General features: G+C 34.2%; 3 protein-coding genes across 3 annotated transcripts; 1 reads left to right on the top strand and 2 right to left on the bottom strand.

Annotated features, from left to right (window-relative positions):
* Positions 1–6093: 6093 nt before the first annotated feature.
* Positions 6094–7117, bottom strand: LOC131034196 (ethylene-responsive transcription factor RAP2-9). The gene has a single exon (XM_057965590.2). The coding sequence runs from the start codon at positions 6817–6819 to the stop codon at positions 6208–6210; it is 612 nt and encodes a 203-aa protein (XP_057821573.2). The 5' UTR covers positions 6820–7117; the 3' UTR covers positions 6094–6207.
* A 16631-nt stretch (positions 7118–23748) lies between these two features.
* On the top strand, positions 23749–45485 carry LOC131874331 (pentatricopeptide repeat-containing protein At4g33170-like). Its single transcript, XM_059217655.1, has 7 exons — positions 23749–23985; positions 41013–41274; positions 41365–41453; positions 42667–43229; positions 44783–44890; positions 45047–45122; positions 45228–45485. The coding sequence occupies exons 1-7, from the start codon at positions 23749–23751 to the stop codon at positions 45483–45485; spliced, it is 1593 nt and encodes a 530-aa protein (XP_059073638.1).
* Positions 45486–52695: 7210 nt separating this feature from the next.
* LOC131034207 (ethylene-responsive transcription factor ERF008) lies at positions 52696–53480 on the bottom strand. Its single transcript, XM_057965598.1, has 2 exons — positions 53350–53480; positions 52696–53239 (listed from the first exon to the last, which is right to left on the bottom strand). Exons 1-2 carry the CDS (start codon positions 53478–53480, stop codon positions 52696–52698), a joined length of 675 nt encoding a protein of 224 aa, XP_057821581.1.
* Between the last annotated feature and the right edge of the window lie 18609 nt (positions 53481–72089).

The raw sequence follows: 72089 nt of genomic DNA, 5'->3' as shown, positions 1-72089 counted from the left end.
CTTCGTGACTTTATCCCGAGTACACGTGTCGTCGACATTTTGACCGACAATCCAATTATCAACATCGGACTATAAAGGAAAGGTCAGACGACGAGTCCCTCCACTGAAAAATAGAAATTAAAGCAGATACTCTAAGAATCACGCACAATATAGCCTTACTGCTGATATCAACTCTAATTTTTGGCGATATGCAGAATGATGGTGATGAAATCAGATAAGAGGAAATGGGGAAAATATGTGGCCGAAATTAGGTGAGGAAAGAGAACGCACATATCGCTGGGGTCATACTTCACTCCTGACGCTGCAGCTCGAGCTTATGACACTGCGCTCTTGTGCCTGCGAGGCCCCACAGCAACATCTTTCAATTTTCCAGACTCGCGCTTCAATTCAACTACATTGGAGGTGGCAAATGCAGAGAGTAATCCATGAGCTGTGGGTATTCGAGCAGCCGCCATTGCGGTTGGGACTTCCTTCGACAGCATTCGTGGAAGCGATGATTGGAAAGCGGGGTCTTCCATAGCGACGGGTGCGAGCGTGAGAGAAGCAGCAGCGGATGAAAGTTCAATTCAATTGAGAGATGATGTGCATCATGTGGCAGAGGAAGAGGAGAACGATGCAAAATATCTGTTACAATCTCCAGAACATATACCATTTGAGGAGTGCGTTCAGATGTGTCCGCTTCAGCCAGATTTGCACGTCCAGATGCAGCCCTACGACCAATCTGAACTTTTCTACCCTTTATATACTTGTGATGCCGCGCCAAAGCTGCAGCCAAGTTAGATTTAAGTTTTATGTAAACATGTAATAACAGTCAAAGCGACATTTCGATAAGTAATGAAAAGTTCTGTTGAATGTCCTTATGCACAAGACAATTAAGAGGGGGTGAATCAGTTATTCATACAACTTCAAAATCTTTTTCTTAAATGAGACCCACAGCAACTAAACTTTATCACTTAATTCACAAAAAGATATGAGTACGAAAGAACATGTCATACACAATGAAATATTAGATTTGACATGGAAAATTTTGTTGAGGGAAAAATCACGGAAAATATTATTTTCAATACATGAGCACCTGTTAGGGTGACACCGATTAAGGTAATTTTTACAAAGAAAGGCTCATTGCCTGAAGCTCATTGCCCAAAAGAAAGAAAGAAAGGCACACTGCCTAGATGAAGAAGAATAAAAGAGAAAGAATCCACCACTAATATACCTTTGCAACTGTAATATTTGTAGATACCTTCGACTCACTGCTTCCAATAGCTAACACATGAAAGTCCACACTGCTCAACACTTTTTACCAACTCAAACAACACTTTTTGCCAACTCAAACAATCAGGGAGATAGATCCTCTTTCAAACACTTTCATCACATATGACGATACACATATGCCATGACTCACGCTTCCTTACTTTTCATTATCAACAAATTATCCTTTATTTATAGATCATCCTTACATATGCAAAATCTCCCAAGGTCAGCTAAGCATTTTAATGTAACACAATTCAAATTAGGTTGGCACTAAACATTCCCGCAGTAGAAAATAATGTAAAGTGGACCGCAACACATCTTAATTGAGACCAAAATAAACATTATACACATTACACATCAATCCATAATCATCAAAGCAACAATGTGAAGTGTAAACACTCGAGGTTAGCCAAACCTGGAGTAAACACCATCAAACTTTGAAACAATGCCTCTGAAGCCTGAGAACTCATGTCAATTGAAGAGAATGAAGCTAAGGACATTACCAACTTATCTCCAAAACCGCAACACCGGAAACCATAAAGCAAAGAAACGTGGAGCATGCATTTCACACAAAAACACTGTCAAATACCATCATATACTAGTGAACAAAACATCCATTGCAATGCAATCCAGGCACTAAATCCTAAAACCAACATTTCTAAACACTTCTTAATAACATATCCAAACTGCATGAATAAATGTACAAAATGGAAGAAATGCAGAGCAAATCTCTCAGCATAATTGCATAGGAAACTCAACATCAACTATACCAAGACGTCACTAATGACAACCAAAGCATGTTAACATCAATGACAACACATCAACAACGTATTATGCCCAAACTTGCAACAAGTTCTACTATTTGTAAACTAATGTTGCATATACTCATTAAAATAAAAGTGTTACATTTTTAGAGTTTAGATGGGGCAATAGTCTTAGCATATAATCATAAAAGCATTTTACTAAGCAGCAAGAGAAAGAGCAATAGAAAAGGGAGGAGGAAGAGGATCTCAATCATCTAGTTTACTTCATACGTGAGTGATTTATGGATTGTCCATAGGAGGGTTTCATCTATCAATATAAATTTCCTTATTATTATCTTCTTCCTCATTTGCACCATTGAAAGTGAGAAAGAAAGAGCCAACTGAGGGTACTCCCTAGAATCAAACCAACTAGTAGAACCTTCTGTTGGCCACCTAAAAGCTCTTCTTGTAGTTGGTAAAGAGATGGAGTGCTAAAGAGTAGGATGTGACTAGCCGCACTAACCATGAACCCTTCACAAAAATAGGAGGAGAAGCTTGTCAGTGATTCTCTTAGTTGCCTCGAGAACAAGGGTTTTGCCAATAGTGGTGTCCATAAGGAGGGGAGTAGCCCTAGGAGGAAGAAGCTAATAGAGGAACTTTAACAACAACACAAGGGTCATTACCCTAATGATCAAGAAACACCTATAAGTGGGCAACCTCAAGTGTAAATTTATTGGCTTGCACTTGAATCTGTAGAAAAATGTTTAGAAAAGTCGTAGCTTTAACATAAAGTGAAACATGACCATCCACAAAATAATTAGAAAAAATGGTATATTTTTTAATCTTTCCATGTATATGCTAAATGTAATCTTCAATATAATTGTATTCCAAATTTGAGTAAATTTGTGAGGGATGTGAGGCCAAACCTCTATAAGAACCATATGCCATGAAAAATGTTCTAGTCCGAATAGATAAAAAAAACTCATGTATTGAGGTCCAAACATGTTGAACTCTAAGAAAAAACTTTAAAAAATGTGTTTGGGAGACTCTTATTGTTCTTACCCGAGAACATTGGACTAGGTCGAGTAGGACTATAATGATTGGGAGGGATACTTGGTCTAGGCATACTCCTCACAACAACCCTAGAGGCAGTATGGGTCGCAAAGCTCATGGAAAAGCTCCACAACACTTTGACCACTCCACAAGAGTGCAACTTAGATACTTGACATCGAATAACACACTTGTTTGATTAAGAAATTTTTTTACAAGTTTTTCTACTTTTAATTCAAACAAATTTAAAATGGAAGACACACACACACAAGATTAGTTCAAAACAGTTCATGTTCAGCTCACCAAAATGTAGAGTAGAAAATTCAACATCCTCAAGGTGATGGAACCTAGAGGAGCAATGACCAACTCTACCTCACTAAATTGGCAAGCAACAAGCTATCTAAACCTATAAGTGGAATTTACTAAATAGGTGAAGCACGAGAAATAATAAAAATATTTTGATTGTTTGAAAGTGCAAGCCAACAAGGTCTTCTAGTGAGCTCTATTAGCTTTATGTCCAAGATGCACACGGGTCATGGACGATAGCACAAGACACATACGTCTTGTACAAACAAAGTACAAAGATCGTACCAAAAAACACAAAATTGACTAGAACCTAGATTTTAATGTGATAATGAAAATAACAAGAAGATAACTAACTATAAAATAGGGAATAAGTGACAAAGGAAAGGAAGAGAAGAGAATTTACAAATGGTCCACAAATGAAGTCTCAAAAAAACATGAATAGGCTCCAATATCCTCCACACAAACCAAAAATATGATAATGTTGGGGTTGTGTTTAGAGGCTTACCAGAGTTAGACCCTGCTTTGGTGTTTCCACCTCCACGAATAGCCAAGATAGTAGATAAAAGCCAAAATGATAAGAGAGACGCAATGTAATAAATGATAAACTTGATATGATAATGGAGATAGGATGATAAAACTATGATAAATAAAAGAAAAGAAAGTCCCTTTTAGCACCAATGAAGAGGAAGCCTATTGGAATAAAGATGAGCACACAACCCTTGAAGACTCAGGACTATAATAATGGAGATGACGTGATGGTAGAGCAAAACTAAAGTGACCAAAAACCCCAAGGTGAAGAAGTAGAGAGTTGTAGCATATGAGAATGTGATCTAAGGATGTGTGAAGAAGCTAAGGATTGATAGAAAAACCCAAGAAGACACCCAATAAAGCAAAAACAAGAAAGATATAGGTCACAGGGAAGAATCTTGACATCAGTCCAGTCATAGAGGGAGGTGTTACACTACTAGAAATCATAAGTGTAATGCTCCAGCAACCACCTACAATTTGTAGTTTTGCGGGATGAAGGCGAGACATGCAAACATCTCCATGACATGCATTCGTCTATGAATCGTACAACCAGTAGGATTGCACCAAAGAACAAGCAAGATGGTGACAAGGCAAGACACATTAGTTGAGTGGGTAGAGGTCCAAACAAAGATCTCCAATAAATTTGAAGCAAAGGCTCTTATGTAACATGGAATTACATGGGGTGCAATTTATGACATTACAGAATTTAATAAAAAAAGATAAAGTAGAAAATAGAAATAAAGAGGAAAATAAAATGGAAGGATTTTTTCTCTCAATTCTCATATTTTTACAATTATTATCTCAAAATTCTCTTATATTTTAAAAATTTATGAAATTTACTAATTGAGTTGTTTAGATTTGGGTTGGATTCAAAATTGAAAGCATTGAAAATATGTTTGGATTTCATGTGGAATTTCTCTCAAAAATTGATTTATTCCATGAAAATTAATATTTTTTTGGGTCCAATGAAAAATATTTTTTAATATATTCTTACCTATTGGATTATTTCAATTCATGGATGCGATGACCACTTGATAGCAGCATATGACTTGTTTTCAATTATGAATTCATTGGACATTAATATGGAAATTAGAGTTTTGTTAAATTTTTATTACCTTTTTGTAAGTCATTATTGTTATATAGTTTCCAAGAAATTAGAAAAAGTGAATTTGAATGCAAAAAGAATGATGTTTTTTTAATGCATGAATCAAAAAGATAGTTTTAGTTTTAAGAATTTTGTATTTTTTTTAATTTTAGAAGAATTTCAAGCATTCGATAATAGAGGATTTTTAAATTTCTTAATTTTTATTGGGAAAATTGATTTTTAATTTTTTAATATATAATATTTTTGAATAAAATAAACAAAAAAGTTTTATCATTTTTTAGTGTAGAATCTTTTGGGATCATATTCAATTGTTATCTCACTTTTCATATCAAATCTAAATATCAATTTGGGATATGAGGAATCTAGAATTGAGACAAAAAAGATACAAAGGAAAAAAATAAGTCTCATTATTTTCTAGTATAGAATCTTTTGGAACCACATTCAATTTGCTATCTCACTTTTTGTACATCACTTTTTATACCAAATCTAGCTATCAATTTGAGATATGAGGAATCTAGAATTGAGATATAAAATAGACAAACGAATAATGTTTTGAGATCATATTTAATTTGTTATCTCACTTTTTGTATATTAATTTTCATACCAAATCTAAATAACAATGTGAGGTGTAAGAACTTAAGAAGGAAATATGAAAGACACAAAAAGATTGTTTTAAATATTGTTTTGAAATTTTGAAGTGATTTCATGGTTACAGTGGACAAGATCTATCTACTTAAATGATAATTAAAAAACTTATAATTTAAATAAAATAATAAAAAATGCAAGTCCATGATATGAGGAATCATCATTACATTAAGAACGGAAGATGATCCAATTTTGACCATTATAACACAATCTTGAATTTCAACTAATTAATAAACATGGTCAAATGGGCATCATGATCGTGGAGTGGGCACAGTGTAAACACGTAATCCCTGGCTAGTCAAAGGAGTCTAAAGAATGTCAAAAGTATGTAGCCATTCGGAATTTTCCAGAGTCTTCTCAAACTTTTTATAAATTAAAAAAAAATGAAAGCACATTTATACAAATACCTGAATAGTACGACGAATTCAGTGGAGAAGAATTTGGGAAAAAAAACTCGTAGTCAACTATAGATCAGAAACAACAGGAGAAATCTTTTTATTCAATCAGAAACAATGCCCAATATGAAAATATCAAAGGTAAAAACGTATCAGAGTAAATTAGCAGTGAACAGTAACAAATTTAGCTCCACAGATCGCCTCCAAGCAGACCAAAGACATGCTCCTCATCTTCATCATGCGCGCCATAATTTCCAGTTGATAAACCAACAGATTTCTGAAAAATATCACTCTGTATGTTGGTATCATGAGAAGAAAAACGCGCCCATTCGTTATGCACAAAATTGGCACTTTTAGACTCGGTTTCGGGCACCAATTCAGCAGCTTGAGCGCCTTCTGTTTTCACAACTGAATTCGAAGAACCAGAGGGTTGTAGGCCTGGCTGGGATTCGACCTCAGGACGTCGTGACGAGGAAGGATTTTTTTTGGCAGGGTCGACGTCGTGGGCAGAGCCTGCAGCGAGTGCGGCCTTTTGAACGGATTTGGGCGAGAGCGCGAGACCCACATTTGAAATATTATTAAGCGAGTCCGGAAAATTAAGGCGCGCAGTGGGACCACGCAAGCAAATGAGCGCTGTATCGTAGGCTCGAGCGGCTGCTTCTGGTGTGTAATATGAGCCCAGCCAAATCCTCGACCTCTTTTTGGGCTCCCGAATTTCCGACACCCATTTTCCCCAGCTCCTCTTTCGGATTCCTTTGTACGTCTTCTTTTTCTCCTCCTCTAGTTGTTTCTCCATGATGAAATACTCCAAGATATCACAATGGTGAATGAATAGCACACCCAGAGGCCTGAATAAGTAAAGTCCCGATTTACAGAGGTGAAGTGATTGATAAAAGGCCGGCAAGGGCGGTGAAGACGTGGCAAATGTGTCTACTGAGAAAGTCAGCTGGGAGACTGTTTTTAAATGGGCGTTTCACAGTTGAGTTCGATCCTGTGGATGCATTTTGTTTTCGAAGTCAATAACAAGCACATTACGCTGCTAAGTCTCCTGCGGGGCCGTACGAAGAGATTGTGAAGCTAATAGGCCATTATCTTCACGTTTGGATTAAGGTAGAATTTGGACGGTGGGCAAATGTAGGTGCCACTGTTTGAATATATGGTCGGCCGATGTTTCGCTTGAAATGCGGCGACATGTGGGCTCTCTCAAAGAATTTCAACTTTACAGACTTACCAGTTACCGTTAATGTCCATGTCAATTTTGTTGCACCACAAAAGTTCCTCTCATAGTGTAAATGCTTTCCAGGAAGCTGTTATGCTTCTAGAAGGCTTTGCTTATGTGAAGGGTCAGTCATTTCGTTGACGCATAAATCGCCATACAATTTTCTTATTTTTTTTTTCCCCTTTAATTTCAGCCCATCACCATGTCTGGGCCGGAGATATCAAGCTCATTGATATTTTTGAAATGTGAATGCTCTTTATTCTTCGGTAAACTAAGATAGTACATTCTAACTTTTGATTTGTTTGGAGGGTTTGTAATCACTTTTAATTGTTGGATCGTATTGGAGAAACTAGTGAAATTTGAGATGAGCCACTAGGCAAGTCAAAGCATATCATATTTTAAGTTTTGATTAGTTTGGGTGGCTCATCTGAAATCACATGAATATGTGGGTCATACTAGAGAATCTTGTGTAATTTGAAATGGGCCACCTACACAAGTCAAAGCTTAGAATATGTGGTTTGGTTTAAACATCATATTTTAAGCTTTGATTTGTTTGGGTGGCTCATTTGAAATCACATTAATAGGTGGGTCATATTGGAGAAGCTAGTCTAATTTGAAATGGGCCACTTAAACATGTCAAATCTTAGAATGTGTGGTTCGGTTTCAACATCATATTTTAAGTTTTGATTTGTTTGGGTTGCTCATCTGAAATCGCATTAATAGTGGGGTCATATTGGAGAATCTAACATAATTTGAAATGGGTCACCTAAACAAGTCAAAGCTTAGAGTGTGTTGTTTAAGCTTAACCATATTTTACAACTATTATTTGAAAAAGAACCATCTTACAAAAGTAAGAAAGTAAAGATGATAAACAATTTGTAATTAATATCAAACTCCAATTTAATTGAAAAAAAAAACACTTTCCTTATGGGTTAATTTAGACTAATTATATAAAATGTAATTATTTAAATGTAATTGGTTTAGATTAATCAAATATAATTAATTGAGTATATTAAGTTAGATCATTTTTTTTTAAAGTGAACAATACAACAAGTAATACTTAGTTTAGTAGTAGAATAATGATGTTAAATGAATAAGATTTTGGGTTTTATCTCTTCAAAAATTTGAAAAAAAAATTATTTTGTCTATAAAATTGCTTAGAATTATATTTTGGATCTCTTTCTTGTTAGAACACAAGTTTGCGGGTCTTGGATGAATTATTGGCCATGGATATATACCTATGCTCTAGATTTATTTTGGCAATTTACAAAGTATATTGTCTTGCAATGTTGCCTAATAAATAATCTTCTACTCCATCTTTTCCAAATGTTTTAGGTGTGACACTAATAATACCTTCTTTAAGTTGTCATTCGATCAATTTGTGAAGGCATCATGCCCTAATTAAACCCTTAAAATTCGAACAATATCAAGTATAATAGATGTGCATCTAATATGCAAATTCTTTACTCATTTTACTCCACCGAATTGAATTGTATATCTATAGATTACTATTCACAATTATTGAACACTCAATTTTACTTGATTAGTGTATTCCATTACAATGAATACAATTGAATCTTAGAACATAGCATTAAATCATGTCAAAAGTGTATTTAGCCAACTCAAGGTAGAAGGGTAAACACGTAAGTTGGAAAAATTTAATTCTCAATGTTAAATTAGTTACTAAGGGACAAGATCATGAGTATGAGGTTTTCCCATGTTTACAAACTTGTATAGGATGAAATAATAGTGAAATACAATACACAACTAAATGGAGGTAGGCGCTTTGATAGTGGTGGTAAATACATGGATAAATAGATTTATAAGTTTCTAAATTTGAATGTGGTAAGGATAAGTTTATACGGAAATGTGTTTGTATAAATGGATAAAGAGGCACAAAAAGAGCCCATATTGTGGCATTTGTAACATTGTCCATATTTAAAATTTTGATTTGTAATAACTTAAATGCTAAAAATTATAGTCAATGAAAATATATTTAAATTATTGTTCTCTAGTTTAAAAATATTTTAATCAAGATCGGATACTAAAATCTACGTTCAAATTTTTGGAGAGATTAGGAGCCCATCATGAAGCTGGAGACTTCATGGGATATAACCAAGAAACTATCCAATCACACACAAGAATGTTGCAACTTGAGCAATGATGAACAACGAGATCAAAAAAGCAAAGATTGAGATGACCTTGCTATGGATGAAAATGAATTTATGACAAATTGATATGATACAATGTGTACAAATGAGCTTGATTATATAGGCAAGTGAGGAAGGAGTACTTACAACTATCATTTGACAAAATTAAATGCAAGATGTTGAGTCATATCTATCTAGAATTATACCTAAGATAACTAACATGAACAATATTAAATGATTGTATCATGTAACAACCAAGCTATTCTAAGAAAACTTAACATGTGTGAATAGGTGAGCTAACCAATAAATAGTTAGGAAATGTCCTTATTCACACCAACATACCCCCCCCCCCCCCCCACAAACCCCTAAGTGCAACTTAGGGAGTGAAATTATTATGCAAAATGCAATATGATATGATGATACAATATATGGGTCTCAACAGCTAGGCCATGTTAGGTACCCATGCACAACTTATCATGCAAATGATCTTTGACAAACACAAAAAATAAGAAAACCTCATGGGACAAAAATCCTCTCCAAAAAAGAGATATGCAAGATATATACAAATGATAGATCATGTGATGTATGTAGGTCTCACATCAATACCCACCAAGAACTACATCCATCATGAGAATACAATTGATAGCTCCCCATAGGAAGGAAAGAGAGAGACTATGTACCACCCCTCCCCGATAATGAATTATCGTTTGCAAGAATGGTAAGTGACTGAAGGAAAAACTTGATCCAATGCTTGCAAACCACTTGTCTCCCCTTAGGAAAAAACAAAACCAAGTGTAGATGTAGTGATGCTTCCCATTCTAGACATGCAATGAAAGAAGGAAGCATGAAGAATGAAGATGATGTCTCTAAAAACTACTAATGTGCCTCCTTTTCCTTGAAGGATGATGATGCCACAATCCATTTAGGGACATACCCAAACAAACAAGAAAGTGACAAGTTGGAACTATGTGAAAACTGATATGGAGCAAGATCCAAATACAAATATACTAAAATTATTTCCCCCAACCAAATGTGAAAGACAATAATAGTTATGTTGGTCAAGAATGATGAAAGTCTCAATTAGTAACTTTAGAGAAGAAGTCAATGAAAGTGAAGGTAGATCAACTATCATTGAAGAAGAATCAGGAATCTGTGAAGCAACTTTGATTGAAATGTCAAAAACTTTCAAAGACTCACTGTCATGGTGTATCTCCTCTCAAGAATGAATAGACACAATAGGGTCATCTAGGAAGGGATGAGTATCAGGATGTTTGATAGAAGGTGAACTAGATGAAGAAAGAACAAAAATGTTATGCATCTTGAGTAATTGCCTCAACTCATAATTTTCTTTCTGGAGCAATTCAATCCTTGGGTTTGTCATGATATATAGGAGCACAAAAGGATGAATATGCAAGAGACACCCTCCTAGAATTTGACAATTCTCAAATGTCAAATTTTCTAAGTGAACAAATAATTACAACTATGACAAATTTTAAAAATAACTTATAAAGATGGAACAAAGCACCTAAATATACGAGTATGGCTAGTAGGGGGTAATTGCTGACGATTGATTAGTGTTGGAAGGTGCTAGTTTCAATAAATAGTCAGTCAACAAACAAACACTCCTCCAAATAATGTATACGTAGCCTGCAAAGATATATCTTGATTCAAAACAAAACACTATTGTTGTAGCCAAGAAGAATAGACTTAAAAAATATGCTCCAGCCACTGTAAGAAATTGATGTAGGACTCATATGATTGGTGCCAAGGGAATATTGCTCTTTAAATATATATGCCACATCCTTGGTCAAAGCAATGGCAATAATTACATATCGTTGCCTTAAGATGTTGTCTACCCTCAATAATAATTGTAACAAAATGACACTTTTTATAGAACTTTTTGCACCACCTTAAATGTGATCACACAAATATTAGATATTGACACTACTTAGGAATAATGTTGCACCATTATATCGACCTCCTTTATATTGATGACGATTTGAGTTCAACACCTTCTAAGTGCCTACAACATAAACTTTGTCATTAAACCAAATGTCTTTCGACTACAAAATATATCTCAACCTTACTATCATGATAATGTTGAAAGTCACCTTGGTCATAAAATTTCGATACTCTTAAAATTGATTTCTCTAAATAATATTGCTACTCCAAATATGTAGCACTGGAAAAAAGAAATGACATTTCTGCAACTTCTTACAAAGTCGATGTAGGAACTAACAAGAAATGGCACCTCTTCTTTGACAAACGTTTACCTCGGGGTTAATATTGTTAATGCCTCTTTATGATTGTGCTACTTCAACACACAAAAACACTGGATGTATATGATAGGACGCGTCTATTATGGCTCCAAAACGACAATACGGATTGACTAACACGTGTGTTAGTCGCACGTTTTACACCGTCGATTTTACAATTAACGGCTGTGATTGACTAACATGTCACTAACACGCTGTACGAAAGGTCTGTTTTGGAACCAAAATAGGCGCAGCCTATATAATGGCCCGGCTTAGCCAACACACTCTAAGCGCTGACCGCGCTTAGGTGGCTGGTGTGGGCCCCTTTACCCCTTTCAGCTTTCCGTTCAAGGTTCCCGCAACTTTCCATTCGCAGTTCCGTCAGCAGATGTTCGCCGTTTCTCTAAACAGTGACGTCGTCAATGTTTCATTCAAATTTTCTTCCCGCTTGAAACTCTTGCACTTGAAAGCATAATAAAGGAGCAACCCCATCAATTTCTCTGGCAGCGTACTCCCGACCTGTGCCAAAATGGTAGCTTTGGAACAGGGTATGGACATCGATCAAAGCATAATGGAAATGGAAAAGGGGAAAAATATGATCACGTATTACAGTTGGAAATGCTCTGGTAGACATGTATACATAATGCTGAAACAGAGAAATAGACATGTATGCATAATGCAGAAGCATAGAAAAGGCATGCGAACTGTTTGACTGGTTGTGTCAAGGAAATGTGATCTAATGGAATGCAGGATAAGCACAAAATACGCCTGTGGACAAGGATTTGAAAACTTTCAACCAAATGCGATTGGCAGAGACTCCAAAGCCTTTGCTAGTGTCTGCCAGAACAGGGTAGCTGCAACTTCCCTGGTCGACGTGTATGCAAAATGTGTAAGCATTGACAAGGCATGTGAAGTTTGAACTGCTTCAAAGAATGGCATGTTTACAGGATATGTAAAATAGACAAGGCACCTTAACTGTTTGACAAAATGCCTCAAAGAGTGTTCTTTTCTTGATTTTGGGACATTCACAAAATGGTTTTCTTGCAAACGTTTTTAGAAACTTCCTATCAAATGCAGTTGGCAGGTGTGAAGCCAAAGTCTGCAACTTTTGCTGGCATCCTCCCAGCCTGTGCCAAATGGGTGCTTTGGGACAGGGTATGGACATCCTTCAAAGCATAAAGGACAGAGAAGTTTAGTAGACATGTATGCAAAATGTAAAACTACATACTTAATTACTGCACTAATTTTCACACCACAGGTAAGTGTAGCTACAATTCACCATAAAAACTAGTGAAGATATATCTGAATTCATGAGTCTAATGGTCTCATGTCTAAGTTGGCATCCTCTTGCATGAGTTTGATCGAAGACTTTGTCCTTCAAGCCTCAATATGCGATGATATAGTTTCCATTTTATAGAGAGAATAGCTCCATGGTCAATCATGCATCAAGTAATGCAATGAATATTTTGATGGTTATTTGGGACCAATGCACTTGCAAGACCAACAAAATGGAAAGCCTTGTAGGTATATGATGTCCTTGCAATTCAATATTCAAGATTAGATATTGATGGAGATAGAACCATGTCGATAAAAGAAACATAACAAGAATGCTTTGAATAGTCATTATTACCACTATGGAGACTATGTATATTATATAAGACATGTTGCATGAGTAGATTGGGCCATAACAAAGGCATTAAGGTCACCACCACCACAAGTGATGTTTCGTTAGTGAAGACTTGCATCTGAATCCACATCAAATATCTATAAAGATCATGCACTTGCAAGATAGAATAATTTTAACCCACTAGGCTTATCTCAACACTAGGACATGAGACACTCGAGGATAAATCATGTACCTGAAGATATGAGGTGTAAAACATTTTGTATATGTGGCTAAATGGGATTGAGATATATCAATATAAAGAAAATTGCATGCATGAAGTGGAAGCCTACATAATAATCAAATAGGAGATGTGTACTATCAAATTATGTGTTGTGCACTACTTTAATCAAAGTGTGATATATAACAACAATGAATAGTGGTAGGGTAAGCACAACAACTTGAAGGGTTGGTGCAGGGGCACTGAGTCTTTTCATGCCTCATGAAGGCTTTATTGTAATGTGTCTTTTGTTCGTATCTTATGGAGGTCTAATAAGGTCCAAAGCACCAATTGTAATCAAAACAATTCCATTTGTAAGGCTATTAAGCCATTTGTCCTAGATAGACCAATATGGTTCTGATATGGTCAACCATGGTCAAGGTTACCAAATATGTCCAATATGGGTGAAATCCATGTAATAAGGCTTTTTAGCCCATTTTAGTATGTGTTAGGGTGATTTTGAGTCATTTTGAGGTGTTTTCACAAAGTTTGGCAACAATCTTCAAAACTTACAAAAGTTGTTAGCTTTGCAATTTTGCTAAGTTACAAAAAAACAAGTTGTCAATTATGCAAAATTGACAACTAATGGTCATTTAATTTGAAAATTGATTGGGAGCGGCTATAAAAGGTATGTTGCATGTCTATAGAGCCTCTTTTGGTCGAGGCAATGAAGGTTGATCTAAATTTTGGAGGAGATCTAATAAAAACAATTTTGATTTTTCTAAAAATTTACTATTTCAGCCATGTTGTAGCATTTTTTACTTGTTAATACGGTACTTTATGGGTTGAAGAATCACATGGTTGGAAAGTAGAGTGAGTCTACTTTCATTTGGTGGTTATTTGGTCCAATTTCATCCAGTATTTTGGAAGATGTAAGCGTTTTGGTGAAAAATGCATGTAAACCCTTGCCACCTAGGGTTTGATCTAAAAAATGTGAATTTCTTCACATTCCACTATGGTGAAAGGCTATAACTTGGTGGAATGGTGTATTTAGGAGTAATTTCAATGTTCCTTTTGGTTTCAATGTAGGGAAGCAAGTTTGGTGTGAATTTGAAGTGAATTTGGTTTGGCATCCCTATGTGACAGGCTTGTGAAGAGGGGTATGTTGAAGGTATGAATGAACCTATTGCAAACCTGAGAGTTTGGGAGCCCAAAACTAGTTGATTTGGTGATTTGGTGATTTGGTGATTCATGACACCTCTTGGATCCATTGATTGTGTATTGGTGTGTGTAATACCCTAAAAATGGTCATCTAAACCATGGGCCCCTAATCTTGACTACATCACCAAGGTCCTAACCAAAGGCAACTAAATCAATCTTGAGCACCTAATAAATTAATTCCTAAATCATCAATGTCACATGGAAAACAAATCATTTTAAATTATTTAAATGTTTATTTAATTAATTGATCATTCCAAGTAAATCATTTTAATCAATTGTCCTATTTATTTAATTAAATATCCTAGCATATTTAATTAATAAATTAATTTGCCATTAAATCATAAAAAGGAATTAATTTGCAAAAAGGAATTAAATTGAGGAAAGAAATCAACTTGAGATATTTTTTAATTTGAGAAATCTCAGAAAAGCAAGAAAAACAATTAAATTAAATAAATCAATTTCTCTAAATTTAAACTCAAAGCAATCTTGAGGAAAGAGATTCAATTGCATTAAAAGAGCTTTTTTCTGTTAAAACAAATATTGAGCAAATAAAAGAAATTAATTCTTTTTAATTGGTTTTTATCTCAAATGCATGAAATCAATTCTTTTTAATTGATTTTATCTCCAATGCAAACTCGAACTTATAATCCAAATGCATTAAATCAAGCTTTACTGAATTTATCTCAAAGTTCAACTCAATCTTATCTCCTCTGAAACTGAATCAAAGCATCCAATCATTTTAATTCACCTGGATTGTGCTTTTTCTTGAGAAATCTCAACCACTCATCATTAATCAATCTCGTATGTTGGTCTCTCTTTGGATTCTCTATAAATTTAGGCTTTCATCTCTCAATCAAGGTACCTTGGATATTTATTGTTATTATGTTATTTTTTCTCTAGAGTCATTGAGAATATTGTGTATTGAGATTATTGCATCTTAGCTTTTTGCATATTAGTTTAATCATGTTTAGCTTGATTAGATTCATATAGTTTGATAATCTTTGCTTGTATCCATTTAGCTTAATCTTGCATTCATCTAGCTTAGTCTTGCATCCATATAGCTTAATCTTGCATCCATATATATTAAATCCTTCATCTTGGTGTAGTCTAGTCACTGGTATTACTTAAATAAATCTGAGAGCAAGTCTATACTCGCATCTTTTAGGAGGCAATACGTTGATTTGTTATGCTTTTTACATTCATTGATTATATCTGTCTAACCATGCAAGCAATGATTTATTGAAGTGTTTGTGTCTTACAACTTACAAGTTATCACTTTTTCACACACACAGTGTGCATTTGTGAGGTACTTGCTTTGGAAAAGAGGGCTAATTGAGGCTCTAGTGCAATGGTAGAACTCCATTTTTTATTGTTTTGTTACAAAACAACCTATGCTAATTTTTTGATATGATTTACAAATCCAAAAATGGTTTCCAAAAATCATTTCACGGTCTTGATATCTGGTCTATATCAAAATATATTCATGACACTCCTAAAAGAGAGGGCTACTAGGAATTTGGGGTGGTTGTGAAGTGTCCTTTCATTCTACATGCTAGAAACCATAACCGATTCTTGGAACATGTTTGGTTGGGTTTCATAAGATTTTTTTGAAGTCTACCTTTGAATTCCTAAGCCATTTGATTGTCTCCACTATTTTGAGTCCTGTTTGCTTAGGTCTAGGAGGCTTGGTTTGGTAGGTGAATTGGGAGAAAGATCTCCCTAATTGTGCATCAACTTTTTTTTTTTTTAAACTCATTTGTAGGCCATCCTAAACATCTACCCACCTCTACATCAAGGGTGGACACAAGAAATAGGGGCTAAGCTATTAGCTAGTCAAAGTAGAAATAATAGTCGAGGACATGACCATGGGATATAGTGAAGACCAATAGGACATGAGTGGTAAAAGCTACTAATCAAGGAAATAGTGATAATATTTACACAGTTTATGTATGTACCTCAAGTTAATTGGTGACTAGCTAAAGGATAATGAACTAGAAAAAGTGCATAGGGGCTACCTTTTTGAGGATTGTAGCAATAAATGTTGACACATAAGTTTGATATGAATTGTGGTAGTGATGAATTTAAAGAACTAGGCCTAGGATAAAGACCACCATGTAGATTGTAGGACTTCAACTTGAAGGGGTAAATTATCAACTTTGGGCATAAGAAGACACATTAAACATCAAATAAGACCATGTAAAGCCCATGGATACCACAAAACCAAAGCCATGTATATGGGGATGCCTAATTCCACAAGATCACACCCATAACCCATAATATAAAATCCTAACCATAGACCACAACCAAATACATTTGACTTGAGAACAATAGTACACTAAGTTTAGACCAAACCATAGGAGCACATTAAAACACCAAAATGGTAAAATAAAAGATAGGCCATCATTGCATAAATTAAAATATTTATAGTTGCAAAATTATAGCATGCATCAATGAAACCTTAGAAAGAAGTTTCTAACAAGCTTTTCTTTTTTAGTATTCATGGAATAATATTTCATTTTTACTTTAAAAATAACCAATTTGCATGTAATTATCATTTGTGTGTAGATAAAATTATCCATGTAAATGCTCTTGACCAAAGTGACTCATTGTTGTAATAATGATGTAAACAAAAATTAAGTTGTCTCTAATCAATAGATATTATATTTTACAATTAGTAACGAAATCCATCCCTTTATCTCTTCGAGGGGGGGGGGACTAGTTTTAAAACATATCAAGATAGAATACTGATTGGCTTCATTTAGTAAAATTACCTTGCTTTGTATATTGGGATTGCTTTCTTTCATGAATATGTATTTACAATATACAAGATATGAAGCTTTTTGGTAGGGGTTGTGAAATGCAAATAATATCTTCCTTTTAAACATAAAAAAATTTCACAGACTAATAAACAAATCAAAGTTCTACAAAGTAATTATTCAGAGTTCTAGCACCATGCCAAATGTGTCCAATATTGTTTCAAAGAATAGGTAAAATTCTCAAAACTTGTTCTAGTGCAACCATGCAAACATTAGTAGATCTTAACTCAAACTTTACTTAGGTAAATTTGGACTCATACTAATTAAATTATTACCTAAGATTAACATTAAACATAAAACATTAATTTTTATTATAGATTTATTTATATCTATAAAGATTCAACATAATTTGTTATTTTTTATTATGTATGTGATAAATAAAGAATAAAAAATATCTAAGTATGTTAATGGATCCTCATAATAAATTTGAAATAAGAAAATTTATTAGATGGAATTAAAACGATAACAATGCTAGAAAACATTGTGTAGGAATGTATTTTAAAGGAAATTCGCTTGGCAAAAAGCTTGTGCCAATCTCAAATGCTTCAGAAAAGTGGTCAACACATGTGGATACATCATGCCTACGATGATTTAGAATTCAAGAATTTGTTGTTGCACACCTTTTAAAACAAGGAACTGCCTCCCCCTCATGCCCTCTAATGTTTTCTAGCTCTTGGAAAAGAAGAGAATGACTAATGACATGTGCATACCACTTACCAAACGAGATGATAAGAATTTCCCAAGAAGATGAATGATAATCTAGGAAACTTTTTAACCATCTCTTTTAAGCCCCTATTAAGAGACCTAGTAAATAAACTCACCTACATATCTTTATTTTGAAAATAATATTCATCTATAAAATTAGAAAAGACCAACACAAGTGCTTCCTTTTATGAATAATTTTGAACATCAAAAGTAGGAATTTCATTGTAGACTTCATTTTTTATAGGTTCAAAGTCATAAGGACCCATCATAAATCTAACTTCTCATATACATAAAAAATGGGAATATTGTCAAGTCTAATATTTTGGAACTTTGTACTTGCAAGATAGGCTTTGAATTGTAATCTAGACTTGAGCATTTTTATTTTACAATCATTTTTTTTTCTCTTATAAGACCATCTTGTTTCACTATGAGTTCATGGTATTCATTCTTGGATACGTGTAATCTTTAGGAAAGATCTATCTTAGATGCATGGATAGTAGGATATTAGGAAGAGGAATGACTATATTAAATAGGATCATACTTTTCACCATACTATCTAGCAGGTGAACCATAAAAGGGTTCATATGAGGGATAACCCTTAGAATGAGCGTTCTCATACCAAGACCCATCATAACTACAACATTCTATTGAATGTATGTTGAACTATGCCTCTTTTATAAATGTGTGTGTTTTTTTATGAAAGAAAATTCATGTCGCCAATAGAGAAGGGAGAACATATGTACCTTGTCCACCATTTAATTGCATCTTTGATTCACCTTGGTAAGCCTTGCAAAAACATCATAAACTTGGTTTGCAACATATATTCATAACCTATTTGAAAGATTAAATTATTGAAGCATATTGATCTCCAAGGTATTATATTGGACAATAAATATTTATTTTTTGTAGTATGAGGATTAAGACAAACTTTCAATATCCCCAATAATGGTGCTAATTATGTTATCTTTCAAACATGTAACTCCATAAACCCTAAAGGTAACACCAAAACCCAATATTGAGGATTATCATTAAAGACTAAAGTATTGGATTGGTGATCAACTAGTGGTATGACTAAACCAATTCTTGTGTATGGGTAAAATCAGCATAATCTTTAACATATGTTAAGCTAAGGTGATATTTCTTGACGTTTCTATACAAGATAATTAAAGATAAATAAATGATAAATATTAGATCCTAATAGCTATACCAACAATGTTATGCATTCCTAAGGTTGTCACTAAACTCATATTAGCATTGTTTGCAAACAAACCTATTATACTGAGCTAGTAAAAAGAGAAACATTGTAAATGCACTCTAAGATATCAATATTATTTCTTCCCAATAATTTAATACACTTGGTTTTACATACACATATTCAAGAAAGACAACATCTAAGACTAGAAACCATATCTTCATAAGAGAGAGAATATTTGACTAATAATTGTTTGATCTTCTCACCAATAAAACCAATGCCCATTCCTTTGGTTAATAGAGGAAAATCTCATGAAGGGAAATGAACCACACTGGTAATGCAACCAAGGATGTTGAGTTGTGCATGCATATGCAAATAGAAAGAATGTAGATGTCACACAACTAAATCTACTTTAAATATCCATTTCAAAATAATGGCATGCTACATACAAGGAAATATGACGAACAAAAAGCCTTTGTAATTAATTTAGATGTTATCATATTTACCTAATTAGAAATACACAATACCAAAAAATGTGCCAAGAAAAATCTAATAGCTAGGTTAAAAGGATCCCTTGAATTGTTACAACTTGCAATAGAGACATCTAATAATGGACAAAACCTACTTGACAACACCTTCCTATGGTTTATAACATGTGTTCATAATCCTCACAAGAAATAGGTTTATAATGTTTGATGTCTAAAAATATAATATCAAGTAACCTTGTTAAAATGGCTCAAAGACTAATCCTTTGAATGTGTGATCCCAAGCATATTTGACATACTTTAATTATTCTTATAGATTTGAAAGACTTTTATAACTTAGTTTAATTAGGTTTCTATTTCTAAAAATTTAATGGCCTTGGATTTTTGGGCTCAATGGATGTAAGAGTCTTAAAAAAAAATTACATAATTGTAAGCCAACTATATTATCCTAAAGCTATATTCTAAAGTGTTTGAAAAGGGACACTTATTTTCTTATAATTAAGTTTAATACAAACACATGACATGCACCCAATTTTCAGGTTTATAGACTCGAACCATCTCGACACAAACTTATTAATCAATCATTATTTATTTGGGAGTTTGGTTTTAGAACTTAAAGGATATATCTCCAGAGTTCCATAAACATAAGTTGCCTACTAACTTTGACTAGTTTTTCCATTCAAGTTTGAAGTTACTAACAATTAGCATCCAATTGTCATTTATCTATGATCAAGTGTATGTGACTCTAGTAAATTAGTGGATATAGATTCAACTAGGATCTCCTCAATCAATAAATTCTTTACATGGAAGTGATGGTTTAGGACATTAAGGTAATGCAATGAAGGATAAGATGGGTCATATAGGAAGATGAAACCTATATTTCTATGTTTTTCGGTTCTAACAATACATATGGAGGAATAAAATTATAATCTTTCGTTTGCTTCTTTGGTAGAGAACAAGAGTTATAAGTTGGTTTTTGTGCTTAGCAGCATTAGGAGGTAATGAAGAGGGCTTCATCTGCGCCTTATTTTGCATTTTTATTTAACTTTTTATTGGTTCTTTTTCATAGATTCATTTGTTATAATTAATAAATTCAATCTTTGTGTTCATAAGAAGCATTTTGTTAATGTTTGTTACTCTTGTGGTCATAAGAAATGTCCTTCATAGCGTTGAATATAATTTTTAAAGTTTCCAAAGGAAAGATGATACTCCTTAAAGTGTCCACAAGAATGCCATTGGTTATGTTTAGATCAACACATAATTTGTATAATTGTTTGATGCTATGTTTTCAAGTATATCAAAAAAAATTTGTGTATGTTATGTAATAATTTCCTAGATCAATGTGAATACCTCCACATTGTTGACCATAAACAAAACCATGAGCATAAGTGAACCATAATAATTGCGGTTTGGGATCTCCTCATAAAATAAAATAATCAAAGGTACATAATAAGGTGAAATTTTATGAGTAATATCCATATATGTATTTGTACAAGTGTGGGAAGAAGAACAAACATGCTTTGTATATAAATAAATGATTTTTATTTGTGTCTATATACAAATAGAATGAGTAGGATGCTTGAATGCATATTAGTGTTTAATATCATTAGATTGTGTATATGTAATAGAAAAGTTATTTGCATAAATTCTCCAATCTTGTTTTAGTGAACAACCAAAAAAATTCCCCCATAATTCACACCATCAACACGAATCACATTATCACAAATGAGATCTACGATTTTATGCTTGAATACCATATGTAAGTATATGTATGGTGTCCATTAACTCTATGTAAATTGTCGAAGGACTATTCATTATAACTCTTTGATAATTCTCTAGAGGAATCCAATAGATTATGGAATTAAGATTGACCAAATTATTATGAAAGTTTGAAGAATATTATCCAATGATTTGCTAAAATTTGTAAATTTCCTATGCCCTTATATTTGATTGATGCAAAATTAGATGTAGTAGACATTTGATTGGAACTAGATTTAGATTCTTTCTTATCATTTCTTTTTTAAAATGTATTATTCTTTTTACATTCTGACCTCATGCTTTAGTGTGTATATAAAAATATCATAAAACATGAATACTGAATAAATATAATAATGAGTAAAGTAACAAATACTTTTCAAAAGAATATGTCTTAAAGGTTGCCCATTTTCTTTCATGTTCTTTCTTGTTCTTAATCTTCTAAATTTTCATCAATAAACACAAAAAAGAACTAATAACGTCCACACTAACATTATAATAGAAAATAAATTTCATATTTCATTTTCATAAAGAATGAAGATCAATACACATAATAATAATAATAATATAAAGAATGTGATTTTAGAGTTGTGACCATGTTAATCTAGATGGAAATTATTTATGATTATGTAGTTAAATTTTGATACCATTTGAAGGATGTCCATACCCTGTCCCAAAGGGTAATGGCTATGCAGCAGACGGAATGGCCCACCCCATGCCATGCATCCCACCATCCCCCGTACGGTGACTTCTGCGAAATGGACAGATCCCCATTCAATCCTATGGGAACTGTGCCCAAATTTCCTTCCCCACTCCCATGACATTTTTTCATTTTTTTGACTAAGTCCGTGGGGGGTGGAGGAAAGTTTTATTTTTAAATGTATGATTATATATTTAAATTGAAATAATTTATTTTAATATTTATTTATAATTTATTTTTGTTATATTTGTAAAATAATAAATTAATAATTAATAATTAATAATGTATTTAAATTTGTTATTTATTATATCTTTTCTATTTTTTAAGCTATATTTGTAAAATAATAAATATAATAAATTTATATTTAATAACTTATTATTTTAATATTTAAGTTATATTTGTTTTAATATTTTTTCTATTTTTTATTTATTAATTTGTTTGAAATAATAAGTTATAATAAATTAATAATTAATCATGTATTTAAAGTTTTTAAATAAAATCAAACATAAAAGAAAACACATAAAAACTTAAAATCAAACTATAGCATTTTTGTTCAAATTTGCTAAATAAGTAATAAAAGTAAAATAATAGTAAATATAATAAGTTAATAGTTAATTATATATCTAATTTTTTTAAATAATAAGCTATATGTTTAAATTTGTTTGAAATAATAAGTTATAATAAATTAATAATTAAACATGTTTTTAAATAAAATCAAACATAAAAGAAAACACATAAAAACTTAAATTCAAACTATAGCATTTATATTTGTAAAATAATAAATTAATAATTAATAATGTATTTAGAGTTTTTATTATTATAAATTTTCTATTTTTTAAGCTATATTTGTAAAATAATAAATATAACAAATTAATAGTTAATTATATATTTTATTTTTTTAAATAATAAGCTATATGTTTAATTTTTAAAAAAAATTAAATTTGTTTAATTTGATTTTTTTAAATGTTTGATTATATTTTTTAAATTGAAATAATTTATTTTAATATTTTTTACTATTTTTTATTTATTAATTTGTTTGAAATAATAAGTTATAATTAGTTAATAATTAATAATGTATTTAAAGTTTTTAAATAAAATCAAACATAAAAGAAAACACATAAAAACTTAAATTCAAACTATAGCATTTTTGTTCAAATTTACTAAATAAGTAATAATAGTAAAATGCATAAATAAATATATAATTAAATATAAATTTATTATATTTATTATCTTATAAATATAACTTAAAAAATAGAAAAAATATAATAAATAAAAACTTTAAATACATTATTAATTATTCATTTATTATTTTACAATATTAAAATAAATTATTTCAATTTAAAAATATAATCATACATTTTTTAAAAAAAACTTTCCTCCACCCCTCACGGACTTGTCAAAAAAATGAAAAAATGTTACGGGAGTGAGGAAGGAAATTTGGGCACAGTTGCCGTAGGATTGAATGGGAATCCGTCCTTTTCGCAGAAGTCACCGTACGGGGGATGGTGGGATGCATGGCATGGGGCAGGCCATTCTGTCCGCTGCATAGCCATTGCCATCCCAAAGCTCTCATTCGGCACAGGCTGGGAGGATGCTAGCAAAAGTTACAGAATTTGGATTCACACCTGCCAACTGCGTTTGGTTGGAAGTTTCTAAAAACCTTTACAAGAAAACCATTTTGTGAATGTCCCAAAATCAAGAAAAGAACGCTCGTTGAGGCATTTTGTCAAACAGTTAAGGTGCCTTGTCTATTTTACATATCCTGTAAACATGCCATTCTTTGAAGCAGTTCAAACTTCACATGCCTTGTCAATGCTTACACATTTTGCATACACGTCGACCAGGGAAGTTGCAGCTACATCATCTGACAAAACTCTTACGATGAATGTCCTTGCCCTGTTCTAAAGCTTCGATTTTGACACAGGCTGGCAGACACTAGCAAAGGCTTTGGAGTCTCTGCCAATCGCATTTGGTTGAAAGTTTTCAAATCCTTGTCCACAGGCGTATTTTGTGCTTATCCTGCATTCCATTAGATCACATTTCCTGGACACAACCAGTCAAACAGTTCGCATGCCTTTTCTATGCTTCTGCATTATGCATACATGTCTATTTCTCTGTTTCAGCATTATGCATAAATGTCTACCAGAGCATTTCCAACTGTAATACGTGATCACATTTTTCCCCTTTTCCATTTCCATTATGCTTTGATCGATGTCCATACACTGTTCCAAAGCTACCATTTTGGCACAGGTCGGGAGTACGCTGCCAGAGAAATTGATGGGGTTGCTCCTTTATTATGCTTTCAAGTGCAAGAGTTTCGAGCGGGAAGAAAATTTGAATGAAACATTGACGACGTCACTGTTTAGAGAAACGGCGAACATCTGCTGACGGAACTGCGAATGGAAAGTTGCGGGAACCTTGAACGGAAAGCTGAAAGGGGTAAAGGGGCCACACCAGCCACCTAAGCGCGGTCAGCGCTTAGAGTGTGCTGGTTAAGCCAAATAGGACTATGGGAAGTCAAATATCGGATCTCTTTATCAACTGCTCAATTTTTTGAATGAGAAGGTAATTTTTTGAATGAGAAGGTAATTTGCCTGAAAAAGCTCTGATATCATGTTGGAGAGATGAAGAGATTAGGAGCCCATCATGAAGCTTTAGGAGCCCATCATGAAGTTGCAGATTTCAAGGGATAGAACTAAGAAACTATTCAATCATACACGAGAATGTTACAACTTGAGCAATGATGAACAATGAGATTGAAAAGCCAAGCTTGAGATGAACTTGATATGAATGAATATGAATTGATGATCAATTGATATGATACAATGTACAAATGAACTTGTTTATATAAGCAAGCGAGTAAGGAGTAGTTACAACTACTCTGTGACAAAAATAAATGCAAGAAGCTGACTCATCTCTATCTAGAATGACACCTAAGATAACTAACATGAACAACATTAAATGATTGTGTCATGTAACATCTAAGCTATCCTAAGTAAACTTAAGAGGTGTCAATAGATGCTAACAAATAACTAGTTAGGAAATTTCCTTATTCACACCAACACAAACCACTAGAAAATTCAGTCACACATAATTAAACACTTTGCATATAGTTTTCAACTAGGAATCCTCTAATTTAGGTGGAGAACCTTGTTAAGAGAAATAATATCACTTTTATTATGAATTGTATAGTTGAATAATAGGGTTACACTATAAATGCTACTCTTTTTATCTTTATTTTTTGTTTGACATAAATTGTGTTTCTATTTCTTTACCAATTGCCAAGTGCTCTATGTTCACAACTCTTCCAATACTTTCCTTCTTCAATCTTCTTCAATTTTGTTATATTTCTAGACTGTAATCCCATACATTAGAATAAGCCAACCATCCAAACATCGAGATACATCTATTTTTTCATTTTGAAATACATGTGATGAAACTATAGCTAATTTGTTAAAATCTTACGTCATTCTAAAAATATTGCTATAATTTTTTTTACCACCTCTTATACATATCACTACCATAGTGGCTACATAATAATACTAAAATTCTCATTTTCATCTATTATTTTTTTTTTTTTTTTCTCCCAATAATCACAAAAATTTGCACTTGTCATAATATTTAGTATTCCTTAAGTGTAATTTTTAAACTAATTAACTTTTTCAACCTTGTAGAGATCACTACTCCTTTTCAAATCACACCTCCCTTTGTAGAGAATTTTTTGGTCCTTAAAATATTAAATACATGCATAAAATGCAAATAATGTCCCCAACTTCTCTCTAGAATACTAGTGGTATTTTCCATTAGTCTATCCTTTGAGAGTGACTTTCGAGACCCATAAACCCCTTTCTTATTCACCCTCTGCATTCTTGAAAGTACTACATGCTTTGGAAGCATTGTCCTCATGTTAGACACTAGGTATTCTATTAAATGTGGCACAAGCTCTTCTTTTTCTTCATCTATCGTGGATGTTTTGTATACAGTCATTTAGATGTTCACTATTGATAACTAAATGTAGTTTCATGTGATGGAGTGAGATCTAACCTAAAATCATTCTTTGCACTACCTCCAAGATCATAAATGATATGTAGCGTAGATGTTTAATTTTCTTTTCCTTCCCTAACATTTTTTCTTTTCATAACTATACCTTGTCTCAAATTTGGAGATTATACTCAACATGTTGTTGGTCATGTCTCTTTTTCTACCTTAACTAAATATTTTCTATTTATGTTTTTACCTTGAGTTTTATAAAATAAACCCTCCTAATGAATCTTGTTGTTTTCATCACCTTTAATGTCCCTATCCCTTTGGCTCAATCTACAATAAAAGAATAACATCCAATCAATTAATAAGAAAAATTCTAAGCATACCCTCAATTGTGAGTGACTTGTAAAAGACTAAACCACCTTATTGTAGTAGTGCTTAATATAGGGTAAAGATCCTTTATAATTATTCATCATCCTATTTTTTTTTCCATGTATTTTTCACCTAAGAATTCCCTAATTTAGATAGAAAGCCTTGTTGATTTGTGTCAATATAAATAATATTAATTTTATTTCTTGATGAATGTGTGCATCAAAATCTGTTAATAAGAAAATATAATACACATATCCACAAAAAAGGTAGAGAGACACAAGGTCACCTCTCAAAGTCACACAGGAAAAGCACATAAATACCTAATAGGGAATAGCCCAGAAGCAACAAAAACAAACTAAGGGCCAAGCCCATAAAATAATAGAAAGAACAATTAAGAAGCCAACACACACCTAGTAGGAGGCAGGGGAGGATCCTTGTCATTCAGTTTTCACCATACGTCAGTGGGGTCTAAGACTTGACATTAGGCAAAGACCACCCCTCATCAAAAATTGCCTCTCCTTCCTCTTTATCTTCAAGCCTTTTAGGGGAAATAGCCAAATACAACTGTGGGGGCCACCTAGAAGAACCACCATAGTCACTACCAGAAGGCCAACCATCACCATCTCCAAGGGTCGACCCTACCCCACCCAAAGGCTAGGTAGAGGTAGAGCCTTTGTGGGGTGGAGAAGAAAAGTGTCACTTAATTAGACCACCCTTTACACTAGAGTGATGGTGAGGGGCTTGGGATCTGGGAGAATTGGAGCTACGAGTAGAGAAGCTCCTTTGTCACTGGCCCCAAGAAGGTGACTGACCACAAGAGGTACAATCATCTGATAGAACCCTCACAACAGTGCAAGGGGCATTGCCCTAATGATTAAGTATCTCATGAAGGTGGACTACCTCTAAAGCAAGATGGTGCTAGGGTAAACCCAAAGAGATATAATGGCTAAAGAGAACTTTCCAAGCCTCATTGCCAGAAATGGCACGAACAATCCATTTAGCACAAAGGACTAAACCTTGCCTCCTAGAAGAAAGGAGACCAAGCCCACCAAAATCTTGTGGGAGACATACTCCCAAGAAACATGGTGAAAATATTTGTGATCCTTAGAGGAAGCCTAGAGGAAATCACGAAGAAGTTGTTGGCATTATAATAGACAAGAGAAGATTGTTGGCATTATAACAAACAAGAGAAGATTGTTGGCATTTCAATAAGGATATTGAGAAGGTTGTTGATGATTATGGATATAACTGATTAAGGATGTTTACTGTCTTAACAATATTATTTTGTCATTGATGTCAAGAAATTAATTTTCTGATTTTGTATGATGTTGCCACATCTTAAGAAGTATGTTTTGAAGAGAATTAAGATGTCGGTAAAAGACACATAAAGAATGTGATGAATAAGGGGAGGAATAAATTATTCAATGGGCACTATTACTGAGTTAGACAATGATGAGATCATGATGTTTAGATTGTTTCGATATCCTACATATGCTACTATTTGTAAGGTTAATACTATACTATGTTACCGAGCAAGGAACCTAGTCGGTAAAACCTAAGGTTATCGCTATCGGTTAATGAAGGCGGAATGTCTACAAAGTGAAGTTTAGTATTTACCAAATTGCAACCGAGTAATAACAGAATGCATTGGATGAATACATGCGTTATTTAATTATGGAAGCTGATGAGCTGGATATGATTAAATGATTGATACAACGTGTATGAAGTTTGTTAAGGATCTATGGCAATGGAAGATCACCAGGAAGATCTACAGCTCAGATTGAACTGCAATATCCTAGCACAAGTTCCAAGAAATGTATGCAAGTTCCAAGGCGAGGTAAAACATTTTCAAAGGATACATTGAACCTAGTCAAGATTGAAGATCTGATGGCTATGATTGATCATGGGAAATGTGATCAAGGAGATTAAGCAGTTAGCAAATTGTTTATAAATAAGGAACTGTTGATAAACAATGCATGCGGGCAAGTGTAAGCATAGGGATGCAACATAGTGATTACCGAGCACAAAAGCTTGAAGACCTGTTTGAATAACAGAGTAAGGAGCCCAGCAGAGGGACAAGATAAGTCTTATGACTAGATTGTATTGAGCAAAAAAGAATCTGCTTTAGCATTTTAGATGTGAAGTTGCAGATAGATTTTATTACTATTATTTATTTGTAAGTGGCAGAAAATCTCTTAACCGAGTGGACTTAACAGTCTTATTTGAAAATCCTCTAGCAAGGTGACATTCTGATTGAGTGTTTGAAACCTTTTAACAAGGTCACTTCTAAAAGGTGAAGATCCTAATAGATCTAAGGGAAATCCCTTAACCGAGTCACATCTAGCAATGTGTTTGTAATCTTTAACAGGATTTGCTTTTATCTGAGCATACTCTAGAAGAGTATATTTCTTAGTGGGTCCGAAATCCCATAGTGGTTTTTCCCTATTTGGGTTTCCACGTTAAATCTGGTGTTATATGTTTTGTGGTGTTATTTGTTTATGAGTTTGCTTGTTTTATAGTTTTGGTTACATATATTTGTTAAAACTACTGAGGTTGAATCTGTTGAATATATTGAAGATTAAGTTTGTATGATTCACCCCCCCCCCCCTCTCATCTTATTAACAGAAACTTCTCCAAACAAAGACACGAAGCATTCAAAGGAACCCAATAAGAGGAGTAATAAACCTGGGTAGGCACTAAAATTTTAGAGAAAACCTAAAATTTTCCAGCCAAAGAAAGTGGCTTGGTAATCTAGTATGAAAGATTTTTCTCAATTCTGGCCAGAACAACATTTCAGAGGTCAACTGAAGAATCCTAAAAAACAAAGGGGATGCCCAAAAAGAAAAAAATCTCCCCATGTCCAATCCACTTCTAGCAATAGTCACAAAGTCAGGGACGCTTGGGAAGAAAGGATTGATGGGGTTCTTATTCGACTGTATGGAAGAACCTAAAGCCAAACATAAAATATATAGACATTTAAGATCTTTCAAATTCTGCTCCTCTTCAATGAGTGTGAGAAAGGAGTTGTTTGCAAAATACCCATTAACGAGTTGTTGCAATGACTCCGGTAGGGAAATTCACAAAACAAGACCCTTAGAGAAGGTTTATGCAATAAAGTAACCAAACCCTTATGTTGGAAGCACATACAAAGAGGGAGTGAGAGGGAACCCTTGACGCATGGACCGACAGATCCTGAAAATGGAGGATTGTTAGTTATCAATGATGATGCAAGCAGAGGCATCTCCGAAAAGCATTTGGAATAATTAAAGAAATCTCAGGCTGAACCCAAGAGCTCCAAGAATCACAAAATAAAGGGCCATTCGATGCGATCATATTCTTTGGCAAAATCAATCTTGAGGAATAGAGTAGCCTGTCCAAAGTGATGAGCCCACTCCAAGCCCTCCCAAACCACAATGATATTATATAGAATAAATAAAGATTTAATGAACCTTATTTTCTTAGGTCGAACAATAAGCATGAGAAGATGACATATTTTTAGAGCCAAAGCCTTGGTGATAATCTTATAAGAAACATTCAATAGGGTAAGGGGCCACCAGTTATAGATATCCTCTAGGTCACCAGGTTTGGGATTGAATTTAATGTTGCCTTTGTTGATAAGATTCCCTAAGGTTCGATTATGAGAAGCTTCAAGATAGACTTTACAAAGGTCAAGACCCACATAAGGCCAAAGGGTTTGATAAAACTCACAAGGAAATTTGTCATAGCCAAGATCTTTATCGCCCCCATAGAGCAGATAACCTCCTTGAGGTAATACAAGGAAAGAAACTACTCACAAAACTTAAATTGGGCCTTTGAGAGTTGATGAGGAACCACATAGAGATAAACCTAAAGGGATTTATCTTTCTTAAGAGAAGAAGCCTCAGTTATAAAACCTTTCTCATAATGGAAAACAAACACCTATAGAATATCCAATAGCTCCTAGATCACCATCTAACCATGTTTGATTCTATTGATAGCTGGGGAAGAGTGGTCTGCTTGATGAGCTAGAAAAAACACTTTAGAAGCATGATCTCCCACTTTTAACTAGTGAGGTTGAGCCACTTGGATTTATAAATTTACAGAAAAAGGGTTGGTAGATAGGGCTTTTATGGCCTGACCGAGGTTCAATGTAGCGACCTCAGAACATCGTTGGTGAAAAGAGAAAGTTCTCAACCATAAATGCACAAGAAACACTTCATGCATTGGATAGCACAATTCCACCAAGAAATCCAGTTAGATCGATGAGTTGGACGACATTCAAGATTATAAACCCTTTGGACATGTGAGCCACCGTAGGCTGATGACTCAGCAAAGAGGTGTTAAAATAAATTGGGTTTTCAAAGGAAGAGTTGGGCCCATAAACCACTCAATGCCAAACTTAATGGAGAAGTGGTTGGACAAAGTGACCTTGGGGAAAAGAAGGACTAAACCAAAATCATGGCACGATCTAGTCATTTAAGAACTTTATCATTTCCTACACAAAAATTACTCCATGTACACTAGACCACATGCAAATGACAACAAAAATAGTTGGAATAAAAAAGCCTCAATTTATCACGCATATAGTACCATGACTCCCTTTAGCCAACTGCCCAACGGAAAGGCACCAACCCTTCTTTATCTGCTGCCACCTCAACCATATTAAAGTTCCCAGACAAGACCCAAGTGGCATGAGTCATTGAATCCACAATCTATAGCCAAAGGGTAGATCTTTCAACAACATCATTGGGAGCATAAACATTAATGATCCCAAAGAAATGATTATTAACTGACATGAGGATCCACACCAATCGATGGCTAGGATTAGACTCATGGTCGACAATGAAGGAATGCCAACATGGACCAAGGAGAGTCATTGTTGGAATCAATGAACACTGAGAAGGGGGGGTGAATCAGTTTTCTATAATTAACAACTTTCTTAAACTGATTCTTAAATCATCAAATGCAAATGAATAAATAAAAAGTGCAGAAATTAAATACAAGCAAGCACAAAATCATAACAACATAATTTTTACGTCGAAACTTGGAAAGGGAAAAACCACGATGGGATTGAAACCCACAATATTATAATACTGTGATCAGGAGTATAATAATATTACAAGAGAGGAATGCACATGTATCCAGGCACACTGCCTAGAGCTCATTGCTCAATTATAAAAGAGGGCTACAACCCTAAATGACTCACTGTCCTACAAATAATTTAAAATCACAACAAGAATATCTGAACTAATGAGTAGCATCTACAAATGCCAAAATGCGATTCCAGTTAAGCGCAAAAGGTCTTCTTCCACTGTTGTGTCTCACTGCTTTGTTTTGCTCTGCTCTATCATATACTAGAGCACCAATCCAAGGATAACACGTGAAATTGTGCACCAAAGCTCATACAGTCTTTGCACACTCATATCTATATGCAACATGATCAAATGAATTTGTCTTATATATTTGTATCATCAGATTAAATCAAATCCATGTCGGCCTAAAAAACCTCATAACACACAACATGAAATGTGTAACAATAAGTTGGCTCAATCCAATTATAAATCCATATGTGGACCTAAAAAAATTGATAATATGTTTCACACATGTCGGCACAACCACCTTGAACTCTAAACCAATCACCGAAATCATTCCAAAGATTCCACATAACACACTACATCAAAATAACCTTGTTCTTTCTGAAATACTGAATACCAAATCTTCTATCTTGCATGAGAATCAATATCGAAGGCTAGGATTGCAAATGAATTTGTCTCGAACATCCGATCAACTACCTCTTCCACCACAACCAAAACTATGCAACCATAATTGATTTCTATTCAATGTACTCATACTCTGCCACATACTTTATTCCACCTTCCAGACTTAAGCAAAATGAATATTAAAATTTTGGTAAAACAATTCTACATAGACCGGATGTAATCTTTGATTTGAGTTTCCATCAATGACAACCCCAAAACATTCCTTAAGCACTAATCTCTACCATTATAGTGTCTCTTCCCAACAATCTCCCCCTTTGGCATTGATGGCAACACTTGATGGAAAATGACATTGTAAGATCAAATTTGCAACAACTCAACAAGCTCCCCCTGAGAATATACAACATTTTTCATTCCTCTCTCTCCCCTTTGACATAAATGGCAAAGGTAGGTATCTGCCAAAAATTATGTACAAGGGTATACTCAATAACTTACAAAAATTTAAAAATGTTTGCAAAAATGGTCTTCAGGGATTACATGTGATCATCCCAACCTTTCGTAAGGTTCTCCAAAATGTTTATAAGAGCACTAAACAGATAGGCATGCATCTCAACTCCTCTAAGATCTGACGAAACACTCTTATTCAAAGCATTCATAGAATCTTGTTGACTACTAAGCAAGGTATCCAACTGGGGAGTGATTAAGTTCCTTAGTTCTCCCACTCTGCCAACTACTCTATCTTTTTCCTGATTAAGGCTCTTGATTTTGTCAAGTAGAACCATCACCCGAGCTTCAAGATTACTGACAAAAAATGATTGGGGGGAAAAGGATTGAGAAATACTAGCTAATTGCCCTTCACATTCTTTGATCTTCTTATCAATCTCAATTGTGAACTTAGGCAAAAGAAAACATGACTTGTAAATCTTACCGCCTTTGTCCAGTGCTTCTTGAATGCTCTTTAGACCGATAGTCAAACTAGCCCTATCGCCTTCAACCATTTTCAAAACGGTCCTTAACCTCATAGCATTAAATTATCTAAGAACCTTAAATTCGATCGCTTTCTCTAAAGATACAAAATGAGAATCTACTAATTTTAACATGCTCCTCAACTTATTGGAGGGTGAGTCTATAGTATCTTGTTTAAAAGATGGCAAAATTTTCTCCAACACACTTGTAGCCATGGATATGAGATCTTTTTCCTCAGAGTGATACTTCAATAAGTCTTCCCTCACTTTGGCTTGTGCAAGTGCTACAAGCTTGAACATGATATAGAGAGTTAAGATCTATAGGCCCTTTGGTGAGATCTATCTCTTCTTCTGAAGTGGCTTCCACATATAATCTCTCTGGCTTCCCTTTCTTCTTCTTCTCTACTCCACTAGATGATTTGGATTGAGGCTTTGGTGGAGGGATAGGATTTTGAGCACTAGAGGAAGGTGCTGACTTGGTTTTCCTTAGCTTAGGAGGATTAGTGGCCAGTTTGGTCTTCTTGGGTTTGACCATGTCCTCCTCTTTTAGGATGTTCTTCTCTAGGGCTCTGTGGACTGCTTCCTTTGTAATGCCCATGTCTTTAGCAAGCTGCTCTACTTATTTCCTCACTCTCTTCTGTATTTCGAGCTTAGTGAATTGGGAGTGCAAACTTAAAATTTTCTCCTTATATATCCCAAATATTTCTTCCTTTTCATCCACAACCTTACTCAAAAGATGTTGAGCATACATATCAAGCATATTTAAATTAACTTCATACCCCATGGGCATGATCCACACTGTTCTTGGTTCAACGACTTCCATTAGGCATTGATCAATTTCCAGCATCAAGCATATGGTGTCCTCATACTTTTCTACAATCTCCTGGGTCTTCCTCAAGCTGTTAGGCTTCCTCGAAGGAACTAAGCTTTGATACAAATTGTTGGAATCAATAAACATTGAGAGGTGGGGGGGGGGGGGGTGAATTAGTGTTCTGCAATTAATAACTTTCTTAAACTGATTCTTAAACCACCAAATGGAAATGAATAAAATAAAAGTGCAAAAATTAAATGCAAGAAAGCACAAAATCATAACACCAAAATTTTTACGTGGAAACCCGGAAAGGGAAAAACCATGGTGGGATTGAGATCCACAATATTATAATACCATTATGAAGAGTATAATAATATTACAAGAGGGGAATGCACATGAATTCAGGCACACTGCCTAGAGCTCACTACTCAATTACAAAAGAGGGCTACAACCTCGAAGGACTCACTCTCCTACAAATGATTTACAATGACAACAAGAATATATGAACTGATGAGTAGCATCTACAAATACCAAAATGTAGCTTTGGTTAAGCACAAAAGGTATTCTTCCACTGTTTTGTCTCACTGCTCTATTCTTCTCTGCTCTTTCATATACGAGAGCACCAATCCAAGGATAGCGCATGTAAAAATACACACCAACGCTCATATAGTCTTCACACACTCAAATATATATGCAATATTCTCAAATGAATCGGTCTTATATATTCGCATCATCAAGTCAAATCAAATCCATGTCGGCCTAAAATCGCATAACACACAACATGAAACGTGTAACAATAAGTCGACTCAATCCGATTACAAATCCATATGCAGACGTAAACAAATTGATAATATTCTTCACAAATGTTAGCTCAACCGCCTCGAACTCAAAACCAATCACCGAAATCATCCCAAAGATTTTCCATGACATGCTACATCAAAATAACCATGCTCTTCTTGAAATACCAGATACCAGATCTTCTATCTTGCACAAGAATCAATACCAAAGGCTAGGATTGTGAATTAAGCTATCTCAAACATCCAATCAACTACCTCTTCCACCGCAACCAAAACTATGCAACTATAATTTATTTCTGCTCAATGTACTCATACTTTGCTGCATACTGTATTCCACCTTTCAGACTTAAGAAAAATTAATATCAAACTTATGGTAGAACAATTTTGCATATACCGGATGTGATCTATGATCTTATTTTCCATCAATGATAACCCCATAACATTCCTTAAGCACTAATCTCTACCGATACAATGTCTCTTGCCAACAGTCACAACTCTGTCATAACTTGCCTCATGCTAGGAAGCAAACGCAAGGCCATTTGGCCAAATAACACGACATGTAGTAGAAAGCATGAAAGAGGAAATTTTAATTTCCTATAGACACAAAACATCAAGACTAGCATAATTTTGTCAAGTATTCTACATGAAATACTTCTTGGAGAGGTCAATGAGACATTAGACATTCAATGACTGAAAATTCATGTATCACCTTCTCGCATGTTATCCTCATCCTTAAGAGAGGAGAATTGGTTATGCAAAAAGGAAGTTGCAGACTAAAATTCAGGCATCCCATTCCATTGCTTCTCTGGAACAATTTCACCTTCCTTTGCACACCTAGGCGTCTACGAGAGCGGTGAAGTTTATTATTTGGAGTTGTAATGACATAAGCTGACTGAGGAGTTCACACCAAAGGTTGGCAAATAGGAGCCTCAACACCAATATCTTTTCCCCTGTCCACATGATTTGAAACTGGAGGTGAAACAATAGGAGCCTCTTGTTCTTTAGGATCCACACTGTTACTCGAATAGGACTCTCCCTTGCGAGTAACAATAGTCCATTTCTCTTCACTCTTTTCCATCTTAGGAGCTAGCCGAGAGGGATAAAAAACCTTTGGTGGGGAGTTAACTTTGGGACCCTCTCATGAACAATCCTTGATCTTGTGTTCCATCAACTGGCAGTGGAAATAAGTGTTGTGTAAGTTTAGATAGAGAACTCGCTGAGAGTGGCGAAGACCTCCAATCTAAATATCAATGGTTTCCCTTAAATCTCGACATGGATCAACCTCAACACAAACCCTTTTTTGACCTAGCGAGCATGATAGAGCCGATCTAGTTTGACACAAACAAACATCCCTATGGAATCAGAGATGGAGACTAAAAAAGCCAAAATGACAAAGGAAGACATGAAAATTCTACCCAAACTGGAACCCAAAGTTTCTTATCATCAAATAAAGAAAAAATATGGGACCAAGGTTGGAATACAAGTAATGAGGACCTAGCATACTAGGGGTCATTTTGAAAAATAAGTTGGACATGATTAGCTTCAACAAAGAGAAAAAGAAAAAACCCTTTGATAAGGTTTTGAACACCAACAAGGTGGATTCCATGAGGGGCCCATGCCTTGGCAACCTAATCTCAAAGCACACTTTTAGGGGGGAGCCTCCCAACAAAATACCCAATAAGTGTATATTGTTCAAGCCATTGACATGCAAAATCAAACTCTTGTGCATACAAAACAACATCTAGGGGGCTATCAGAAGTCTTACCTAATGAAAAAAAATTGATAAATGTTTTAGGTCGCTTGTTCAAAGGAGTCATTCTCACCAGCTACCAATGCACCAATACCAACATCAACTATTGGATTGATGTCGAACAAGGCTTAAAAACTAAAAATTGTCACATTAAACGTGATATGATGCAAGGCTAACACAAAACAAAAGTATGCAGATAAAAAACTCAAAACCCTAGTAGCCTTACCCACATTTCTCTATAATATCACTTTTATTATCAATTATGTCTGAGAATAAGAGGGTTACAATGTAAATGCTACTCTTTACCTCTTTGTATGCCCTATGACAAAAATTGGGTTTTTATTTCCTTACCTTTCCAAGTGCTCTACATTCACATTTCTTCAAATAGTTTCCTTCATTGATCTCTTTTAATTTTCTATATTTCTAAGCTTTAATAGCATACATTGAGTAGCCCAACCATAAAAAAATCTAAATTTATTATATATCATATTAATATAAATATTATATTATATTATAATATTTGTTTCATTCGTAGGTTAGGCATAAGGTAGTTGTACCCCATAAAATAAGGATCTAAAAAATGATAAAATGCATGCCTTTGCCACAAGGGGTGCAACTAAAAAGAAGCACAAAGTTGTGCTATCAAAATATCCCTATTCAATTAACACAAAAATATAGCATAATGTCACTTTGTTGTGTTCTCAGAAGGCCCCCACATAGAGATGTTTTTACTCTATCCACTATTCTTCCCTTTCATAGAAGATCTAAGCAACATTTGGTGCTTGACTAGAGGAGATGATTTCCTCTTAACCTCTGTCCATCCATGCTCAAATTTGGAGGAGACCATAGTGTTTTTGTCCACTTTGTTTAACATATCTTTTGTCCTTGCCAAATCTACATGACCATCATCCTTGGCACCAAGTTCTTCAAACACTAGATCAAAAGAAGAAGTAGCTAAAGGATTTGTTATTTTGGAACCCTCCCTCCCCATAAAAATATTTGTGATCTCTAGAGAAGTTGTGTTATTAGAGTCTTGATGAGGAGCCCTACAACTTGAATCTTGAAGATTAGTTGAAGAAGTAGAATTTACATTTGAGCAAATTGATGAAGGGGCCTCAGAACAACTTGACATCATCTAAGAAGAAATCAAGTAATGTTGAGATTCAACAACAATCCACTACATGGGAGTGCAACGTGAAGCTTGGTTTCCAAAATTAGATATTTTTAATTAATGTTGAGATTCAACAACAATCCACTACATGGGAGTGCAACGTGAAGCTTGGTTTTCAAAATTAGATATTTTTAATTTGGACATTGAAGCGTGTAATGTTTTGTTGAGAAACACCTTCTACATTTGAAGGAAATCTTTTCATAGTCTACTTGTTGTTTGAACAATTTCTCTTGCCCATTGTAGTGTCATAAATTTTATCCCCTTACAATTTCACACTTCTTTTTTGGGCCCTTTCTTTAGTGTCTCCCTCATAGCGAGCATTTTAAGCCCATTCATTATCAAATTGTTGTCATATGCTCATTTGGTCACTAGATCTTTTGTCTTGGGCCTATGTAGTGCCATAGTCCTAGTGAACTAGTGGACTAGGGAGCCTAACACCATAGTCCCTCCAAAAAGGGCACAAAATCAAACGTGTCAGAGTGTTAGTTTTTGCCATTTCTTATTTGATCTTGATATTTTGATACATGGAAGTTGGCTTAAAATAGGAAATACCTTGAGATCCTCAAATAAAGACATACTATGTAATTCATTTTCATCCTATCACAATCCTAGTATTCCCTTGAACAAGCATTATTGAGCAACTATTTTAAAACATGAGCATTATGGAATTGCAAGCTACAACAATCTACATGCAAATGTGTTTTCATGATTCATACTTTTATATCTTATCATGTCATTTTATTACATCAACACTTATTGAAGATGAAATTGCATAATTTTTTTAATTTAATATATGTATATTTAATAACCTATGTTTGTGTCTGTATCCATCCACCACCAACAAATTGTTCGGTATATGAAGTCCAATGGTCACATGACTGTTTGTCTTCCCCAGACTCTCCATTTCATATCTGATATGTTTATATAAATGGCTGTATGCAGCCCATACATGATGTACTGTGTATTTGGATATTTGGTTAATAAGATAATTCCCTGCGTTTCTGGTGGACGTAGCCACTTAGTGGTGAACCACGTTAAACCTTGTGTTATGTGTTTTCTTTTCTGCTGTTTTGTTTTCGATTCTCTACTCGTTTTAATCTTTACACAAATTCTAATTTTTTTTCTTCAACTAAGTTTCACTTTGGCATAATTGTTTTGTTTTCACCTCAATCCTCTTTAATTCTCCATGGATAACACCATGTTTCGGTAGCGGCTGAGCCTCCAGAATATCTTACATCATAGACATCACATTCTCATCGTGAGACGGTGCATGTGCGACCTTCTACTCCACAAAGACTGAGTTTAAGTAGGAAAACTCCGAAGTGATTTATATTTCTCTGCTCATGTTTCTTGATTATCTTATGAATTTCTCATAGTTGAATCAGCCTCTTTAACACCAGAGGATAGGTTTGAAATACTCGTATAGTACCTTCCAATCACAATAAGGATACAAGGAGAACGATGGTATGGTTTATCTGGGACAAATACACCATGGATTAGGCCATGAATCAATTTCCTAACACTGGTTTTCAATCAGGTTATTACTCATTTTCCCTTTCAGCGCCATCTAAACTCTTTCTGGAATTCGGAGTGGTCATCTCAAAACCACACAAATTAAACTTTTTCCTTTCATAAATGGACCATCTCAATACATTCGGGACACAAATCTGCTTCTGAACTAGGGCTCTCAAAGCAATAATGTTTACAAATGCTGTAAAGATCATTCTTATGCAACTGATTATTCTCTCTTTGCATGTGGATACAATAATAAAATTATGTATCACTCTAAATAATTTCAATTCATGGTTGGGTTTATGTAGAGTAGATACTGGAAAGGTAAGCCATGCCATTCGTTATGGAAAAAAATTTAAAAGCCCTGGTTATGAGAAAGATGCCAATACATAAAAAACAATATGTGTAAAAGATTAAAAACTATGTAGACTGTACAAACAGAAATTCTCAGCTGAGAAATCCAATTTTGAGTGTAAATATGAGTGAGACGTGTGGCATGATATGTGTTTTCCTCTGTGTTTAAACTATTTTTCTTTTTGCATCTTTGTCTGTTTGGGCATATCCATTGGACATATCCATTTTCTCATTTTTTTGGCATGATATGCAGCTCAAATTTTGTTTTGACCATATACAGGTTCTTTTCTTAGCACACTCAACCATATCCAAATACAGATGCTTACATAGGCTCTATGTGGGGCATATATAAGACATGAACAGGACTACGTCTATTCATTAATATTTTTTTTAATTCTTTTCAGTTTCTGCTCTAGAGCACCAATAGATAACATAGTTTCAATAATGGTACCTTATTGTCATGTTGACTCCCCAATAGCTATCATAGTGAAAACACCATTAATAAATTTGTACGGATTATTTTTTGTAATTTTTTGTTCATAATTGGCTCATTTGTGCACCACTATTGAAACATTTGTCAATAAGTACTAGCTATTTTGAGTTGACGTAACCTTATTCTGTATTTAATGACAGGACGTGACAATTGAATTTGTAAAGAAATCTGTCAAGTCATTTTGATGTAGAATTCACCGCTAACAATATGAAGTCACTGAGTGCTTTTCCAGCTCAGCTTTTTTCTTCATCAAAGTATATCTCAATATTGGTATGACAGTAAAATAATCTTGCTACGTTACCTTTTCGATTCGTCCATGGAAGCCCTATTTTTAGTCTATGCTTTCAAGTTACTGAATAGTATTTGTTGTAAGTTACCTTTTCGATTCGTCCATGCAAGCTCTATTTTTAGTCTATGCTTTCAAGTTACTGAATAGTATTTGTTGTAAGAGTTGTTACTACATTTGTTATCTTCTAGAATCAATCACTATTTCACGCTGGAGAGTCTCTTGTAATATCCATGGATGATGGATTACACTGTTAGTTTGGTAAAATATTAAGATGGCCATATCTATAAATTGTAATTTTTTTCATAGGTGTTAGATCTCAGATGTTACGCTTCATTTATTTCTATTAGATTTATAACTGTTGTCTTATTCCTCAACATATCCTTATTTTGTCCTCTTTTGGACCCTGGTTGTGGGCGCCCCCCTGTTTTTTGGGGTTTATGTTGTTTTAGCGCCCTTCTTTTGGTTCTGTTGCAGCGGTTTTGTCTCAGTGCTGGTCCTGCTGTATGCTACGTGGACGGAGCTGTCTATTTCTCCCCTGTGATTGTGGGGATTGCTTTGCCTTCTTTACAAGAGATTGATGGTGGGGCTCTCTTCGTTGTGGCTGCTATGGGGTGGTTAGGGTTAGGGGTCAAAGCTTTGGTCTTGTGCGGCCGGAGGGAGTTCTTCTTGTTGCACTGTATTTGCCTGGATTTCCCTCTTCCTGCCGTTGGGAGTTCTCGTGTTGACCTCTGGTGTGGTTTGGCATTCTTTAGCCTGGCCTTTTCGGGGGTTGTGGGGACCTGTCTTTTTCCTCTGTTCTTCTGAGGGGGAGGGTTTCACCTTTCAGGGTTTGTGCTGGCCCTTCTTTCGGTTTGTAGCTTTGGGGTTTCTGTTTTTGGGGTCGTGCTTGTGTTTGTTGATGCCCTTCGGTTGAGGGTTTATGTTGTTCTGCTCCTATTCTTTTTTTAATTGATCCCCTTGGAGTTGAAGTCAATCTTTTCTTGAGGTGGGTATTTGTTTGTGGTCAAGGTCAAGGGTTGGCTTCTAGTGTTGTCTTCTTCCTCTTCTTTTGGTCCCATAGAGGTGGTGGCGTTCACTATGGAAGTGGTGATATGTCATGGGGAAGAGGTTGGAAGTGGTGCTTTGGTGACTAGTCTATCTGTAATCTTTGATTACATCTTTTTGTAGCATTCTGCTTGTGGGTTTTGGAATCCTGTTATTTCTAGAGGGTTTTGGGTTCCTTCAAAACCTATTGTATGAGGTTTCGAGATCCTTCAAAACCTGTTTGATCTTTAATAAAAAAAGAGATCCTTATTAATATTTATTGCACATAAGAACCAATTTGTTAAAAAGGTTTACAACTCAAATAATTGAATGAGAAACTGCTAATAAATCATGATTCATATCATTAAGTAACAGTTATATTTACTGGACAAGGGTAGCTTAAAAAACGTGGTTGAATTCTGCAGCAAATCCTAAAGGATGCAGTGATATTTAACTTCCATAATAACTGTCATCGAAGACAAAAGGTAGTGAATCTAGTTGGACATGTGCCAAAACAAAAAAAATCAATGCTAACCAAGCAATGTGAAAGTAGACTAGACCTACCATTGGAAGCATGTCAACCTAAATACTTGCACTAACCGGCATGACATTGATGCCATGCAACCAGCCACTTAAACATGTTAATCTATATACTGCTAAACTGCAGAGGCATAATCAAATTGAGATCGCTTAAACTCCCCCACCATTAAGAGCTAAATGGGCAACTTGCATGTGTTGTCACTGCAATTAAGGGAGATCTAAACTTAAGAAGATAAAAAGCTGAAAGAAAACGAACTAGGGTTTTCTGAAGAAATAACTGCTTGAGAACTTAAGTCAATAGGTGATGAAAAGGTCTTATAGCCCAGAAAGGAAAAAGAAGACACCACAATGAAGTAAGGCTAATATGTTGCAAGAATCTAATACTGGGGTTATATTTACCAGGTCTACAAAATTCAATTCTTTCATGAGGCTCAAAATTATTGAATTGCAATGTCTAGGTTAGCTGGAGAGTTTGAACAGAAAAGAATTATTGAATTTTCTGAAGATGTCAGCAGCTCTTGTAAGTACGAAAAACGGAATGAACCGCAAACTTTTATAAACGAAGGAAAGCACGCTGGCAGATTCCTACACATATTATACCGTATCGCAAGATTGTATAGCCATGAAATCTTTGGAAGATGGAAAAATTGTTCATTCCTACATGATCAAAACTGGACATAACCAGGAAGCATTTTCTCAAAACAGCCTTATTAATATGTATGCGGAATGTGAAAGTTTGACAGGTGCATGCCAAGTGTTCGACAAAATGTCTGCAAGAGATGCATTCTCATGGGATTTAATGACTGCAGCGTCTGTTCAGACGAGGCATTTTGAAGAGGCCTTAAAGCTATTTTCTGCCTTGCAACGGTTTGGCATAAACCCCAATGAATTTGCTTTCTCAAACGTTTTAAAGTCCTGTTCAAGCGTAGAAGCTCTAGAGGTAGGAAATCAGTTTTTTGCTTACAATGGAGAAATTGGATGCCAATCCAGTTCTTTTGTGGGGAATGCACCCATTGAGTTGTATGACAAATGTGGAAGGTTTAAGAACGCACGCCATCTATTTGACAAAATGGTTAACCGAAATTTTGTTTCATGGAATTCTATGATCACAGGATATACCCCAAGCGGGTTGTAAGGGGCTGCTGTCTCGGGGAGATCAGTAGGCTTCTAGGGTTGTAAGTCCCTTGTTATTCTCCGCAGGTGGAAGTTGTGGTGATTGACAAAGGGTTAATGCCAAGCTACAGTTGTGTGAGAATTGGACGAAAAACTTATATATGGGGGTCGGTTGAAAGAATAGCCGAGTGCCAGGAGTGCACCAAGGTGGTCTGTGGTAGACACCTCCTCCTAGGGGTGAAGAAGAGTAACCCTGCCCTCTAGTCTCAGGGAGATAGAGGTCCTACATGGACATTAGGGGTGAAGTAGAGTAACCCCGCCTTATCATTGGATGGTGAGGTTTACTGGTGGATGCATTCTCATGGTCCCTATCTTAGTGAAGCGGAGTAACTGAGCCAATGTTGGGGATGACTCCCGGGGAGTTGTCTATGACCCGAGGACTAGGGAAGTGGAGTACCTAGGCTCTTGCGAGAAGGATTATCGTGCAATGGATTGTCCCGGTTGGGGAAATGGAGTACCCAAGATCTTGTAAGGGGGATGGCCGTGCAAAGGGGCTATCTATATCGGAATGTTGGAGCTTGAGAGTTGGGCAAGCTATGTGGGTTGAGTTGCAGAGCCAGAAGTCCATGTGTCTTGTGGAACAAGTGGGGTGATGTGCCGGGCACGCACCTAGGTTACCTGAAGTGGGATTTGCATAGAGGTCCGAGATCTCAAGGCCCTAGAGTGGGGGTCAAATGTGGCAGTAGGGACTGGGTTCCGAAAGTGTGCTCATGTGGAGCCGAGCCATGAGGCGAGTCCAAGAGGGTGACAAAGATGGATGAGTTGCATGACCGAAAAGAGGACATGGTCCGTAGGCGAGTTGTTCTGGGAGCACAGCCAAGTTGAAGGAGAGTTCAACGACCAAGGATATTGGTTTGGATCATGGAGCGAAGAGCTTGGTGCCCAAGTAGGAGTGCAAGGTGTTTTGTCAGTCTGAGAGACTTAGACTGAGTGTTTGCATGGAGCTGGTTATTGTGCATAGGATCTACAGGGAACCGGGTTCACCAGTGAAGCCATGTAGGCATAGGCCAAGGGCCCAAAGCAGTGTGACTTGGAGTCCTTGTTCAGGAAGGGGTTCTGAGTTGTGTACTGGGTAAGCCGTCGCGGGCTCATGAGAGAGTCAGTGGTGCGCCAGGTTGAGTTCCGAAGGAGATAGGGTCTTCGTGGATTAGGAGTCTATATGAGAAGCTATCGCCAGGGGCGAGGTGCAGTGGTATCTGTACTGGTGTTTCAAGAGTGGACGTTGATCTAGGGGCAGGAACTTGTAATCGGATGCTTGGGAAGTATTTGGGGTAGTGACCAACGACAAAGTTGGAATTGTTTGTAGATCGAGCCAGGGGCCGTCTCTTCATAACAATAAAGCTATCTATTGCCCTAGTGTTGTGTTCATTGTGTGGAGATGGACAAACAGGAAGCTAGCTCAGGGAGTCTAGTCGTCCCATGAAATATGTTTGGTGCTTGAGGGTTCAGAGGAGCTGAGGGAGGCCAACATGGGGCGTCAGTGCTGTGGGAGTGCTGGGCATGCTCAGGGAGTGTGCAGAGTTGGAGCCGGAGGACTTAAGAAGTTCCGGATGGGTCATTGCTAGTAGTCAGGGTCTTATGGGGGACTCAAGAAGACGAAGGCATCGAGGAGACTTGTAAGCTTGTACCAGGGGTGCAACGATGGTGCGACAGACAGTGCTAGAGTAGGGTCAGGGACTTGAAGGGAGTGCTAGGAGCATCAGGATGAAAGAAACCCGTGAGAGGGTTGGCATGCACTTCTATTCCGCATGGGTGTGTGTTAATGTGGTCAGGTGGTGGACACTTGAAAAGGTATGGCGTAGTCTGGAAACAAGAAAGGACTTGTCCGCAATGGAAGTCGTGAGTAAGGTTTGCCAGTGCCGCATGAGGTTTGACCTCCTTTGGAAGGAAAAAGCTTGTTTGGGCAGCAGGCCGGTCTAGCCCCGTGACACGGGTTGTATGAAGAGGCTTTAGAACTCTTTGGCACTGTCGCTCTTTAAGAACTCAATCGATTCCAATGTTGCTGTGGGAACTGTCCTTCTTGATATGTATGTCAAGTGTGGGAGTGTAGAGGGTGGACACAGAGTGTTTAACGGAATGTCAGAGGGGAATGTTGTGTCATGGACAGATATGATTGCAGAGTATGGTCAACATGGCAATGCTGAAAAAACTCAAACTTTTCCCCGAGATGCGCTTTCAGCAGTAACGAAGGCTGATGAGTACACCTTTTGAATTGTTCTTAGTGTCTGTAGAAATATTTACGTCATAAATAAGGAAGAGTCCTCGGAGGAGTGAAGTATGACCCCAGCGACATGCACCATCTCTTTCTTGACCGAATCTCAGTCACATATCTTCCCCATTTCTTCTTTCTTACGCCTCTGTTTTTCATTTCTCTCTCTTCATCTTCTCCAACAGTCGCCATACTGATACAATTCTGTAGATTTATCAGACTACCCATGTGAAGTTTGTTTCAAGCTTAAATGGGCTAGTGTTGTTAATGTCAAATCAATCAATATTGAAATGACTCCCGTCCTCTTAGTTAACTGTGTTTACACCACCGTACATACACCCATCAGCATCACCATCAGCATCAATGGATGACACATACATAGTATTTTATATCATGTTGCAACAATCCTCTAACCATAAAATTTATTCAAAAATTGGATATTTAACTTAATAGGGGAAAGGACCCAGTAGTTGTGCACCCTAACTTCATGCTTCTTAAAATCCTACTTGGAAATTTCAAATCACTCCGATTTTTTTACAGCAGCTTACTTGGCAAGTCCCCTGCTTATAACTAAGGTTTCAGGGCCACATCATCAAATATGATGCCACATCAGCATGCTTTTTGCCAAGGTGTCCAAAACAGCCCCCCCAAAAAGTGAGACCAATAGGTGTGCAAAAGAGACCCCATAGTTGTGCAGCTAATATGGCATCACTTGATTGGTTACTTTTTACAATATTAGTACATTTCTTAACAACTATTGGTACATTTCTTAACAACTGTTGGTACATTTCCTAACAAAAATTGATATTTTTTGTTTCAAACAATAGGTTTTATTTGTTCAATTTTTGGAACAAAAGGTATCAACAACCCTCACAACAATTGGTACATGCTCAACTAGTGGGTCCTTTCCCCTACTATGACTGTAAAGAAAATGTAAATTACAAAATGAAAGGATAAGTCAAAGGAACATTTCATATTACAAAATAAATTATCAATTTTATGATTCTTAAAGGAGATGATATTTCATCTTTTCCATTCTCACATGTCCTTAAATATTCACATATGATGGGGGGACATATGTGGGGGCATTGTGAAAAATCTGCATTTTATAAAGTTGAGAATCTCTGATAAATTGGTTTTTTGGTAGTTCATTAATAGTTTATGATGAGGTAAATTGATCCATTTCATTGTAATATGTAAATGGGTGTTGTAATTTCAAAAGTTGTTTTGTGTATGATTGATTTGTTTGGTATTAATGTTTGAAGTGATTCAAATTGGTTTATGTCTATGATTTGACAATTAAATTTCTATGCGTTGATAATGGTATTTAGTTAGAGTTATTTTATTCAAATGTCTAGAAAGTTATTTTGTATTTGTGCCAAAGGATGGATATTTGAGAAGGTTGTGATGATCATTGGAGAATTGTGTACTGGATACAACGTAGATATTTTCTATCGTCGGAATATTAGATTTTGTAAGTCTATTATTTTTAGTTAGGGATATATTTCATGTGGTTTCAATCTTTGTGCCATGTTGAGGCCAACATATATCATGCGTGAAGCTAAGGAGAGGTGTATATATGTGTTTTTAATTCATTTGTAAGTAAGGAAAGAGGATTAAGAAGAATTGAGGCATAATAGGTAAGTATAATAACAAGGGAGTGAGGACTAAGAAGAAAAGCGAGGCGATAAAGAGTATGATGCGAGGTGCAACCATGTCAATGTTTGAGGATCCTATGGTTTCATTTTATATAGCTCATGTAGTATGTCTAGAAGTGGTGTTCCCAAAGTTATTTAGTTTCTATTGTAAGCCATTGTCGTAGACTGTAATTGTGTTTGTGAAATAAATATAATAAAAATTATTTTGAAGGCTAACTTTTGTTCCCCTCACTAAGGGATTTCCTAGGGTATATATTGTATTATTTTGTAGTATATCTATATTTTATGTATGTTTAATCGTGTGGGTTTCATATTTTGATAATCCTTCTATGGAACCTTTGGCTATGACTACATCAAATTACACGAGAGCAAGGATGATAACATATCACCTTAGAGTATTAATGTGGATATAATCATACCTAGTTGATATAGATTTTTTAGAATGAGCTTTTAAAAAATGATACATAATAATGTTCATGTAAATTAAGGTATAAATAAAATATGAGGAAGTATATCATTTTCATTTATAATTTGTGGGAAATCAAATAAGGTTTATTGATTGAAGCATTCTACAAGAGGCTTGTAAATAAGATTTTTATTATGACACAAGTTGCAAGATGTTGACTATAGAAAAATAACTAGCCAAGAGATGCTATCAAGATTTTACCAAAGAGATGGAAAGGAGTTTCGATTATTGCAATAAAAATGGATGAGATGTATATGGTGTTGAATGAAATGCAAAATAGATGGATCAACTAAAATAAGACTACTAGAAGAACCCTAACCCTAGGATCAAAGAGAACTTGATAAAAAGGAATACAAATAAAATCCTACAGAGTCAGTTGGAAGAAAACATGATAAGTGGGAGAGAATGTCAAAGAGCATTTTTTGCATTGATAAGAGGACTAGAATATACATTTTGAACTATTTGGGTAATTTAGATTCCCACGTGTTGATATATTAGATCATTGATCAAGAAGAAACACAAAAGTCATGCAATGATAAGGTGGGAATCTAGTTGAAAGGAATAGAAAGGAAAATATTAACATTGATAAGTGGAACTAGACGATAGAATATCTTAATTCCAAATTTATTTTAGCCAATTACTAGTTGAAATTGTTGAAGAAACTACACAATTTGTAGTAGGGAGATGACTATAGAGGAGTACACCAAAAATACTATAGGATGCTAATTAGGTTATAATTTCATACAAAAGGGACCGAGAAGGTGGGAAAATATTTTAATGAATTTAGGAAATCCATCCAAGAGAAATTGGGTATTTGGAATGCCTAAATAGTAGATGAGGCCTACCAATTGGCTATTACTATAGAGAAAAGTATAGACAAAACATAGGAGGATATATAAAACAACAATAAAGAAGAATCTAAGCCAAAAATACAATAAAGAGAAAAGAAGAACAAATTAAATATGATGGGATGCAATAACAGGGGAGCAATACCAAGAGGTCAAGGAAGGGTATCCAATACCATAATCAAAATGAAGACTAAAGTTCCTATCTAGAGATAAATAAGATTATATGAGTTGTTGATGTAATAAAGGTGATAAATGTGGAAGTTATCACAGAGATAGGGATGGTATCAAAAGTTACCATAGAGATGAAAAATTTGAGGATGCGCACCACAAATTATCCCAAAAGGAGTATGGAGGATATTCCCAATGATATAGAAGGGGTTGTAATGATTCTTGGAGAGTTATGTGTTAAATTATGTGGAGATTCTCTTTTTTTGGAATTTATAAGTTTTTAATTTTTATTAACATATTTCATGTGATTTTGGGCTTTACACTAACTTGAGATTAACATAGATCATGCATGAAATCGAGGAAAGGTATATTTACGTGGTTTCAATTCATTTACAAGTAAAGAAGATTAAGGAGAATAGAGGTGTAACAAGTAAGTAAAGTACAAAGAGATTGATGACTAAGAAGTAGATTATGGCAACAAGGAGCATGATGTAAAGTTCAGTCATGTGAGTAGATAGTGCTTAAGGATCATATTGTGTTATTTTTTAGCTCATACAAAAAAAAGTCTAAAAATAATCGTGTATATAAGGTTATGTGCTAATATGCATGATAAGCCATGTTGTAGTTGATTGTAAATATACTCAAGTGAAATCTATATAATAAGAATTTTTTGAAGGCTGGGATTTTTTCCATTACTAAGTGTAACATTTTACTTTTTCTAACATGAAAAATAACTATTTTAGCCACAAAATAAAGTAAAAAGGTACAAGTAAAATTGCATATAAAAAATTTCTATATTTGAAATAACTTTTCAATATGTAGTGATATTTTATAGTGCATTGCAGAAGGAAGCTCTAAAATGATATGCTTAAATCATCATGAATCTAACATATCCATTCCTCTTATTTATAACTTCCATTTAAATTAAGAAATGAAATAACATAGCATGTAATAGAGAGAGTTTACAGTCTACTAAAATATGGACTAACAAATTTATATCTCAAGCCTCGACATGAATCCACAAGAGGGAGAGCATCACTTAAGTGCTTTTCCTCCAACCAAAGACTTGGCGGTCCTCCGCACACCTTTCGACTAGAAGTGGCTCTACCCTTCACAAGGGTGCAGACAAGGAAATTGGTCAAGGTTTTTCATCTAGGTTTGGTGTGGTATCCTACATAGCTTTAGTCAACCATACAACTATATACAACTTGCTAACTGTGCATGACAAACTGATTGGACTATGTATTTGGACACAATGAACTGACTGGACGTAAGCAGATCTTTGTGCCACTTTGGCCAAACATTTATACAATTATCACTTAAAATTTTGTACAGTTGAATATTCACATACCCTTACTTGACTTGAGTACTTCATACATCCTATTGTTTCAAACTCATTGACTCAAACAAATAAGGTACATGGAACCTTTGGTCATGTGTGCTTGCATTCACTAACCCTGGCAATTGCCTCTAGTTCTCATAACAAGAAAATATAAAAGGGAGATGTAATCTCATCCCAATATCATACTTAGCATTCAAGTTAATAAACGTGTAATATTATCACCATGTAGTGAATAATAATTCTTTGAAATTAAAGAAGACTAATGTTTGACTCATCAAATTCTTCTAACTACATGACTAGTTTACTTATAACCCATGAAGCTTAAAGTTCTATAGGTCTCATACCAAGTCCATAGACATTAGATCCCATTAAGGTTTTCATGTAAAACTTCTTAATTAAGAATGAATCTTTATTTAAGAAAAATTCTAGATTTAGACACAGCTTATTTGCTATCATAATAGTTCATATTTGAGGTACAATGTCCCTCCATTCATAAAACACTATGTGATATCATAGAAACCTATATGATCAGATGAATATATAAAGAACACACCTTGCTCTTATGTGTATGCGTGCGATCATGTGAGAAGCTATGTGTTTTCTTACTCTTAGTAGAATATTGTATAACCATGACTCTTCTTTCCATAGAACATATGATATTCATTAAAACTATATTATTGTTCTTAAATAGAACTTATTGTAGGTTTGACTGCCTTAATATTTATATATCTGCATCCAAGATGAGCTTAAATGGTCATACGGGCTTGTCGAATGCATGTACAAACATGAATGCGTATATCCTCTTTTATTATCAACAGAGTATGAACATGGCTTTTTTCTCTATGCTTAAAAGATTTACTACAATGAGGAAGAATCAACAATCATGTCTAATTCAATCGGCCAATGCATAAACAACTCAACTAAATACCCTAACAATTATTAAAAAATATTGCAGCTTTTCATATTAATCTGCTAAGTACGTCGTGAGTCTTTTGGTCTTATCAATTGCATTAAAGAAAATGCTTATTAAGAAAGATAGAACACATGCCTGGTTATAAAGATGCAAGATTGAATATGAGTTGCAACTGGAAGTTCCTTCCAAATTGAAACTTCTCTCTATCCTACATATACTTAAGCTTCTCAATTTGGTTGTAGACTCTTTTCCAAAGCTATACTAGTAGTCACATGTATTTATCGACTCACCCGGCCTGCTCTTTGGAGCTCTTTCTTTCTATTCAATTCGGATGCACTATGAGTATGCCATGAAAAGATAGTGGTTCTTCTATTTAGCCTGTTTCATACTTCTCTTCAACTTCAACCTCTTTTACAATAGAGAGAGAGAGGGGAGCCAATTGTGATTGCAGTTATACACTTCCTAAATGAACCTACAGTTTTCTTTTTCTCAAATGTGCTTATATATTATCATATGAGGCTCATTGTAATAAGGTAATAGGATAAATACTTTTCTATTCCCATACTAGAGTAAAGACAGCCTTTGAGCTCTCCTAGTTTTTGAGCTCCCCCACTTTTAAACTAAATAGAGAAGAATATTATTAGCTTATGAGTCTGTGTACTATTTATGTAGTAGATTTTTTTTAATGTTAAATTTGTAGCCATTCTTAAATATTTTCTTTTACGTGATGGCTAAAATAGATCTTAATGTAATAGTAGATGTAATATTAGGTGTTCTGAGATCTTTGAGTCTAGAAATCCTAAGTGAATATCTATTTTCTTATGTTCAGTTGGATTTCCTCCTTTAAATCTTTGTTGTCATTTTTCTTTGAAATCATCATTTTATGAGAATATATCTTTGTGTTTCTTCCTCTATTTTTGATGATATATTATTTATTGTTTTGAAAAAATAAGTTATTAGCTCCTTGTTAGCCTTATCTATGGATTTCATTTTTCTATTTCAATTTTAGTTTCTTTACCTTCCTTGCTTTCTATTTATAACACTAAGAAACCGAAAAAAAGAATTAAAAAAATCAAAACTTTCTTAAGATAAAATTCCCCTTTTTAAATATAAAGAAGATTGCTAATCAAATTTATTGGTAGATCTAACTATTGTAAACTTTGTTGAGTCAAAAATATTTTTAACAAATGATTATAATAACAAATTTGTTCATCAACAATAAAATATATTTTTATCATTAAAAATATATACATTGAGATTCATTAAAAAAAAATCAAATATTAATAAAATATATTAAACATTATGTTCATATAAATTAATATCAAACATATATAGAATGGAGACATTTACACGAAGATTTGTCTCATTTGTTAGGAAATTTGATTGAGAAAGATAGACATGATTAATTCTGTATTCTTCTTAGAGTCTCGGTCTTTCTTATTTTGTATTCTTCTTCAGAAAAAATAAAAATTAGTATCAAACATAATAATAAAGACTCTGTAAGAATGATTTCGACTGATAAACATGCCATGAATTAATAATCAAACGAAAAACCTGTATACGCAAGACCTAAGCCACCAAGTTTTCATTATCCACAAACGGTTAACTTCATTGTAAATAAAGCGCGCTATAATCCGAAGGATCACATAGGCAGGAAGACACTAGATCTCCCACCTAATTCCGACCCCGCTACTGCAATCGGGATTTTTAAAGACGCTGTTTATTTCTTTAACGTAGAAACATTTAAATCATAAATATGGAAGACTGTTTGTTTGCTTTGCGAAGCCCGAGCACATTTGTCCTCGAGATCGCCAAAGTCATACAGGGGCAAGCAATGATATATGCTGTGGCGATTGTACGAGAGACTTTGCATCACTCGATTCACATATCACCTGTTCTTCTTCTGCAATTTTCTCCTCAACCACTGCATTCCCTTGATCACTAATGCTTTCTCCACCTTGGGCTGATAGCTCTTTCTCAGCGTTGGGTGCGCCCTCCTCACAGATTTCATTGTTATCATTACGAAAGTATCTTGCAGGAACGATGTCGCAGGCAGACCCAACTGCAACGGCAGCGGTTCGAATAGCCTGCGGTGATGGATTGCTCTCTACTTTTGTCACGTCCAATGCAGTTGAGTTGAACTGCGAGTCTGGGAAATTGAAAGACGAAGCAGTGGGCCCTCGAAGGCACAAAAGCGCAGCGTCATAAGCTCGAGCTGCAGCTTCAGGAGTAAAGTAGGAGCCCAATGATATGCGTGATCTCTTTCCTGATCGAATTTCGGCTACATATTTTCCCCATTTCCTCTTTCTTACGCCTCTGTATTTCATTACTTTCTCTCCACCTTCTCCACTAGTGGACATACTGTAGATTTATCAAACTATGTGAAGTTTGTTTCAAGCTTAAATGGGCAACTTATTTGTACAGTGTGGTGTGATCTAATGTCGAAATGGAACGGATCCTCTTTAACTTACTCGTCTATACGCGTCACCGTCCTCCGTAGTTTACGGCGAACTGTAGATGCCAGTTTGCAGATGAGTGGAAGCACTTGTCCACCGCGTTTAGTATGCGATACATTCGCGGCTACATCCTTGTTTATTTTCATGGTCTGCTGTGATCAATGCATTATTTAATGTCAACAAGGTTCGTTTCCATTGAGATTCACATGTGTGAAGAAGGTTTAGAAAAATGGTAGAAAAATATGGAACACGGTTCACGAGCAAAATCATTCAAGTGAAAGAGTCGGTTCGTTGACCAGAACCGAAAAAAAATTAGTATTTATATGTTCGACTTTGGTAGATGACGAATGACATAAAATAGTAAGCGTGGATTACAAGTACGACAAACATTTGGCGCCAGCTCATGCAATCTTCAATCCTTGTGGACTTTCGTTCTTTTCACATTAGATATTTTACTTTGATGAAATATATCCTATTAGATATTTTTTCAAATCACATCTCGCAAAATAACAAAAATCCATTGAAATTAAAAGTGAATTAGAATATTTGTTTTTCTTGTCTTGGTTCAATTACAAAAAAATAAAATCAAATTGAAATACAATTTATTCACATTTAACTATCTAACAAACGAAATGGGAATGCTTTTTTCTTTTTTAATGAAAAAATTATATTTAAATATTTTGTAAAAATATGTAAAATTGTTTACGAATCATTAGTTAAAGTTAAATTGATATAATAAAAAGTCACCAAACACAAATGTAGCTAAGCAAAAAGGAAGTAGATCACGATTTCAAAAAAGAAACAACTATTACAAAATCATCGGGGAAGCGTAGCAGTAGCTTTATAGCTAACTTCGTGCACCCACAGATTCTAAATGGTACATCGAATTTTGATGATTTTTTCTGTTGTTGTCTCTACATGTGATTTAAATGCTTAGCTATTGCTTTGGCTTTTGGGTACTAATGATACATGTTGTGGGATTTGTTATGCACGCAAGGGTCAAAAGTACACTTTTCAAAGTGTCGCTTGATACTTGCTTAAAGATGCCCCAATAACCATGCATTTAAAATCACCAATATTTATGCACAAATGCCCTAGAAGTTGTGTGTTATGGGTACCAATAAAAGTGCACAAATGGACCAATTATGGTCCTAAAATGCTAAAAAATGAGCAGCTATTAGTACATGTGAAATTTATTAATGAACTTTTAGTTTTTAATTTTTTTAAAATTTTTTTAAAGATCGTAATTGGGGGTTGGGTCTGCAAGAAGTAAACGATTACTGGAACATGAATGGTAATTGGTGCTTTTCCCCTATGTTTATAAAAGGAGACTTGGAGATGCCAAGATAATTTTAGAAGTACGGGGGATTTTCTAGTTTCCAAGATTATTCTTCGCACTTGGAATATTAATGGTAATTGTACATAATCTCTCCATCATTATTAGTCCATTTTTCTTAATGCATAGGATTCAAGAAGTAAATATATTGATGCTAAAGGAAATGGAGATGTTAAAAATCAACATGAATTCATTCTAATAACGAGCTTGACCATAAGCAACATGAATTCAAACTAAAAAAAAAGTAACATGGGCGGGAGAAGCGGTCTGGGCGGGAGAAGTGGGTGTCTCTCAGGAGCCAGGGTTTCTGCTCCAGGAAAGGAGGTTCTAAGCGATGGGGATGAAGATGAAGGCGGCGATGATGTTGATTCTTCTATGGGAAGAGAAGAGACTCTTTCTCCTTATGGCATCCGGTTGAGGGTAGCTTCTTTCTCGGCCGTGTTTTTTACCCCTTCCACCGACTTCTTGTCACGACCAATCTGAAGCACGGCTGGATTCGTTTGTTGGGAAGACGTTGTGGCTTGCACGACGCTGGGAGTTGTGTTGAGGCATCTGAGATGTTGGGTATGGCCTGGGTGGCCCTACACCTTGAAGGTTTGCAAGCTCCTCTTCCTCTGTTGAGCTCTGCTGCATTCTTTTCTACAGGCTTTGCTCTTCTTCGAGGGATTGATGGTTGGAGCTTGCTCCCCTTTGGTGGTGGTCCCCTTATTGGGATGCCCCCTGATCTCCCTACTTTTCTCTCCCAAGGGAATATGTTCCAGCACTGGAGTTTGGGTTTACAAGGCGATCGCTTCTGTTGTAGAGGTGTTCGTGGTGATGGTTTGTGTATGGTTGTAGTGGGTTTATCTAAGATCCTGGTGGTTTTGTGTCTCCTTCAATTTTTTGGTCCGACTCTTGTTGTCTTACGGTATGATCTTCTTTCCGTTTTTTCTTGGTGCTGGGCTACTATCCTATTGAGGTGGAGGGTCGTCTTTCGAGTAGCTTTTTGGGAGAGTTTTTTGGGCTTTTGTTCTTCTCCCTTCCTTGTTTGTTAGAGGTGGCCATGTTTGTATTGAGGTGGAAACATGGAGGAGGGAAGGGGTTGGCTTTTGCTAGCTGCAAGTGAGCATTGTATGATGTCTATCTGCTTATTCCGCGTCCTATTGAGGTTGTCATCTTTCCTATTGAGGTGGGAGGATGGAGTGATGGGGCTTTGCGACTACTGATGTTGTTCGTGCTGCTAGCTGAGGCTGGTGGTTTATTCTCTCAAAGGTGTCTTCTCAGATGGGTTTGGGACTTTCTCATCTCAGACTCCTAGCTGGTTCTGTGGCCAGGGGTCTTCTTGTTGTATTTTGGTCCAGCCTTTTTGTTTCAGTTTTTGGGTGTTGTGGCTTTGCTGGATGTTGGAAGTTTTCAAGGGCCCAACCTAGCCAGTTATGGTTCTAGTTTTTGGTTAAGGGCAGATTATGCTTTTGATGACCTGATTTCTTTGCTAGTGGTTTGGGGATCCTGGGAATCCCTTTGCTAGTTTTGGTTGCCAGTTCAAAACCCAGATTCAAGATTTGGGGAGCCTTTCAAAACCCTTTGTATCCAGACTAGGTATGGTCAAATGTTGTATTCTGGAGTTTATGTTTAGGGTTATGGGTGCTCGGATTCACCCATGGTTGCAGTTATAGGCTAAGGGTGCCTATGTTTTACCCTTGTGTTCATTCTTGGGGTTGATCTTTTCAGTCCTGGTTTTAGTAGGCTTGCTAGATTTATGATGTTTGCTCTTTTTAGCAGCCTTGTTTTATTTTAGTTGGGTGCTATTATGCCAACTGTGCTAGTTTTTTGTTGTGGTTTTCATTGTGAATTTCTTTGTGCAGCTTGCTTTGTTGGATTATAGATCTCGGTAAAATCTATTGGGTTTCGGGTCCCTCCAAAACCTGTTGTATGGGGTTTCGGGTCCCCTATTTTCCCTTAATAAAAAACATGAATTCAAACTTTTAAGAAAAATTAACGTCAAACACAGAGAATTAAATTAACTAAACATAAAAAACACAAAGATGCTTCTCCTATGATCGAACATGCAACTCTTCCTTGGCCTCCTCCTCTCCAAGCTCTTGTTACTATGAATGTTGCTTTCAATTCGAGCACCAACACAATGATGGAAAATGAAGATCGGGAGATGGTTGATTATGTGAAATTTGTGGGAGAGTATGCAAGGGCTTGTTGAATGTCCATAGTAACACCAAAGATAGTGGTAAGTTACTATGACAATGGAATATAAAATTCCTTGAGATATGCAAAGGCAGCCTCAATATACTTGCTAGCCAACCTCCTCTTACAATGGAAATGGGAGCTCCCTTCTATAGAAAAAATGGGCTAATGGATGATCAAGACTGAATTAAGAAGGGCAAGGATTGCTTGAGGATTTCATGATCCACAATCCATGTTCTCTTCCTCAAGCAATCACATGTTGACAAGTGTCAACAAGGTAAGACTTGAGAGGGAAATGGAAAAAGCCTTAAAGGCTTGAGAAGACATGAAGGAAGCCATTAATGGCTGAGTTGATGGGTTTGGGCTTAACCCAAGGTTGGAAGAATGTGCAAGAGTTAAATGAGGGTTAGAATAGTCAAAGCCCGTGTGGATTTTCTTGTAAAAGGGAGAAGGCTTTGAAGGATTTTGTAAGAGCCTTAATGGTTGAGAAGTGACCCTTCCCCAATCCCATGGTTTAGGATTGTGCAAACAATTAGGGGGTGATTAGGCTAATGAAAGGGGGTTTACAAATGATTAAGGGGAGGGTGAGTGTGCAAATTGCATTTTCTAGAAAATGCAAGTGGGTGAGGAGATTTAAATTAAATAAGATAATTATTTAATTAAATTCTATGTGTGGGAGGATAAAGGGATTTAAATAATTGTTATTATTTTTAAATGTGAAAGGAGGGGGTTTAGGATAAGATGAATTAATTAAGCAAATATATTTTGTTTATTTAATTAATAGTCAGAGGATGGTTTAATGGATTAAATCAAATAAATTGACTAATTTATTTAATTAATAGAAGAACATAGTTAGGTTGAATTAATTAAATATCAATTTAATTAATAATTGGAAAAGGGGAATGAATGAATTAAATGTGAATTTAATCAATAATTGAACTCTTAATAATTAAACAAATATAAAATACATTTAACTGGGTAGGACAAATTCAGGTGCCTATATATATAATTCAATCTAATTGACAACTCCTATATTGATCTGTATGCATGTTCAACACATGAAGTCCATGGACTAGTTTCATTAAAACTAATTAATAAATAGAAAAAATAATCAAATCTTAAAAAAAAAACATATTTAAAATTTACACACTGTAATCTATAATGGGCTTTAATTGCATAAAAAAATATTATAGAAAAAGGCCTCAGACATGCTAAAAGTTAGTATTTTCTATTGCCATTGGCATGGCCTTGTACTTGTAGGTGTAATGCTAAGGGCTTGGGTTCACTGTGCCTTTTCCCAAGCCGAAACTAATGCAAAGAGCGAGTTGAGATTTCAAATTTAAGCAAAAGGTACCCATTATTTAAATGTAATGTGTACCTAGTATTGAAAGTGTGAAAATAAGTTTGTAGAAATTTAAAAAAAAATAAACTTTTAAATAATAGGTACTCATTTGTAAATAACAAGTACCTATTTTTTTTTTAAATAAATACTTTAAAATAACAGGTACCCATTTATTAAAGAACGGGTACCCATTTTCTAAAATGGATAGCTATTATTGAATTAGTCAATTCTGAGCACGTAACACTTTTAAGCATAGAAGTTAAAGCTTAGTGTGTGTGATTTAAGTCATCTGGTAGAAATGAATGAAAAATGGAGAAGCAACTTGACAAGGAACACAAATTATTTGATCAAGTGCCTAAAAATGTGGTCTTATGGAATGCAATGATTGCAAGATATATGCAAAATGGGTTTGTTGAAAAGGCTTTAGAGACTTTCAAGAAAAAACATTTGGCAAGTGAAAAATAGACTTCTCAATCTTTACCAGGATCCTCCTTACCTTTCCAAAACATGTGCTTTGACACAGGCTATGCACACCCATTACAAGATAAAGGACAAAAGAATTTTGTCATATGTTTTAGTTGAAAATACCCTATAGAGATGTATGTAAAATATGGTTGCACAAACAAGGCACATGAACTATTTGGAAAATTCTTCAAAGATATTTATTTTCATGGAATGCCCTAATTGCATGATATTCATAAAATAGATTTATTGAAAAGGCTTTAAACAGTTCTTAATGTGATTAAGAAATGGTACTTGAAGTAAAATGTGATAAAATTATGCCTTGTTATCAATTAAATATGCTTACATGTATGTATAAAACATGATTATGATTGAGTTGTTTTCATAAAATAAGTAGATATATGCAAAAGATTGTAACCAATGCAATTGTCAACCTTCACAATTTGAAATTTGATCTCAATTTTGGTACTTGACCATTTTGTGTCGATCTTTTATCAAAAATACCTTGTGATTGGACCTATATAAAACACTTCTTCTATTATTCAAAAGGTCTAAGGTATTTAAGAGAAGTCGTTCTCTAATTCAATTCAATAAAGAGAAATCAAGAAGCATTAGACTATAACATTCAACATTCAAGTATGATTTCTTATTTTTCATGTTTTGTTATAATGTTAAATTGCATTAAAACTTGCAAGACTAGTTTAAAGAGCATTACATCATCACCTTTATGTGAAACTCCATGAGAGGGTTTCATACCTACGATATAATCATTTCATTTCAATATTTCTATTATTATTTAGCCTTTGTCATTGGTAGGAAAAGCTCTCTTTTACATCACCATTAGTTTTTGTGGAGGTGGGAGTCCTCATACAACACAACCAATCTTCCCCATTTTCCATGTCTGTACATTTAAATTTGACTATGAGGAAGTTATAAATGATTAGAGCATATAGTGACAAACATTCCCAAATTTTTGAACAAGTGAAAACCCTTAAAATAGTGTGTTTAACACAAGTGTTTGATGCTTTTCTGTTGGAGTTTTGGGAGACAGACCTATAGGATCTCATGATTGCATTTTTGCTCTTTTTTGTCAATCAAAGGCACATCAGACTAGGGTTCCCAACACACCAGTTTGGCACTTTCAGCCTTAGATTATATATCCAAGTTCTTTTTTGTGTCTTATTTTCAAATATGCACCTCTCTAAGGCATTTGTGTTTCACACTTTTTGCTTTTTGTTAATCTTGATCAATTTATCCATCTTTTGCCTAGTTCATTCACACACATGCATATTTAATCAATTCAAAGAATTACAATAACCAACTAAAGGGTGAAGTGAAAATCAAATAGAAAATGGGAATGAGAGAGTGAGGGGTGTAGGGTTTTCTGAAGAGAGGAGTGGGGGTGAGGATGATGAAGGAGACATAGACGATGGTACTTTATTTTGGCATTTTCCATCCTTGGCTAGATGCTTTGTGGGTTCTATGGCTTTCAATAGGGGGCTTCTTTTGCTCCTTTTTTGTTTCTTTCTATACTTTCTAGTTTCACCTCATACTTGACTGCAAGATCTGGTGTCTTCAAGCCCCTGTGGTTTTGGGTAGTGTGAGTAGGTTTCTGAGTGTTCAGCCCCTTGTTGTTTTCTTGATGCGGGCTATGATGCTCTTATTGAAGATGAGGTAGGGATTGAATACCTTTGTGGCTGAGATAGTTGTTGGGTATAGTGTTGTCAGTGCTATGTGTGTGGTGGCCCTCTTCATGTTTGTAGTCATTGGAATAGATGTTTTTCCCTACAATGTGGTGGGGATTATGTTTTTGGATTTTCTTGGGCCTCTCTACCTTGCTTCATGTACTATTGTTAGTTTGGAGAAGGAAGACAAACTATTGAGGGTTTATGCTATTGCTCCTACATATTCCCTCTTTAACGTTGGTGCCTAGGATCTATTCTTCGAGAAGCTTTCTTTTGTGGGTTTTTCTTAGGACTTCTGATGCCTCGAGTCTTATTTTGAGAGTTTTATTCTAGGTTGTTTTTCTACCCAAAACTCCATTTTATGGAAATGTTTGTGGGGTTCTATGATTACCCTTGTTTCCATTTTGAGGTGTTACGACTCCTCAAATTTGGGAATTATTCCTCTAGTTCATTGTGGGGTGTATCTAGCTACCTCCCTATTCTTTGTAGTGGTTGATAAAGGATTTTCTACCCTTACCTGTATTTCCATGGGGTTTTCTTTGCTTCTTTAGTTCAAAGGAGGGATCTCATGAGGTTTAGTGGTTATGCATATTTTAGAGGTTGATGGTGTTCATATTAGAGTGAGAACTATTCCAGCAGTGGGTGGTTGGTGTTGGTGGCATGTTGGGGGTTGGCATATCCACATGATTTTCACTAGAGAGGGCTTTGCTTCCATTGTGGCTACTTCTGCGGAGGGTTCAAACTTGTGTTTGGCCAATGTTGGCTTCTTTTGGGGTCTCTGCATATACCCCTTTTTCTCCTCTCCCTCTTATGGGTCCTATAGAGGTGGGTCCCATAGGATCCTTGTCTTTTGGCTAGGGGCCTATTGAGGTGGACCTTGCTACGATGGTTACTGGGAATATTTCCTAAAGGTATTTTGGCCCTTTACTACCCCTCTTCTTTCCTATTAACACGTTTGTTTGTAGTGGATTCAGTTGTAAAAGGTTCTAGGGTGCCTTTCAAAACCTAATGGCTATTTTTATTTCAGGTCATATCTTGATCCCTTTGTGTAGTTCAATGTGCTCTCGAGAATAAAACATTTCTAAGTGACTTCTAGAACCAACAATTTTTAAGATCCTTGCAATCTCTTTCCTTGTCTGAGATGATCTCTATTCAAAGTGGTCCTTTAGGTAGAAGGTTGTGGAAAGCCTTTCAAATATGTTGCTAGTTTACAATTCCTTTGGCTGCTTTGTGTCCAATGCAAGGGTTTTTGTTTTATGTTTCCTTGACTACTTCATTTCTAGTGCAAGGGTTTTTGTTTGGAAAATAGTTTAGGGTTCCTTCCTTAAACCCCTATGTTTTGAATATGTAAAGTTTTTGTGTGGGGTCAAGACCCTTGTTCCTGCTAGTTTGTTGCTTCGGTCAAAGGCTCCCTTTTAAAAAAATGTCCTTTTTTTGTTTTGGTGGTCGTGAGTTCCTCTTCCTTGTTTGCTAGGTTGGTTGTTATGTAAGGGTCCAGGGCCTCTCTCATTTTACCTAATCAAAACAAACAAAAGGGTGAATCTAGGACAACTTGACTCTTCCTTGTGATAGTAGTCAAGTCCATTCATTCCTCTCTAATGTTGTATAGGAAAAGGTATTGATCCTAGGTTAGTGGATGTGTTAGTCTAGGATCACTTTTCCTATATATCAATTGCATATGGTGAAATAGAGCGACTATTTATGAGAATACCCATGTCTTGTTGAACAAAAGTAGCCATTTTCCATGACACATGACCAACATCACCAAAACTTCTACAACACGAGAATTTTGACAATGAGTTTGAGCTATGTGTGGGTGGAAGGGAGAAATATTTTTAAACAAAATTATATGCATTGACCAAACAACTTTCATTAATGACAAATGGGAAGTGTAACTGACCCCACATGAGCCACCTAAGTAGTCAACACTAAGATTGTGTCGTTTAACTCATATCGTACATTTAGAGGCTCCTTTATTCTTGAATTTTGGTGGAGAGAATATAACCTTTAATTACACAATAAAATTTAATAATTATTTTAACCATATGAATCAGAAAACAATATAATTAAATAATAAATTTTATTTTATGTATGAAATAGATAAAATAAAATGAGATAACTAAACAATTTAATCATTTTAATTAATTTAACATAAAATTGTACTAAATTTCTATAATCATAAATAATATCCATATAAACCCTACTAAATAAGAGTAATTGAAATGTGCCATATGTCCACCAAACGATTAATTTTAACTATTGAACTTAAAAATTCAGCGACAATTAAAATGAAGGGAGTTTTCTAAGAATCTAGAAAAAGCACCTTTGACGTCAAATTACATTCATTTCAAGTTTCGGTGGTGAGAGGCTGTATAGAAAAAGTGTGGTGAATAAGTCAGCTCACACGAGGAACTCGAGAAGGCCATTACAGCTGGCATGATAATTCCCTTTACCGCGGATCTCCATTCACATGAAACGCTCTACAAAACACGCTTTCTAGAACTCTCCTAACTATAATCTAAATCATTAAAATAACAAAATTTACCGGTGAAAGGGACCAGTACGTGTCTTACCAAAGGAATGGGCGTTATTGTGGTGGGCCATACCGGAATTTAAGTGGGTTCCAGCTCAACTACTTTTCATCATTAATTGGAACTTAGGAGGGGCCCACTGGTTCTCTATGTTAATCGTGCCACTATGTACCAGTTGTACAATGTAGCAAATCTATTTTAACAAATGTGAATGTCTTTTTCTCTATCTAAGAATTACGATATGGAGGTGTGATTCGTGATGCAATACATGAGTTTCATTAAAAAAACAAAAAAAAAAAAAGAAAAATGTCTATTTTTTTCATAATTTATGCAATACATGAGTTTCATTGATAGGTCTTTTATAAATGACGTTGTTTGTGCAAAAAAAGAGTTTCAATAGAGAAGCGACATCTTCAAATCAACTATGCATTCATTTACAATTAGATCCAAACACAATAAAAACAAAACCTATGAATTAAGAAGATAATCAATCTCCATTATCAATAGGCTCATGTTATATTTAAAATAAAGAGAGAGGGTTATAGGGTGAGGGAGAGATAGGGATAAAAATAGGGAGATATAGAAGGGGAAGAGAGAGAAGGGGGCATGAGGGAGATGAATGATAGAGGGAGATATGTCTAGAGGAGTGGAGAGAGGAAGATAGAGGTAGATATGAAGATAGAGGGAAGAGAAATAGAGAGAGAGAGGGGGGCAAGGGCAAGAGATAGAGATAGGGAGAGAGGGGGGGGATAGGGAGAGAGAAATATATATAAAGAGATGAAAACCTCAAATGAGCTACTAAACTGAAAATTTATGGCCCTTTTACAACGCTTATGCTAGATTACAATATCACATTTTAGAATTAAAAATATTTGATAAATATTGAAAATTTTGAAATAATCCTAAATGTATGGAAAGAAATACATTAAAAAAGTATAGTTTCTAAAAAAAGGTTGAATTAAAGTATATTAGAGTCAATCAGACTTAAAATGAAGATATTTTTCAAATCATGGTGGAACAGAACAATCAATCTATTTTTCTACCCAATTTTCTTTATGTCTCTCCCTCTATAACTATCTATCTCTATCTCTTTATGTTGCTCTATTTCTCTATCTCTTTATTTATCTAACTATATTTTGCTCTCTCATGAGTGTGTGTGTGTGTGTGTGTGTGAGAGAGAGAGAGAGAGAGAGAGAGAGAGAGAGAGAGAGAGAGAGAGAGAGAGAGAGAGAGAGAGAGAGAGAGAGAGAGAGAGAGAGAGAGAGAGAGAGAGAGAGAGAGAGAGAATTAAATAACAAATATAAATAGATAAATAATACATAATATTAGAATTATATGGATGATTATTATTACACTTAGTATTATAGAATATGATAGATATAATTATAATATTATTTTAAAAAACAAATTTATATAAAATATAATATATATTCTATGAATTATAATTAATGATAATCTTAATCATAATTTAATTCGAAAATATATAGTTATAATTGTAATTTAATCTATATAATTATAATATTAATTAACAATTATTAAATGTAATATTTAATTATTATTATTTAAAAAGATTATAAATAAATTTTAATTACTCTTATCCTTAATCTTAATTAAATTTGTTTGTAATTACAATAAAATTTTAAAACATGTACATATTCTATTTTAAAAATGTTATATACAAATTATATATTTAAATAATATAATATAATTTTTCAAAAACAAATGGTTATATTTTTTTAATTTTTGAATGCAAAAGAAAAATTCATTTAAAATTACTAAGTTGACTTGTATTTCATTGATTGAACTAGCAATCTATATAAATAAAAGAGTGATCAAAATAAAATAGAGTTAAAAGAAGGCAGGATTATGTAAACGGTTTGGTAAAGATGAACCATTTTATTCACTTCATTGAAAATAAATTTAAATTTAATTTGTTCAAAAGTGAGATGTAGTTTTAAAAGTCTCATGTATAAGTACTCAGGTATACATCAACGGAAGTGAAGATTTTGCACATGAAGCGGCATAGTTGCACGACACCAGCTACCAAACATTTTCTGCTTAATGTGACACATTCATATCTCTATTTCGAGCTCAAATACGACAGATGACAGAAGGTAATCATAAGGCTACGTATGACGTATGGACAACCTTTGCCCTTCTTATCAGATAATAATTTGCCAATTTTTAATAGATGAGATTTCTGCAATCATCTTGCATTGCAAGATAGTTGTAGATAATACTCTGATAGCTTCTTCATATCAGATTAAGGAACGCTTTTGGTGTAATTAGTTTGTATAACATTGTGAATAGATTATCATGTAGTTAAATTGTTTTCGATTAGATGAGCATTTAACAATTAAGACATTGTGACTAGATTGTAAAGAAAGAATGTGAGATGAATATGATGTTTGGTAATATAAGAATCAAGCACTTGTATAATTGTGAATCATATTTAACAAGGGATGCAATGCGTCAAGTTATGTTACTAGTGTTGATAGAAGAGGCAAGAGAGATAAATATGTAGAGAGGGAAAGATGTCCAAAAGGGGAGAGTAAGAGGGATATCGATAAATAGAGATAGAAAGGGGGACATAATGAGAGAGGGACAGAAAGGTAAAGATATGGATAAATTTAAATGTTTAGAATTATGGTCAAAACTAACTTAGAATTAGTTGGAATAGCAATGAGATCTTGTCATTGGCCAATGATTACAAATGTACTTTGTTTAGTGGTGAGTACTTACCTCTTAGCATTGTACTAATATCATTTGTTGGCCAGTTGATAGATGATCTATGAAGTACCAATTCAAGATCATAAGAAATAATAGTTTGAAAGCACTAGGTTCTTGTAAATTGTGTATCATAATTTATTGTGTCAATGAAAGTTATAGTTGTAAGGGCTATCGCTGGCTTAAAATTGGATTCATACTAGGAACGACATTAATTAGAACTCAATATAGTTTAATTAAATAAATAATATTTTAGTTCAAAGTTTTAGGATACCAGACTATAAAAAAAATATTTTAAGAAATAATATTTGATCAAAAATGTGATATGAGATTTTGACGAAATGTGTTGAAATAATTGAGTTCACCTAGGGTACACATGACATACTATCAATCAAGAGGTATTTTCAACATTATTAAACCATAGTAACATTCTATTATATACATAACATGACAAAACATAAATGGAATTCAAATGCTTATGTTCAAAATACGAAAAACAATCTTGAAATTAAAAACTAATAGATTATTCATAAAACTCTAGATAAAAACTTGATTTGTTGGTAATGTGAAATATTGTGAGGAGAGAGATAAATAAACATAGTAAACTAATAAACAATATAAGACTATTAATATTTTTTTTTAAAATATACCACTTCATAACCTATAGAGATAATTGATAATTATCTAGAAGAGACATGAAATCTTGCAATAATTATGTGTAATAGTTTAGTGAATATGAAGTTAAAGGAGATCTCATTTAAAACTTCTATAAAAATGAAGTAGTTATTTTTTATTCTTTCGCTTTATATGTTACTTGTCAATAATCTTGATTTAGAGTTTTAGTTGTTTGTGTGTATATACATAAGTTTACTTTTATCATCTTTTTAATTAACAAGTTGTTTGGATATTTCATGTAATGGATACTCTTTACTAATAAAAAATTAAAAAATTATAACTCAAAGTAAAAAATTAAAATAAAAAGAGAATAAAAAAATATACTTAATATACTTTTGAAAAAAATATTTATTTTTTTGTATGCTACTTGTCAATAATCGCGATTTAGAAATTTAGTTTGTTTGTGTTATTAAAAAACAAAATAAAAAATTTCACTTGATATACTTTTGAAAAAAAAAATATTTACCTTAAATTAAATGTATTCAATTCAAAATTACAAATATAAAATATATTAAATAAAATATATATATTTTTTTTGCCCGATAATAAGATTTAGTTTTATTTATTTTCAAAAAATAGAGTACAACATCATTTAAAAGTTAAACTTCTAGACATCCAAAAACCCACCTAGAAAACCACCAAAAGATAAAACCATATGTCCATGCTTGACCATCTAACAAGCAAACCACCCTACTCAAAACCCCTTTACAATTTTGTTGAGCTCCAAAAAATCGCTTAGTGAAGTAGTTTATAGTTTTTTTAAAAGAAGAGAATGACAAACCATCATCCTACTCTATATGACTAATACTTAAAACTGAACAGGGCTAAACCCCCAAAATGCAGGACAAAACAAACAGAACACTTCAAATTTCAATGCAGAGTAGGGAAATTAAGTTACTAGCACCATTTGAGCTCCCCGGGTTTGCACCTTCCGTCTTCTCACCCATCACCTTCCTCTTCCTCGGTCGAAGCTCTCTACATCCCGAACGTTCCACTTTTGCCTTAGCCTGTTTAGTCAATGCTTCCACTTCCATCCACTGCACAAAGACTTTCAATGCCTCCCAACAATGTCTAGCTTCCTCTCTACAATGAGCTTTGAATCGCCCCTTTGACCAATGTACAAAGGGAATGCATTTCCCAAAGCACTCATTCTCTTCATTTTCTACTCCTTCATGTACATCAAAACCTACACCCGATATCACCCACTCAAGATTTGAATCCATTCCATCCACATAATCTCTGTGCATGATTGACTCCATTACCCACTTCATCGTTTTCTCCGACTCACCCAAATCCAGTCCTCATGCCATGATTAATGAATAGATATCCATGTTTGTTTGGTACCTATGTCTCAAATCACCAAACACCTTACCAAAGATTAAAAGCACATATTTAACCAACCTGTCATCTTTAAATAGAAACATTTCCTTCAATCTTTGTTTAGTCACATCATCGAAGAAAGGGCACAATTGCTTACTTGTCCTAAGAGTGAAATTCGCCTCCATGATTTCTCTGCTGCAACAATGCCACCACCCTACTCCACACCAACTCAAAAGCTTATTCAACATGGAGAAGTTTGTCGAAGCATCGAGAAAAGAGGACATGCTAACTTTAAACATAACTACCACTACAACTTCGACCATAAATGCAGAGTGTCCTCTTACTCCGCCACCCTTCTTCACATCACTTCTCTAGACAATGCATTCATTTTAACTTGTCATTAATGTTTGCCCACTAAATGCTACAAACTAACCACCTATACAATCACAAAAATCCTCTAAATTTTTTTGCCTAAAGTCTTCAGTCCTTAATTCACCATTGACTCCAAAAGTTAGAGCCCATTTTGATAAGTTATCAACTTCTATATTCCTAGATCTCCTTACATGGCTAATGCTGAAATCTTCAAAAAATGCTAATTCTTCCAAATTTTTAGCAATTATATTTTGGAGATGCCATGCATCGATTGTCCCTTTCATAATTGCTTGAATGATTATTCAGGAGTCACCCTCTAAATGAATTTTCGAAGCCCCCAAAATCTTGCCAAATCTAATAGCCATTAATGCTACTAAAGCTTTGGCTACATTGTTTATTCCATCATCCAACCTCTTCGCCCCCAAAGCCAACACATCCCCTTTCCAATCTCGAACAATGAAACCTTCTCCTAATGGCCTAAGGTTCCCTTTAGATGCTTCGTCAAAATTAATTTTCCACCAACCCTCCATTGGTTTTTCCTAGGCAACCTCAATTGGCTCTTTTGAAGTTGAATCAACCCAACTAAACCCCTTAAGAGGCATACTAAATAAAAATATTATTATTAATTATTATTTTTGCTAAATCATGATATAAAATATAATTATATAATAATTCAATAATTATAAATTCTAAAAATATTATTTCATTTGATAAAGATATAAGAAATCCTTCAAATTTAAAAACTACACAACCAAAAATATTTATTTTATTTATTAAATTTCAAAATAATAAAAAAACAATTATATTTAATACCTTGCAAAATATACTATTATTTTTTTTAATAATAACTACGCTGCATTAATAATTGCAGCATGGGAAAAAAAACAGTCAATGAGAAACGTAAATCCACGTGTGCAAGGGAAATGATGAAAATGGAGCGACTTAATGCAAAGTTAGCATATTAATAATGACCTTAAAAATAGAACATGCCAAAAATCCATATTATATACTCAACTATGAGATGTCATTTTGTAATTGGCCTACTTGATGGAAGGTATAAATAAAATATAGTTTTTCTTATTTTTATAATCATTTTAAATAAAAATTAAATATACATTATAGAATTTTTTTTCAAAATTTTTAATTCTTTATAATCATTGGTTAGATTAATAGAAAAATAAAATTGCATACTATCTTGCAGGAACTAATAATATTACATATTTTTTTAATATTCATACATTTTGTGAGGATATCAAATTCACACACACACACACATATTTCATTCTATTTTGTTATTCGATAATTTTATACATTCATTATATTTCATCGATACACTATTTCTGATGGGGAACTCCCCACTAGAATCCATAATTCTCAAGTTGATGCAAACAATTTTCTAATGCCAAAAGGATGACAAGAAACTATTAAATTTAACATTGTGCATTCATAATATATGATTTAAATCACTTAAAAAAATGGTTCCATTTTGCTTAACTCTTTGGGACAAAGAAAAAGACAGTTTGTTTACTTTTATTAATTAAAATAACTCTACTTGTCCACATTGAAGAGGTCAACTTTCCTTATCCTTACAAGTAATTTGATGGCATTTATTGGCTGAAATAGTTTCATAAAAGATTCATATATATATGATTTTTTCACACTAATTGAAACAATAATCATTTTGTATTAAATTTTTATAATTAATTTATAATTTATATATTAGCATTATAATATGTTTTTTTATTTGAAAAACAATCGAGCATGTTTATCTTAAACTATTTATTTTTACTCATTTGAAATAAAATTCAATATAAAATATATAAAAGGTTAAATAATGTTTGGACATGTAGTGTTGCGGTTTTAAAATACTTCATTGGTGAAGCAACCACCAAGGTTCAAATCCTTGTTGGGCCACTGAGCTCACAAGCCTTGTGCCTTTGCTGGGTCATTGTGCTCACGGATTTGATCAAGTGAAGTGTGGAGATGAGGTCCTGTGACCTCACTTACCAAGCATAATTAAAGTATTATTAAAAAACTAAAAAATAGAAAATTTTGACAAGAACTTAAAATAAATAAAATATAGTATAATTCAAAATTGTATAATTTTTAATATAATATAACTATTACCATTGATTATATAATTATCAAATATCAAATCATTTACATTATATAATTATATTAAAAATACATAAAATAATTATAAATAGAATTCAATATAAACAAAAATAAAATATAACATAATTAAAAGTTGCATATGTTAATAATGTTTATATTGATTATATTTTTTACATGCATATTTTATTAGTATTTCAATTGTAATAAATTAATTTTGTTTTTAACATTTTTATTTAAATATATATTGACTTCTAAGTTTGGTTTTATTAAATATATAGATACTTTTAAATCTTGCATCCATTGAGTTAAATCTATCAAATATGTGGATTATTAAATTTCCTAAATTTAATTATATTAGATTGAAATCTTAACATTAAATTTATTCTTTATTATGACTCTCATATATCCAATTATATTTAACAAAAGTCATTTGAACAAAAAAGATCACATTAACTAATTAAGTTCATCCAAAATAATTGTGACTCAACTCATACAATCTGAGATATTAAAAAAAAGAAGTAATTTGTAGTTATTTTTTCATGTGAGGTAGAGTGATTTCACTCTACCTAAACTCTCAAATAAACAAGAAAAGAAAACCACTATTAATCCTCTTATTTGAATATTATAAATTACTAAACCACTTTTATAATTAAATTAGACATATAAACTAAGTGGAAGATGCACTCATTTCCATAAAATATCCAACAAACTAATTTATGAAAATATTAAATATAAATTTATATAATTTTTTTATGATTTAAAATAAATAAAAAAATAGACTAAATAAACTAACAAAGCGATGACTAATCATTGCTTACAAAATACCAAAAAAAAATATTCTTCTATTTTTTAATAAACAAGTCCTATTTAACCTTTTATAAACTCTAATAAAATAAAATATCATTAAAGTTACAATTCCATTATGTTAATCTAGCAAACTAAACTTTCAAACTAGTTTTGTCTTTATATTTTTAGCTCATGGTTCTACGTGTCTATAAGTCTTTCTTATGATTTTGGAGACTTTGTCTTGATAAATGTTATAGCCTTGGAAATGAAAACTCTTTGTTCAAGGGTAACAAGTGATGAGCATTAATGAACTGCAGTTATGAATGATAGGCATGACCATCTATGAATGGGTGCATTTTGGGTGTTGGGTAGTCAGTTCCTTTGGAGAATATGTATTCATGTGACATTGTACATTATTGATGTCATTTAGAGTTCTAGCTCCAGACCACCAGATGTTCCATTGTATGTTCTAGTAAGGATCAATAATTATAATGGGCTACCATGGAACCAAGATAGCCCAAAAAGTATACCTATAATACTTGTATTCCTAGGTAATCACATGCAAATACCACTCACAATGGCATGTTCTATTACCATAAACAAATCCCAAGGTCTAATTCTACAAAAAGAAACAAATGATATTGGAAAAGTAGAAAGACAAGGATTGACATTTACAACTACATTTAGAATCAAATCATTAAATGGTATTTGCATTCAACCAACATTCTCCTTTGTGCGATACTCTAAAATGTAAAATAATCTGTACATAATTATAAAAAAATAGAGGAATCTCGATTATAACAACCATCCCCTTAAGAAATCAAGGTATGCAATTTTGAGTCTGATCTCCCTTGCACTTTCTTCAAATATTCAAGATGCAATAATTTCACTTTTCCAACTTTACATTTTGCAAAAATTTACTTCAAGACATGATAAACTCATCTACAAGAAGTTGACATCAAAATGAAGAATACATATCAATGGCCAATATCAACTCCACTCTACTCCTCGGCTAAACTATTTTTACTTCGTACAATTTTTATTACAAAACTTCAATTATATTCAATACATAAATTTAACTCTCAAAATTTTAATTTGCAAAAATCAACTCCAAAATTAGTTGTTTTCATATATTGTAATTTAAACATTTTGTACAATTTATATTTTCAAATTAATTTGTATTTAGATTTTTTATATTTTAAAACCAATTCGTTTAAATTACAAGT

This window comes from Cryptomeria japonica, chromosome 3, assembly GCF_030272615.1.
Source record: "Cryptomeria japonica chromosome 3, Sugi_1.0, whole genome shotgun sequence".
Classification (NCBI taxonomy): Eukaryota; Viridiplantae; Streptophyta; class Pinopsida; order Cupressales; family Cupressaceae; genus Cryptomeria; species Cryptomeria japonica.
The sequence above is the reverse complement of the archived record's forward strand: the minus strand, read 5'-3'. Positions and strand labels throughout refer to the sequence as shown.

Coding starts and splice junctions, on each gene's coding strand:
- LOC131034196 (XM_057965590.2), bottom strand. CDS start 6,819: ATGGAGAAACAACTAGAGGAGGAGAAAAAGAAGACGTACAAAGGAATC.
- LOC131874331 (XM_059217655.1), top strand. CDS start 23,749: ATGAAAAAATGTTACGGGAGTGAGGAAGGAAATTTGGGCACAGTTGCC. Junction 43,230..44,782: donor ACAGGATATACCCCAAGCGG/GTTGTAAGGGGC, acceptor GGGCATGCTCAG/GGAGTGTGCAGAGTTGGAGC. Junction 45,123..45,227: donor CAATGGAAGTCGTGAGTAAG/GTTTGCCAGTGC, acceptor AAGAGGCTTTAG/AACTCTTTGGCACTGTCGCT.
- LOC131034207 (XM_057965598.1), bottom strand. CDS start 53,480: ATGAAAATAAACAAGGATGTAGCCGCGAATGTATCGCATACTAAACGC. Junction 53,240..53,349: donor ACGGTGACGCGTATAGACGA/GTAAGTTAAAGA, acceptor ATAAATCTACAG/TATGTCCACTAGTGGAGAAG.